Genomic DNA, 72,089 nt, shown 5'->3' with positions numbered 1-72,089 from the left:
AAGGTAGTTGCTGCTTCTCTTCCACCCACCAAATCTCCCACACTTCTCTGTGGGCTGCTCTTCCTAGAAACATATAGGAAAGGGAATTCTGGGAACTGTCATTCAGACTAGCCAAGTTGATACCTTATGAAGCCATCACAGATAGATATTAGAACTCTCTGCTTCCGATTTCTGTGTAATTTCTCTTTGCGGAATGCCTCTTCCAGTCTAGAGTGGTTTAAAAGTCCATGGAATGAAGACTTTTTTTCTCACCTCATCATATCATTCAGAAAGTAAAAAATAATTATGGTTACCTTCAAAAGCATTTAGATGTTCAGAAATCTCAGTTGCATTCTCAAGGCCTAAGACAACCTGTTCTAAAGGCTGTAGAAGCTAATTTATTATGTTAAGAAGAGCTCCCTCTGTCTTACACACATGCATGAGCGTACACACACACACACACACATCTATAGCCCATAAACATCATTTCACAAGTTTCATGTACTTTCTGTATTTGGTAAATGCCATATTTTGACAGGAATGTGAAGTGAGTGTGCTTCTCCTCACTGTCCACTCTGAGCACAAGTCTCTGAGATTGAGAGATCACTTTCCTCAATACCAAGTCATCTGGAAAGTGTCACACCTGGGTTACTTAGCTGCTCTTTAAAGTTCATGGGTGTCTTTTAGTTTTGTAAGAACTTCAGTGTATTGGGATGGTAGACATGAACACTACCATTTTAGCCAACTCTTTAAAAATAGAAAAAAAATGTAGGAAGCAGTCACATGGCAATATTAAATTTTTTCATTATATTTTCTAATAACTCTCACACACTGGTAATCATAAAAGCCATCATAATGTGTTTATTGAGGCCAGTAATCAGTGCAGGATGGAATTTTCAATATAACACAGGCAGGTTTTCTATGAAAATGGCACAGGGAACTCTGCCCCTTTGTTGGAATATAAACTTGACTCCTTCTTTAGGGCATTGAGGTAGTAAAACACAAGAGAACTTCCTAATGGAAATGAGACTATTCTCATTAAATTAAATGAGACCATTTAATGTGGGTGAAAGTGATTTAAAATTCACACACCTCCTGCAAATATGTTCTTGATTTACTTTTTAAAGAGTAAAATGGGTTTAGTAAATATTGCCAGGTATAATAAATCATAAAACATTTAACACCGATTTGTCAAATGTAGTTTACATGAACTAGCACTTAGTGTTATTTATGCCAGACTGAATGAAATGGCTGATATGTTAGGAGGGTTTTTAGCCAGTTAGGAAACATGCAGGGCAAAACATTGTGCTGGGTGGTATGTTGGTTACAGAAAATTACACGATACCACATTATTCCCAAAATGCTTACAGTTTGGGTGGGATATTCAATCAAGAATACAAGGCAAGATATGTGAAAGGCCTGTCCAAAGCAGCTCAGTTTCAGCTTAAACCAATCAATCAATCCACCTTTTCTTATCTGATTCCACCCATCACTCCCACCTGGCCACCATCCATTAGGAGTTTCAACCCTCTTAGAACTGTTGACTTGAACCTTGCATTCTGAACTCTACATCCTGTCTTGCACTCTGCTTCTAAAACTTTTAGGTTTCCAGTGCTTGAACTCTTGTCTTGGATGTCTTCACAGTCACTTACAGGACCAACTTTTGTTCCACTCTTCAAATATGATTGTTACCTACTGCTTAGATGTGTATAATGTAAGCCACTCTGTGTAACATCCTGATGCAATTCAATTTCATACCCTGGGACTCTATCCTAATATAGGTTGATTTGGCTAATGTTATTACCTGCTCTGCCCTATTCTGATGATTGTATAGATCTATGAAAGTGCTTATAAGGGTTTGATCTATTTCATCAGAAATTAAGGTAAGTCAAGAGGGAAGGGGAAACGTTTTATCAGTAGAAGTCTAGTCCTCTAGCATGCTCATAAACAAGTTCTAGAACAGGAGAGGACTTTACCAGGAAAACAGGCCACCATCTCAACATTCAAGTGCTTCTTAAAATCATAAATAATATCTTCCTTCTTAGCACAGACTCCAACTTGTCATCTTGGAAAGAAGAGGATTTTAACTGTCAATACCAAAATGCCCTGATATGTTCCTTCATCTTCCAGTTATTTCATCATGAGAAGAACATGTGCTCTGTCTCTTCTGTCTCTCTTGTCAAGATCTTAAGACTGACTCAAAGATGACTTTATGATAAAGGTTTGACTTTCAGGAAGTAGAGGAGTTGTATTGGAAGAAGAAGTCAACTGTGGCTGTAAAGGTTGATTTGGTATGCCTGGAGTCAGGAAATGCAAAGGAACAAGTATCGCACTGCATGGAAAAAAATGGAGATTAAGACTTTGGGCAGCCGCAGTTTGTTAAATCATTTTTCTTGTTCGTATTCTGTAGCTTTTTAATAGGCATCAAGTCTTTCTAAAAGTATTTGTCAATGATGACAGCAGGTCAGCATCTGGTTGGACAGGATTTGCTAAGTCTGAAGGCTTAATATTATTTTCCACTGGGGCTATACTTAACAGTACTGTTTTGTGGGGCAAAAAGACACTGGAACTCTAGGAGTGGGAGAAAGGGGTGCAGAAAAGGAAATACTTGGAAAAGAGGTTCCAGAATCCAAGCCAAAAGAAGTCTATTCTCCAAGAGGGTCCTAGCCTTTTGTATCAAATGAGGGCTCCACCCACCCCCAAAACTTTGCTCAGCTCCATCTTTTTATTTTTTTTTTTACTTTGGTGGCAAATATGTAAATGATTAAAATTATAGCCATGCCATAGGATCTTTTTATCTCCAAGGTTATGATTTTAAACAGGAAACTACTTTAAGACAAAGCCTTGGTTATGGCCTGGCCAAACATTCTTTCACATTCTAGTTTTGAGTATTGTGTTCTGATTCTATGGGAAAAATCATGCTGTAGGAGACACTTCTGGTTCCATAACTCCTCAGCTCACCTTTGGTTTTAGCTGGAACTCTTAACAGTGAACAGCTTCAGTTCTTCTTGCACTGCCAGCACCCTCCTCAAGAGTGTGCCTAGTTTCCTTACACCTTATAACCCCAGGGCCTTCTCCATTGCCAAGACAGTTTGGTTGGTACAGCCTGGCAGTAAAAAGGAATTAACATTCCCAGAGGAAACCCAACTTTCAGCCATTTTGACAGTTTTGTATGCTTCTTAAGAGATCACAGCAGAATCGAAATCTATTTTCTACGTTGGTTTTCCTCCTGACCCCACATCCCCACTACCTTACCTCAAATCTGTTTCATGGAATTACCTTCCAAATAACTACATGCACCCAAGTACTGGTCTCATATTCTGATTTTTAAAGAGAAGCCAAACTAATAACAATACTAAGCCATAAATGCTCCCCCTTTCCTTCCCAAATATTCTCATGCACACACACACACACAGGAAGCATTTATGTGTTTTGTTTTGTTTTAAAGAATTGACTTGACAGAGAGAGAGAGAGAGAGAGTACAAGCAAGGGGGAGCAGCAGTCAGAGGGAGAGGTAGAAGCAGGCTCCCTGCTGGGCAGGGAGCCCGATGCAGGGCTGGATCCCAGGACCTTGGATCACGACCTAAGCCGAAGGCAGACACAACCAACTGAGCCACCCGGGTGCCCCAGGAAGTATAGATTTGTAATAAGCCATCATAATATATTGAACCAAAACATCCCTGAAGTTATTAGATTATGAAAATTTGTCTTTAAAAGAGAAAGCAGAAGACATTCACTTCTTTCCTTGAAAGATTTATTGCCATGAGGGGCGCCTGGGTGGCTCAGCGGTTTAAGCCTCTGCGTTCGGCTCAGGTCATGATCTCAGGGTCCTGGGATTGAGCCCCGCATCGGGCTCTCTGCTCAGCAGGGAGCCTGCTTCCCTTCCTCTCTCTCTGCCTGCCTCTCTGCCTACTTGTGACCTCTCCCTGTCAAATAAAATATTTTTAAAAAAAGATTTATCACCATGGGATTTGCCATCTAGTAATAAAAAAAAAACTAGACAAAATATATAAAACTACTGTTTTCAGGCAATGGTCAGCAAGCAGCGTAGCAGTGAGTCCTTAAGAAACGAAAGCAAATCAGGTGAGCCCTACAAATTGGAAACAGTTTCAAAAATGCAGGTCAGAGAGTGTTAACCCAGAGCCTATCAGTCTTCCTGAATGGAAGAAACAGAGATTCAGGAAGGCTTAAATGCCTATAATTTTTAGGAAAGAGTATTGTAGAAGAGGGAGATGCATAGAATGAGAAGTCTGAGAATCAGCAGAGGGTCCTCTTGAATCTTGGTTGAGTAGAGATGTGCACATTAACAAGTGGAAATTCCCTAAGGTCGGGAATAGAAACACTGGAAGGCAGTAGGTCAAATGATTCCTGGAGCTCACAAAGCAGTCAGTATGGAGAGACCTTGTAATTCATAAGAAATTCAATACAACCCTCAGAAGTCTTTCTCCTTTGTAAAATTCTCTCTAGAAAAAAAAGGTTACCTTTATACCTGACTTAACAGAAATTAGAAGTATGCCTCAAATGGATCAAACTGATCCTAAGTAACTTAAGTGTATACCAGAAAAAAAAGATGAACTCTTCAAAGGAATACAACAAAATACATCACTCAACAATGTAAAACTTAAAAATGTTCATCATCCAAGAAAAAAGTAACATATGCAAAGAAGCAGGAAAAGATAAACCATACTCAGGAGAAAAATCCAATCACTATTAACAGACTTAGATGTAATGGAGATGATTGACTAGCCCATGGTGCTCTTTAAAAATATATTATAAATATTATACATTGGCATTGGGTGAGCCAGGTGGTGGGTATTATGGAGGGCACATATTGCATGGAGCACTGGGTGTAGTGCATAAACAATGAATTTTGGAACACTGAAAAGAAATAAAATAGGAAAAAAGAGAAATTAAAAATATAACTACACTATGACCCTGCAATTGCACTACTGGGTATTTACCCCAAAGATACAAATGTAGTGAAAAGAAAAGTCCTCTAAATCCCAGTGTTCATAGCAGCAATGGTCACAGTCGCCAAACTGTGGAAAGAGCCAAGATCCCCTTCAACAAATGAATGGATAAAGAAGATATAGTCCATGTATAAAATGGAGTATTATCCTTCCATCAGAAAAGATGAATACCCAACTTTTGTTTCAACATGGACAGGACTGGAAGAGATTATGCAGAGTGAAATAAGTCAAGCAGAGAGAGTCAATTACCATATGGTTTCACTTACTTGTGGAGCATAAGGAATAACACGGAGGATATTGGGAGATGGAGAGGAGAAGGGTGTTGGGGGAAATTGGAGCAGGAGACAAACCATGAGAGACGGTGGACTCTGAGAAACAAACTGAGGGCTTTGAAGGGGAGGGGGTTAGGGGGTTGGGTGAGCCTGGTGGTGGTTATTATGGAGGGCACATATTGCATGGAGCACTGGGTGTGATGCATAAACAATGAATCTTGGAACACTGAAAAAATAAAGTTTAAAAAAAAAGGAAACAAAAAAAAATAATTAGCTTCAGAAAACCTGAAATGAATAGGGATAGTGGCAAGCATTAACCCTCTAGTTGCTTATAGTTGTTTAATCAATATAAGCTTCAAGGGAAAGAATGTTTAATGTGATGGCTGTATGCTTCAGCAATGTATGTATTGCAGCTATTAAAAATGGGAAGAATTGGGACAGTGTATGCAAGAACATTTTTAAGCTATTTTCAGTAATTATATTGGTGTGCAAATATAATTATTCTGAGACTGTTATGCATATAATGTTGACCAAAGTAAACAAGCAGTTATGCGGATATTCCAATTCTATTATCCCCTGTGTTTTGAGAATGGAAACAAGGAGATAAATAGATGTAATACTGAAAAGTTTTAAGGGAAAAAAATAGAAATACTAAATTGTAGTTGGAATTATCATTTGCATCCATGAGATCTCCATGAGTTCTGCCTCTGTCCACTGAAGAGATACCCTCATTACTAATGAACATTCCTAGTAACACTTGCCCAGTGATCTTAAAATATAATTTCTCACTAAAGTAAACAGGGATTTTGCAGGAATAGCCGATTCTAGGTCTGGAAATGTACAAAATGAGCCTGGAATACATCATCCAGAAAGCAAAGAAGCTATAAAAGTCTACCAGGGTTCTGTCAAAAGGATCCAGGAGTAAACATGAAGAGACATTCATCAGCCAAAAATAGAACAACTTGAACTTCACAAAAGATAATAATTGCAGTTGATTGCAACCTACCAAGTATCTTTAAATCCATGAATTATGATGACATTTTAAAAAGCTAATTGGTCACTCTCAGAGGTTAGTAGTAAGCTACTTGGGGAGGGGAGGCGAACCATAAGAGACTATGGACTCTGAAAAACAACCTGAGGGTTTTGAAGGGTCAGGGGTGGGAGGATGGGGGAACAGGTGGTGGGTGATGGGGAGGGCACGTTTTGCATGGAGCACTGGGTGTTGTGCAAAAAGAATGAATACTGTTACGCTGAAAAAATAAATAAAAAGGGAAAAAAAAAACAAAAAAAAACTGGTAATTAAAGGGAAAGATCTGAGGACTTTTTCTGTATTTCCTACATGACTGGCAGCCAATCAAAAACATCTCTTTATAAAAGAAGTATAAGTAATAAGTGATGAAGATGAAGTGATGAAGTAATAAATGATGAAGTTAGATGATTACCATTCTGAAGCCCCCAGTAAATTAATGGATCTAAGCAGTGAACATCAATGGCTGCCCACACACAAATAGAGAGATAATCAGGCTATGTGCTCCCTGATGAAAGAACACACCATTTCTTATAGTCTTGCCAAAGGGACAGAACACAGGCTGATCTGGCTGCCAATTGGAGAAAATATAAAGGTCAGAGGATTACACTGAACTAGACTACAAATCGCAATTGGCAAAACCTAGACAGTAAGGACCTCTATAAGTCATGTGCTCCAGGTCTTTCAACAGATAAACTGTAAGAAGAAAAGGATAAAAGGCCCATCTATAGATTTAAAAAAATGTGAAAGACTCATTTTTTTTTAGTGAGCAAGACTAAGTTAGTCTCTAGAATGCATGTGGATGATAAAGTGTAAAAATATTCAAGGAGATGGGGTGCCTGGCTATCTTAGTCAGTAGAGTATGCAACTCATGATCTTGGGGTTGTGAGTTCAAGCCCCATGTTGGGTGTAGAGTTTACTTAAAAATAAAATCTTAAAAAGTATTCAAGGCACATGATATTATGAGCACTAGGTGATATGCTCAACTAATGAATCATTGAACATTATATCAAAAAAAATTCAAGGAGGTGAAAAGATCCAAATAAATTATGAAGACTATTTAAAATAATAATAATAAAGAAAATATGTATGAGAACATCTAAAATAGTACTCACAGGAAAATGTATAGTCCTTACATTAAATATATCGTCCTTACCTTCTTACAGTACTTACATTAACAAGAAAGAGTTTTAAAGATAAGGTATCCAATTCAAGAACTTACTTAATAAAAGCAGGAAAATATTAAAGTTAAAGCATAAATTAGTTTGAAAACGAGTACATACATTCAAAGGCTGAATCTTTTTTTTTAAGATTTTATTCGTTTACTTGACAGACAGAGATCACAAGTAGTGAGAGAGGCAGGCAGAGAGAGAGAGGGGGAAGCAGTCTCCCTACTGATCACAGAGTCCGATGTGGGGCTTGATCCCAGGACCCTAAGATCATGACCTGAGCAGAAGGCAGAGGCCCTAACCCACTGAGCAACCCAGGCATCCCTCAAAGGCTGAATCTTTGAGAAAGCCAATAAAATCAATGAAGTTTTAAGTAACCTAATCAAGAAAAGTGAAAGGAAAGATCATAAATGCACAAACAAGATAAAATAAAGGAGAGTAACCTATCTTGATGAGCACTGAAAAACGTATAGAATTGTTGAATCACTATATTGTACATCTGAAGCTAATGTAACTTGATGTGTTAATTATACTTGAATTAAATCAGAAGACAAAACAAAAAACTCTTAAAACAGAAATCTGTGCTGGAGATAATAAAAATAAAATAATCTAAAAAATGATACAATAAGGGAGAAATAACAAATCAGAAGAAATACAAATACAGAAGAAACCAAAAAGCATGGTATACAATGATCTTCCCAACTTTACAAATATGTCAGGAAATCTTGATGAAATGGACATTTCCTCAGGGATAAACAATCTAAATTAATCAATTGCCATAGAAGAAATAATGGAAGCTATTAAAGAGCTATTTTTCCCTCAAAATCACCAGGCCTAGATCATTGTGTGAGATTCTACCTTCCTAATAATAATAATAATAATAATAATAATCCTACAGCTAGTTAAATTGTTCCAAAACGCAGAAGAAAGCTCTCACCTTTTTTATGCATCAAGCATAATATTGATAACAAAACTCAACACTAATTGCACAATATAAATCAATCTTACTTATGATTATTGAAGCAAACACCAAAGAAATATTAACAGACTTTAACAGCTCATTTAAAGAATCATGCCATTATCTAACAATTTATTTCAGTAATGTAAAGATGTTTCAATAATGAAAAACATTATTGTAATTCATCATATTAATAGATCTAAGGAAGAACAATCTATAATTTCCCCTATAGACTTTCAAAAGGTATTTGATAAACTTCAATGTTTGTCCTTGATCTTAATAAATAATTGAAGAAAACTGTTAATTAAATAAGAAAGATGAAAGTATTTTCAACCTGATATCTCTCAACACGTAAGCTAGTGTAATGTTTAATAATAAGGCACTAGAAACATTGCCCTTAAAATCTGAAAAAAAAATACCATAATTTCCACTATTATCACTAATATCTAATTGACTGTTGCTTCTTGGTATTAGCCAAAGAAACTTCGATGAAAGAAAGATAAAAAATTGGGAGCAAAAAAGTAAAATTATCACATTTTGCTGTTGGCTGAGTGAAATTAATATATAATCAATAGATTATACATGCACAAACAGAAATAGGGAAGATACAATTCAACTTACAATAGTAAAAGCAAAAAATGCTAGAAAAAACATGAAATGTATACATTTTATTTTTGAGAGAGAGTCAGAGAGCATTGAGTGGAGGGGCAGAGGGAGAGGGAGAGAGAGAATCTTAAGCAGGCTTCACATCCATCATGGACCAGAGCCCTACATGGGGCTTGATCTCAAGACCCTGAGATCACAACCTGAGTGGAAATCAAGAGTCAGACATTTAACCAACTGAGCCACCCAGGTACCCTGAAATATATAAATTTCTTATTTGAGTAAATATTTTAAATACTCCTAAAAGACAGAAAGAATACTCGATCAAAAGGCAAGTCATACCATGTTCTAGGGTAAAAAGATTTAACATTATAAAAATTCCAGTTACTGCTAAATTAATTTATAAATACCACATAATCTCAATAAAAATAGCAGCACTTTTTTTTTCTGGGACTAAGCCAGTTGATGTTAAAGTTCATAGGGTGAAATAAATGAGCAAGAATAGAAAAACTTTGAAAAAGAGAAGTATAAAGATGTACTAGAGAGGCAAAAACATCATTATAATAAATTTTATAGCATATTATTATAAGCTCAATAATTAAAACAGTATGGTACTGGCACTTGAATAGAGAGACAGATTATTGTACCATAATAAAAAGCAAAGAAATAAACACAAATATATTGAAAGAGTATCTTAAATTTATAGGGAAAATAATTATTAAATGGTAAGGGAACAAAGAAGTATCCATCTGGAAACAAAAACTAGATAGTAGGTTCATACAACATATATTATTTAAAATAGACTCCAGAGAGATCAAATATTTAAATATAATAGTTGAAATTATAAAAGCTCTACAAGAGAGAAAATTCTCTTACAATCTTTGATTGGGGAAGGTTTTTCTAGCTATGACACGATCCAGAAGCTATAAAGAAAAAGTTGATAGAGTTGGCTCCCTAAAATTTTTTTAATTACAAAGCAAAAACTTTCACAAGCAAAGTTTTTTTAAAAAAAATACCAATTGGAAAAAAATCCTGGCAATTTATGTTGTATATTAAGGACTAATGTCTCTAATATATAAAGAACCTCCATGAATCAGTAAGAAGAAAAAGATTAACATCTCAATAGAAAAATGGGCATAGAGACAGTTCACAGAAAATACATTTATTTTCAAACATGAAAAGTAACTCCACTCATAATATAAAAATAGACTAAACAATCATGCTTTATGTAGCAAATTGTCAAATATCAAAAAGTTATAACACAGGCTATTAGTAGATATGAGAAGAAACATATTTCTGGTGGATGTGTAAATTGGTTCTACCTCTGTGGAGGGCCATTTGTCAACATATTACAAAGCTGGATATCTACATATCCTTCACCCTTGTAAATTCACTTTAAATATTTATACTAAAACATACTAATTTATACTAAAGCCCAAACTCACACATTCGAAGTGGCTTATATATAACTGCACAGTGTGAGTAGTTTGTCATAGTGAAGTTTGGAAACAATCTAAATGTCCATCAATAAGGGACAGGCTAATATTTATCCAAGCAGCCATAGAAAAAGGCCTTAGTAAACTACATATTTATATGGAAAAATTGCAAAGATAAATTGTTAAGTAAGAAATGTAAAGATATTTGATCCTTCTGGAAAATGCAAAATAGGGTGCATAGCATTTACCACATGAGGAAAATATATGTGTGTGCATGTGTATCACATATATACAAATACATACCTACATATAAATAATATATACACATATATAAAATACATATACATAATATACATGTGTATGAGTGTATGTACATATTTACTTGCATGGATAAAATAGCTCTAAATTAAATATTCTAGAGAACTCTAAGAAACTGGTATTATTTTAACATATGGAGAGAGACATTTTAAGTCTAGAGAATAGCAGTAGGAAAAAGATTTACCCTGTTTATGCTTTTTGAAATTTATTTTTCTCTTCTTTTTTAGTCTTACTGAAGTATAATTGATATACAAAAATTATACACATTTAATGTATGCATCTTGATGAGTTTGGACATAAGCATATACCCAGGGTGCCATCACTTGCAAAAATTTTCTTTCATTCTTTTGTGATGTATGTGTTGTTGTGTTTTTATGTTCGTTTTTGTCTTTGTCTTTTGGTAAGAATACTTAACATAAATAAAACTTTTGACACATTTTAAAGTACACAACAAAGTTTCTCTTATGCAAGATGAGTAAGTTCTAGAAATCTAGAGATCTTCTGTACAACAGAGTACCTGTGGTTAACTTTTTGATTCAAGCTATGTATAGGTACTAACCATAAAAATGTATCCATACACATATATACATATACAAATATACATACACCCAGGCACATATATATAATAAAAATTACAAGTGTACATGTATATAACTATATATATGAAAAATATGGAATATTAAGAGCAAATACTTCTGGTTAGTATTATTATTGGGGATTTTACCTCTTCTATATTTTTCAGGTTTTCTACACTAGCTTTATATTATAACCACGGAAGTATAAATGTCATATTTAAAGGACTAGAGGGATGTTGGTATATTGAAAAAAATCTCAACATGAGAATCAAACATCTGGGTCTAATTTCAATCTAATACTCACTGGGTGCCATTCATCATATCTTCTAATTTGTCTGAGTCTCAGTTTTCTCATCTATAAAATAGGGATAATACTGCTTGCCTCGGTTTTCCTGAATTTGAGAGAAAATCAAATGATAAAATTATGTGAAGCTACTTATAAATCATCATGCTATACAAATGTGAAGTATTGTTAGAGTTGATGATGTAAGAAGAGTTACTGAAGTATTAGATTTCTCTATTTCCTGCTTAAGGTACAAATCAGACAGTGAGTTGAGCAAAACCCAATAGGATCTTTAAAGAGCTACAAGGTAATTGAATTCTGTCCTCCACCATTATTTCCATTTGGAAAGTGGAAAGGAGAAGGAGCAAGTTAAGAGAATTCTATAGGAACATCCCAAGGGACAAATTCTCACCCAAAAATAAGATTTTCTTGTGCTCTCCTGAAGCCAGATATTACCTCACTAACACACATCCAACTCTATCCACTCATTCTATGGAATCAGTTTGTTTCTACTATACAAACTTGTTGCTTTGTAAACACACTTTAGGCACATCTGCTTTGCTGTCCATACTCAGAAAAATCTGAATGGACTCAGTGCCCAGTGCAGCACTTCCCTGAGCGATCCCTCCCACCCCCATACCAAAACACACACATGTGCATGCACTTGTACACACATACTTCTAGATATTTTTTTTAAATTATGCATAGAGTTACCAGAGAAGATGCTTGAAACCATAGAATAATAGTAGTTATGTCAGCAGGAATGTGGGATTGGCGCTCAGCACTGCTTGTAAAACAATATATCGTTTCAACAAAAACAGGCCAAAAGATCAAAACCAGTTCTGAATCAGTGTCCAAAAACTCCATTTTTAAGTAATGGTTTCCAAAGATTTTTCCCTTAACATCTGAGGCAGCAAAGCAGAGACATGGGTAAACAACTAGTTCCCCTCACCTTGGTCAGCTTGCTGGCTCTCTCTTGCTCTTTCTTTTTTCAGGCATCAGGATGTTTCGAAATGTTTCAAGTGGAAAACCTAGCTATTGTAAGTGCTTGAGAAATTCATTCACTTAAAGTCCCAGACCAATTCACTGCTATCTTCTTCACTACTCAGTGGGCTGTCTCCAAATATCTTGAGGGATATTGCAAAATACTAAAAATAAATGAAAAAACCCCACAGTTAATTGGTTCAAGTTATTTTTCCTTTAATTTATTTACGCCATACACAGTCCTTTAGGGGAAATCAGGATGAGCTTTAAAAATAACCACCCCAAATATAAAAAGATTGGCGATCATTACTTCAAACTTCTAGGAGATAATTTAATGGTATTATGTGTAATGGTGAGAGTGTGATCCAAGACTTACCATCTGGGTTCAAATCCCAACTTTAACACTAGCCATGTGACTTTAAACACTTGTTATTAACTCTTCTGTGCCTCTTTTTCCTCTCACAGGGTTATTGTGAGGACTGAGTATTATTATCCCTGAAAATTTTTAAAACAATGTATTGAAAAAAGTACTGAATACAATAAGCATTCAATGAATATTACCTGTTCTTTTAATTATTGCTAGAGATACTATGACAAAAAATTTACTAACTAGTTCCTGAACACCTTGCAAGAGTCAGTGTTCTCCCTTAAGCATGTACCCTTAAAAAAAGCATGTACCCTAAGCATTTACTACCATAGAACCACTCAGGTACTATGGAGAACCTAACTGTCCAGATAGCAAACACCATGTATCTTCTTGTTTAAAGATTCTGTCTCTCCACATGGACTGTTAACATGTGCTTCAAAACAAACAAACAAACAAACAAAAATGCAGGCAATCAGGCCAAAGCTATGTCTTCCATCTTGCCATGAAGGATGCTGATGGGTTGGTATGCTGCATTCAATTTTTATGAGACTGGCTCTTTTCTTACTGCATTCCAGCTCATCTTTGAGTTTCAACAAACGGGTGGGCAATACAGGAGTAGCACGGAACACACTGCTTTGTTCCGATGTCTTAACACTTCAGATGAAAAGAATCGTCTTTAAGCTGGGCTCTCTTTATAGACTGTGTCTTCAGCGGAACATCAGTTTTTCCATGAATACAACCAAATGACCTGTTGATAAATGTTTTAGGGAACAGATCATAGCAAGAAAACCAAAGGCATATTTGAGTTCCATCACTGAGAGATGTTCTTCTTTATCTCCATGTATGTTATTCATCAAGGCATCTTGACACTATTTACTGGAAAGAAATGGCACTGTTTACCAGAAAACGAACTTAATCTGCTACTCATTGTTTTCATCAGTTAAATAAAACTGACCTTTCCTCATTAGCATTGTGCTTCCAACAAAATCCTGCCAAAATCACTAATGATCTGTGTTCCTCAGACAGCAGCACTCCCCATGAGCTAAGCGATGGATCCTCCTTAGGATCATCCTTAGGGATGGATGATCCTCTGGATCATCACTGCATCCAGAGATAGAAGGGCTTTACAGACCACAATAACAGGATATCACTCAAGCAAAGCCATTAGGATCCAGTGGAAAGAATAAGTGAAGGTAAGAAGCTTGGGAATGAGAATTCCCAAACCTGGCCTAGAACCCCTAAATCAAAAGAATTTAGTAGCTAAGACTGAACTGACAGAGTCAAGGGTAGAGTTAACACAGTCAATAATATCAAGTTATGTAGAGTTCACACTACAAAATTAGTATAGATATTCCACAGTGGAGCCTTACCTACCCTAATCAGTATTCTCCAATCATCAATATGAGCTAAAGACTTGCCAATCCTCCCTTTCATATAGAATGATATCAATATGATACCTAATTTCATTTTACTTCTCTCATTGATAAAGGTGCTTATGTGGACTTAAGCTCAGTCTCAATTTATCTCTGAAAGACCAAAGTTTACATATTCACAGATTATAGGCTGGTTATTTTCAGCCTAGTGCTAACACCCAAGCATACCGTTCACCATTCTCACACAGTTCAACCAAATTACAGAAGCAAACATTTTACTTAAATAGGTAAGATCATGGGGTACCTGGGTAACTCAGTTGGTTAAGTGTCTGCCTTCTGCTCAGGTCATGATCCCAGGGTCTGGATTGAGCCCTGTGTTGGGCTCCCTGCTCAGCGTGGAGTCTGCTTCTCCCTCTCCCTATTCCCCTTCCCCCAGCTCATACTTACTCTCTTGCTCTGCTCTCTCTCTTTCAAATAAATAAATGGAATATTTTAAAAAATAAAATAAAATAAATATGTAAGATTTCAAATCTTGGGGGTATGCTTTTGATCACCCACAATCCACCCATCCATCCCTCCATCCACCCATCCATCCATCTATCTTTCCTTCCTTCCTACAGTAACAGTATCTTGATTCTCTTTTAAGAAACCATTTTATCCCACTCCCATCTGTATATTTTAACTTGTACTCCAAGATGAATGTACAAGAATGTTCACTGCAGTAAAAATTTAGGAAAAATCTAAATTTTGGATATGGACGGGGGATGAAGAACTTATAAAGCATCTACAGTAAAATATCACACAGAATTTAAAAGAATGCAGAATATCTACCTGGAACAATGTTGATGATTATTAAATGAAGAAATAACCTGCAGAATAATGTGTAAATGTGTTATAGGCACATAAATATACATATAAGTGCACAGAATTTATTTCAATAGATACACATTGGACTGATAATGATGGTTAGTTTGAGGTAAGGTGGATGACTAGAGAAAGGAGAAGTGAATGAGGAACATTAACTTTAATTAAATTATTCTGTATTATTTGAAATTTTATAATATGCATACAGATATAATATAAATATGTAAGACTTAAGATAAAGTTCATGGGAAAAGGTCTAAGATAAAAAATGAAGTCTTTTTAAGGAAGTTATGTCTTCAGACATTGGAAAGCACTTTGTGTTGTTTATCAAAAGTGACATTTTTTTGATGCCTTCGTGGCTCAGTGGGTTAAGCCTCTGCCTTCGGCTCAGGTCATGATCCCAGGGTCCTGGGATCAAGCCCCGCATTGGGCTCTCTGCTCAGCAGTGGGCCTGCTTCCCTCTCTCTCTCTGCCTGCCTCTATGCCTACTTATGATCAAATAAATAAATAAAATGTCAAATAAATAAATAAAATCTTTTAAAAGTGACATTTATTAATGAATATGTGAACCCAGCAGTTATAGTCTCTTCAAAAAGCAAGTTTTGAGCATATAATTTACCCTCTGATGCAGCAGTGTAATCTTTCTTTCAAACAACTCAAATAAAGCTTGTGTCTTCCTTGTCCCAATCCTAGTTCCCATACCAAAGTAACTATTGATATAGATGTAAGATATATCCTACAGATTTACAAACACATATATGAATATTAGAAATATGTATAGTTTCGCTGTGTCTTTGGAATCCTCAGACAGGTGTTAAACACCTGCCCTCTTGGGCCCTCAACCTCTGGAAACCTGTGTCAGTCTTTCTGTGGGCCTGTGTAGTCTATTTCACACTAAAGAAACAATGTCTTTTGTTTTCAGCTCCAAAATTTTAGTACTTTTATACCTTTGAGTTGGATAGATTCAGGGATTAGTCCTTAATGGGTGGGACAGTACCAACTTTGAAATGTGGAAGTAATTGCCCCCTATTGCCTTGGAACCCAGACAAAAACTAAAAATGAATTGCATGTATTTTGATATTGAGTTAGTCAAGTTTCTTAAACTAATTAATTTCAATATTTGGTTCCCATGTTTTAGTCACTGCTGAACTCTTTTATTAGTTTTATCAGCTATTCTTCTTTGGGTTTTAGTATAAAAATATATTTTTGCTATAAATGATGATGACTCCTTTCCAATGCTTATAATTCCTATTTTTTCTTGTCTCATGTTTGGCTAAAATTACCAGCACAGGGGCACCTGGCTTGCTGTCAGTTAAATGTCAGCCTTCGGTTCTGATTGTGATCTCAGGGTTCTGGGATTGTGCCCTGCACCCGACAGGGAGTCTTCTTCTCCCTCTCCACCACCATCCACTTCCCTCAGCTCTTTCTCTCTCAAATAAATAAATAAAATCTTTTTTAAAAGATAGTCAACAGCACAAAATTCAGAATCTCAGTGTTAATAGGCAGCCTTATCTTTTTTCTAACTTAACTAGAAGTACTTCTGTTTCTTTGCAATTGCACTACTGGGTATTTACCCCCAAAATACAGATATAGTGAAAAGAAGAGCCATCTGCACCCCAATGTTCATAGCAGCAATGGCCATGGTCACCAAACTGTGGAAAGAACCAAGATGCCCTTCAATGGACGAATGGATAAGGAAGATGTGGTCCATATACACTATGGAGTATTATGTCTCCATCAGAAAGAATGAATACCCAACTTTTGTATCGATATGGATGGGACTGGAAGAGATGATGCTGAGTGAAATAAGTCAAACAGAGAGAGTCAATTACCATATGGTTTCGCTTATTTGTGGAGCATCAGGAATAACACGGAGGACATGGGGAGATGGAGAGGAGAAGGGAATTGGGGGAAATTGGAGGGGGAGATGAACCATGAGAGACTATGGACTCTGAAAAAAACAATCTGAGGGTTTTGGAGGGGCGGGGGGGTGGGAGGTTGGGTGAGCCTGGTCGTGGGTATTATGGAGGGTATGTATTTCATGGAGCACTGGGTGTGGTGCATAAACAATGAATTCTGGAACACTGAAAAGAAATTTTAAAAATAAATAAAATTTTTTTAAAAAGAAGTACTTCTGTTTCACCATTAGGTGTGATGTTTGTTCTAGATTTCTGTTAGATGCTCTTCAAAAAAAATTTTTTTAACTTATCCTATTTCTAGCTGATTGAAAGTTGTATATGATTTATGGGTCACTGAATTTTATCCAATAGTTTTTCTGCATCTATCTGAGATGATTGAAAAGATTTTCTCCTTTAATCTGTTTTATAATGTACTAAATTACATGGGTAAAATGTTCACATGCTGAATCATCTTTGCATTTCTGGGACAACCCTACTTGGCCATGTGCTTTATTCTTTTAATACAGAGTTGTGTTCTATTTGCTGGCATTTCATTTAAAAATTTTGCCCCATATTTTTTTTTCCCATTTTATTTATTTTTTCAGCATAACAGTATTCAGTATTCATTGTTTTTGCACAACACCCAGTGCTCCATGCAAAACGTGCCCTCCCCATTAACCACCACCTGTTCCCCCAACCTCCCACCCCTGACCCTTCAAAACCCTCAGGTTGTTTTCCAGAGTTCATAGTCTCTTATGGTTCGCCTCCCCTTCCAAATTTTTTTTTTAATAAACATATAATGTATTTTTATCCCCAGGGGTACAGGTCTGTGAATCGCCAGGTTTACACACTTCACAGCACTCACGATAGCACATACCCTCCCCAATGTCCATAGCCCCCTCCCCCTCTCCCAATCCACGTCCCCCCAGCAACCCCCAGTTTGTTTTGTGAGATTAAGAGTCATTTATGGTTTGTCTCCCTCCCAATCCCATCTTGTTTCATTTATTCTTCTCCTATCCCCCTAACCCCCCATTGAAATCTTGCCATTTGCGACGACGTGGATGGAACTAGAGCGTATCATGCTTAGTGAAATAAGTCAGTCGGAGAAAGACAACTATCATATGATCTTCCTGATATGAGGACATGGAGATGCCCCATATTTTAAGTAAAAATGTTCTATGCTTTCCTTTTCTAATCTATTTTTTCTCTTGCCAAGTTTTTGAAATTTAGTTAAATGAGTTACATAGCTTTATAATTTTTTGATGTGCTGGAATAACTTACAGGTCATGGAGAATATGTGTTTCCTGAAGTTTTGGTAGAAATCATCCATATATCCATTTGGTACTTTCTCCATTTTTAATGTTAGTTCTTTGATTCCCATTTCAATTATACTGTATTATAGGCTTATTTAGTTTTCTACTTTATTTTGGGATCTTTTTTTATATAAATCACATTTTCCTAGAAAATGTTCCATTTCATATAACTTACAAATATATATTATAAAGCTTTACATGTATTCTGACATTTACTCTTTTCTATTTGTATTTATGGGCTAAATGGCATTTCGGTTGTCTTTTTATCCTTAATAAGATTTTCCAAAGTTTGTTGTAATGTTATCAATGTTTTTAAATAAACATTTTAATGGATTGATTCATTAATTACTATTTCTATCTTTTAAAATGCCTTTCTCCAGGGCGCCTGGGTGGCTCAGTGGGTTAAAGCCTCTGCCTTTGTCTCAGGTCATGATCTCAGGGTCTTGGGATGAAGCCCCGAATCGGGCTCTCTGCTTGGCGGGGAGCCTGTTTCCCCCTCTCCCTCTGCCTGCCTCTCTGCCTGCTTGTGATCTCTGTCTGTCAAATAAATAAATAAAATCTTTTTAAAAAATAAATAAATAAATAATGCCTTTCTTCTACTTTTTAAAACCCATTTTGTTATTATTTTCTAAGTTTTTTAGGTTGGAAGATCACTTAGTTTATTTTCAGTCATTATGACTTTATAATATTTGGCTTATGGTTTATAATATAACTTATAATATTTGGTTTATACATTTTTCTCTGACCACAACTTCATTTTAATTTCACAGGCTTTACTGTATTATGCTTTCATTTATCCCTTTTAAGAAGTTTATCATTTATAGTTTCTTTGTAACTCAAAGTCTATCTGAAATTGGTTTTAAGTTTTAAAGTTTTCTTTTCTATCTATTTGGCATAGATTTTAATTTCATTGTAATGAATGTGCCTGGAATAATTTCTACTTTCGTAATCAATAGATTACTTTCATGGCTTAATGCGTCATGTATGCTTTTGTGTGTGAATTTTCCATATGTATTTGGAGAAAAAAAACTTTATTGTTTTTACTGGATGCAATGATATATAAATAAAAATATAGATGTAGAATCAGAATTATTCATTAGATCTTTCAAATTCTGTATGTAATTAATTTTGTCAAAAAACTTTTGAGAAGTGTCTTAATATATCCCAATAAGATCATGGATTTATCAGCTTCTAGTCATATGCTTTTCACAGATTCAGTTTCATATTTTTCAAAGAAATGTATTTAGATGCAGGATAGCTTATGGCTTTTATATCTCTGGTGCATTGCTGTCATTGATATTTTAAATTCAGATTCTTTTTTAAGCTTGTTCTTCTAACATTCAGTTCTTTTTTTGTTCACTCATTATTTCTTTTGTGTCCTTTGCCTTCCTTGGGGATTTATTTTTTCATTTTGTTGGAATGCATCTTCCTTTAATATTCTTAGAAGAAATTTATAATCAAAGAGCTCTCCAGTAATTAAATGTTTCAAATATCTTTATTTTCCCTCATGTTTAAGTAATAGTACAGCTAGATAAAGAATTCTAGGTTCAAATTTTTCCTTAGATATCTGAAGATATTGTTGTATTATTTCATTAGAACAAGTATGGCTGGTGAGAAATACAGTATCAGTCTATACTTTTTCTAATATAGGGATTTATTTTATTCTTTTGGCACCTTTTAGGATTTTTTTCTTTATATTTGCATCCCCCAAATTCAATTATATTCTATCTAGGTGTGAGTCTGTTTTTATTTGATAGGCAATTTTAGCATACTGTACCATTCTTATTTCAAAGTCTGCTGGTCTTTCATTTCATTCAAATGAAATCTCTTTCCCAAGGATGTATTCTTTTGTCATTTCTTTAACTTTTATCTTATTTCATTTAAGTATAGAAGTAATGCATGAATATATTCTTGTTAAAAAATGGATAATTCACAAGGAAATTTAAGCAAAAACTTGAGTAACACTCATCCTTTTCCCAATTCCATCTAATTCTCCCTAGGAAGGATCACTATTAGTAAATTAAATATATAACCTTCCAGACATTTTTTATTATTAATTTAACTTCTATCAAATTAACACATTTATGGTTTACAAAATCAAAAGCAATAAGGTTTGTAACAACAACAATGAAACCACAACCCCTTCTTCTACCTCCCAAACTCTGATTCCTGCTCCTGGGCAGGAGCTCTCCCTTTATCTGAGCACTAATTTCATCAATGAGTTCATGCATCCCCTAACTGACAACCCAAGGCATCTTGAATTTGTAAGGATTACTCACATGGAATCACCCCTATGCAAGACTATGGTCTCCAGACCACTTTCTCTACTCTCTTTATAACATAGATAAGGATAACTTTACTAGAAGTAGTCATGACTTCTTGGAAACCAGTGCGGTGAGCAAATCTGAGGGCTCTTTTTCACATAACCAAAGCACTCTTTGTGATTTTAGCTAAGCTTTTCAGCAGAAGGAGGTATACTTAAAAATAAATTAATCAACCACTGTGTATAAATTTCTAACTAAATTTACTTAACAGTTAAATTAAACATGACAACCAATTTCAAACATACAATGCAAGTGTGAGTTTAACTTTAATCAACAATGCCTCCTCCTCAGAGAGTTGGCAAATGTTCTCAAGAAGCAGTCAGCTCAGGGGAACCTGCGTGGTTCAGTCCATTTGTTGAGCATTGACTCTTGGATTCAACTCGGCTCATGATGTCAGAGTTGTGAGATCGAGCCTCATGTTGGACTCTAGGCTCAGCTGGGAGTCTGCTTGAGTTTATCTCCCTCTCTTTCTGTTCCTCCCCACCCCCACTTCTGATCCCCCTACTCCTACCCTCTAAAATAAATAATTAAAGTTTTTTTTAAAAAAAAAGAAAGAGTCAGCTGGGTCACTATCTCCATCATGATGTACCTTCAGTCCTTCTGTCAGGTGTTTCAGGAGACATACATCTGTTCTCATAGATGTAGCATCTGTGTATCATAACACTACAGCTTTGCTTCCAGGACAGCAAACACTTATAAACTCCTTTTTTTAAAATTTCTAGTAAGCCCTAGTTTACTTGATTAAAGAAATTATATCATAAGGGCATTTAATTAAGTGAATTCAAGTGATTAAGTTCACCATTTGTTTTTCTTGGGTTGCACATTGCAATCATCAGGAAGCTTAAAAAGTATTCCCTGAGGCTTTTTTTTTTTTACCTTATTTTATTTTTATTAACATATAATGTATTATTTGTTTCAAGGGTACAGGTCTGTGAATCATCAGTCTTACACAATTCACAGCACTCACCATAGTACATACCCTCCCCAGTGTTCATAACCCAGCCAATCTATCCCTCCCCTCCCACTCCCCAGCAGCCCTCAGTTTCTTTCCTGGGATTAAGAGTCTCTTACGGTTTGTCCCCCTCCCCAGTCCCATCTTGTTTCATTTTTTCCCTCCCTACCCCCCATGATTCCCCACACTGCCTCTCAAATTCCTCATATCAAAAGGATCAAATGATAATTGTCTTTCTCTTATTGACTTATTTCACTTAGTATAATACCCTCTAGTTCCATCTGCATCATTGCAAATAGCAAGATTTCCTTTTTAATGACTGCATAGTATTCCATTGTACATATATACCACATCTTCTTTATCCATTCATCTGTTGATGGACATCTAGGTTCTTTCCGTAGTTTGGCTATTGTGGACATTGCTGCTGTAAACATTCGGGTGCACGTGCCCCTTTGGATCACCACATTTGTATCTTTGGGGTAAATACCCAGTAGTGACTGGACCATTTTCTTACACCACATATAAAAATAGACTCAAAATGGATGAAAAACCTCGATGTGAAACAGGAATCCATCATAAACCTTGAGTATAATACAGGCAGCAACCTCTTCAACCTCAGCCTCAGCAACTTCTTCCTGGAAATATCACCAAAGGCAAGAGAAGCAAGGGCAAAAATGAACTACTGGGACTTCTTCAAGATCAAAAGCTTTTGCACAGCAAGGCAACAGTCAACATTCCCTAGGATTTTAATGGTTTCATGTCTAACATTGGATCTTTCATCCATTTTGTATTTATTTTTGTGTATGGTATAAGAAAGTGGTCCAGTTTCATGCTTTTGCATGGTGCTGTTGTCCAGCTTTCCCAACACCATTTGTTGAAAAGACTGTCTTTTTTCCATTGGATATTATTTCCTGCTTTGTTGAAGAATAATTGACCATATAGTTGTGGGTTCATTTCTGGATTTTCGATTCTGTTTTTTTTTTTTAAGATTGTATTTATTTATTTGACAGACAGAGATCACAAGTAGGCGAAGAGGCAGGCAGAGAGAGAGAGGAGGAAGAAGGCTCCCCACTGAGCAGACAGTCCAATGTGGGGCTCCATCCTGGAACCTCAGGATCATGATCTGAGCTGAAGGCAGAGGCTTTAACCCACTGAACCACCCAGGCGCCCCTGTTCTTTTGATCTATGTGTCTATTTTTGTACCAGTATCATACTGTTTTGACCACTACACCTTTGTAATATAACTTGAAGTCTGGAATTGTGATGCCTCCAGCTCTGTTTTTCTTTTTCAAGGTTGCTTTGGCTATTTGGGTCTTTTGCGGATCCATACAAATTTTAGGATTGCTTTTTCTAGCTCTGCGAAAAATGGTATTTTTATAGAAATTATATTAAATGTATAGATTGCTTTGGGTAATATAGACATTGTTTTTAAGATTTACTTATTTGAGAGACAGAGAGAGAGAGCATGAGGAGAGGGGCAAAGGGAAAGGGAGAGACATAATCTCAAGCAAACTCCCCATTGAGTGTGGAGCCCAATGCGGGCCTTGATCTCACAACCCTGAGGTCATGACCTGAGCTGAAATCAAGAGTTGAGCACTTAACCAACTGAGCCACCCAGGAACCCCACTTTGAGGAGTATAGACATTTTAACAATATTTGTTCTTCTGATCCATGTGCACAGAATGAATGTCTTTACACTTCTTTGTGTCCTCTTCAATTTCTTTCATCAGTGGTTTATAGTTTCAGTACAGGTCTTTCATCTCTTTAGTTAGGTTTATTCCTAGGTATTTTGTGGATTTTGGTGCAATTGTAAATGGGATCGATTCCATTTCTTTCTGCTGTTTCATTGTCAGTATATAGAAATGCAACAGATTTCTGTGCATTGGTTTTCTATCCTTCAACTTTCCTGAATTTGTGTATCAGTTCTGCAATTTTTTGGTGGAGTCTTTGAGGCTTTCTATATAGAGTATCATGTTATCGGAGAATAGTGAGTTTTACTTCTTCCTTGCCAATCTGGATGCCTTTTGTTTCTTTTTGTTGTCTGATTGCTGTGGCTAGGACTTCCAATACTATGCTAAATACCTATGGTGAGAGTGGACATCCCTGTCTTGTTCCTGACCACAGAAGAAAAGCTCTCAGTTTCCCCCCGATAAGAAAACTGAAAATGACATATCTGATAAAGGGTTAATATCCAAAATATAAAATAATTTATAAATGTTAACACCAATTAAATGAATAATTGAGTTTAAAAAATGGGCAGAAGACATGAATAGACAGATTTTAAAAAAAAACAACAGATGGCAAACAGACTCATGAAATTATACTCAACATCACTCATCATCAGGGAAATACAAATGAAAACTACAATGAGATATCACCTCACAACTGTCAGAATGGCTAAAATTAGCAACTCAAGAAACAACACATGTTGGTGAGGATGTGGGAAAAGTAGAACCCTCATGCACTGTTGATAGGAATGCAAACTGATGCAGCCACTCTGGAAAACAGTATAAAGTTAAAAATAGAGCTACCCTAAAATCCAGCAATTACACTACTAGGTATTTATCTTAAGAATACAAAAATTCTACTTCAAAGGGATACATACACCCCAATGTTTATGGCAGCATTACCAACAATAGCCAAATATGGAAAGACCCCAAGTGCCCATCGACTGATGAATGGATAAAGATGTGGTATACATACACAACAGAATATTACTCAGCCATCAAAAAGAATGAAATCTTGCCATTTGCCACACATGGTTAGAGGTAGAGAATATTATGTTAAGCAAAATAAGTCAGAGAAAGACAAATACTGTGTGATTTCACTCCTATGTTGAATTTAAGAATCAGAACAAATGATCATGGAGTGAAGAAAAGAGAGGTGAGCCAAGAAACACTTAACTATAGAGAACACACTGATGGTGACCAGAGAGGAAGTGGGGGGTGGGGGTGGACAGAGATGAGTTAATAGGTGACGGGGATTAAGGAGTGTACTATTTGTGAAGAGCACTAGGTGTTGTATGTAAGTGCTGAATCACTAAATTGTACACCTGAAACTAATAACACACTGTATGGTAACTGGAATTTAAATTAAAACATCAAAAAAATTACTACCTGGATTCTACCTTCAGAGGTTCTGATTTGATTGGTCTAGAGTATAGCCTGGTTATGGAAATTTTATTTTGTCTCCCTATTTTAAAGGTTTTATTTGTTTATTTGACACAGAGAGAGCGTACAAGTAGGCAGAGTGGCAGGCAGAGGGAGGGAGAAGTTGGCTCTCTGCTGAGCAGGGAGCCCAACATGGGATTCAGTCCCAGGACCCTGGGATCATGGCCTGAGCCAAATACAGACACCCAAATGACTGAGCCACCTAGGCACCGCAAGATTTTCTTTTTTAAAGCTCTCAGGTGATTTTAGGTGTTCCCAAGACAAAGAATCACTGAAAAGAACTCCCATGGGAAAGGCTTTTGAAAAGTAAATGATCGTCTTCAATTAGCTTTTAAAAATCTGGATTTTAAATCTTTATTAAGCTTTTTATAATAAGTTGAATCCACATTTAATTCTGTTTTAATTTATTCTACACTCAAAAAATTATAGTCAATGTATTTTATTTATTTATTTATTTATTTAAAGATTTTATTTATTTGTCAGAGAGGCAGAGTGCACACACAAGCAGGGGAAGGGGCAGGCAGAGGGAGAAGCAGGCTCCCGGCTGAGCAAGGACCTCCCCCTCCTCCGCCGGCCCCCCTGCTCCTCGCAGTGTGGGACTCCTTCCCAGGAGTCTGGGATCATGACCTGAACCAAAGGCAGACGCTCAACCAAATGAGCCACCGGCTGTCCTGACTCAAGTATTTTAGGCTTAAGGATACCTTAAAGATCATTTAATCCAACAAACACATCTTATAAATGAAGAGACTGTATTATTAAGTTATACACGGATGAAAGGACAGATGTTGAAAAGTAAGTTTCCTGTCATCTTGCCCCACTGCTAGGCTTCTTTCTCAAAGCCAGCTATGTCAACAATCTTGTGCGCACTTTGTTCTAGAGGTACTCTCTAAGTATCTCCAAATGACATCCTCCAATTCAGTTGCTCATATTTTAGGAGAACACAAACGACCTCCTTGTGTGAGTTGGGGTCACTTCTGGGCATCTGGAATATGGCAGGGCATCCACTTACTCCAATAATCACCAGTGAATTGTAGGATAGAGTACAGGAGCAGGACAAGGTACTGGAGTGTTGAGTAGTAATAGGACTTAATTGCTTATGGCAAAAAAATGGTGATTGTAAAAAAGTAGGCTATACTTAGTGCCCTAGTAAGGATGAAAAGGGAAAAGGAGAAATTGAAGATGGTGAATATTCTACTCAGAACAGAAAAAGAAATGAGAAACCATCAAGGATGGCTTCGAGGGAGTTTTGTCTCCTGTGGTCACAGAATAGATACAGCTGAGTTATCAAGTGTAGCGCCTGGTAGTAACAGTGGCTGAGTTGCAGCAAGATATAGATGCTCAACCCTATCAAGTCTCCTGAACTATCGCAGGGGCACTGTAGGAAAGGTGTGGAACTCTGGCATATGGAATAAAGACATTTAGGCACACACGAATAAGCCCTAGAACAATGAATTCGCATAACCTTCCCAGTCTGTGGAGGCAGCCCCTCTTACTCCCAAGCAGTCTCCCCATGCTTAAAGCATTTCAATGCATGCACCTGGGGCAGGAGCCTCACCCTGATACCACACCTCTTAGAAGTCCACGCCCACCACCTCTCATTGCCTCTAAGCCTATAATGAGAGTTAGAGACCAAGAAAGGCCAATGGAGAACACAGGCTTATTCTGTGCTCTATACCAAGAGACGTACAGGACCTTACCAATTTGTATCTACAGGAGTCTGAGGAGAGCATGGGGGCAAATTCTAAAGGTGTTTGAACAAGGATAGGGAAATACAGGGCTTGACTGGGCAGAGTTTATTGGCATGCATGTATCCACCCAATGTTTGGGTAGAATGAGTTGGCTCAGGCACCTGGCAGTGCTATTAAGAGTCTGCTAGGTTGATTGCCAGTGAGAATGAAATGCCAGAACTTCCTGCATATTGTGGAGGAAAGAATATGAAGGCTTAGAGAGGTAAAACTATTGGAAAATCTGCTATGTGTGCCTTTCTAGACCTTTCCTTTACCAGACCTCAACTACCTGCCAGTCCCCTTTGTATGCTATCTCATAGAACCACCAGCCAGTACCCATTTGAGAATATCATTCAGCCTTAAAAAAGAATGAAATTCTGACATATTCTACAACATGAATGAACCCTGAAGACATTATATTAATAAAATAAGTCAGACACATAAGGAGCAATATTGTATGATTCCCCTTATATGAGGTACCTAGAATAAGAAAATAGACACCGAAAGTAGAATAGAATTTACCAAGGGCTGGGAAGAATGAGGAATTTAATGGATACAAGGTTTTTGTTCAAGGTAATGAAAAAGTTCTGGAAATTAATAGTGATGGTTGTTGTACAACACTGTGAATATACTTAGTAGCCTGAATTATATACTTAAAATGGTAAAAATGGTAAAGTTTATGTTATATATGTTCTACTACAATAAAAGACACTTATTTTGCCTGGTCAAAGGGTGAGCCAATGACCTATGACCCAAGCTAGGTCAATTGAACTGGTCAGCCTGAACTACGTATCTTGAGCTGAAGGTCACAAGATGGATGTCTTGGTCTGGGCTGCTATAAAGAAGTATACCATAGACTGGGTGACTTATAAACAATTGATATCCGTTTCTCACAGTTCTGGAGTCTAGGAAGCTGAGATCAATGTACAGGCATGGCTGGGTTCTGGTGAGGGCCCTTTTCCGAGTTGCAGTGCCCAAATTTTCATTGTATTCTCACATAGCACACAGCAGAGAGGGGAAGAAAGCTCTCTCATGACTCTTATAAGGGCACTAATCCCATTCATGAGTGCTCCATTCTCATGAGTTCATCCCAGTTACCTTCCCAAAGACCTCATTTCCTAATACAGTTGCATTGGGGATTCAACATACGAATTTGTGGGAGACATAAACATTCAAACCATAACAATAGGTATGACTTAGAATGGATTCATTCTGCTTCTCCAGCATCTTTCTTAGATTCTTCAAACCATTCCATAGCATTTAAATAATGATTAAAGCATTTCCTTTTTAAGCTCTCAAATTACCCAGTTTTAGTAAGCCATCTGTCTCCTGCCAGGAACCTAACTAATGAGTTGACTAACATTTATTGAGTGCCCCCATATGCCAACACCAAATATATTATCAGGTTATCAACCTGTCTCTCCCACTCCACCAAGGATTGCTTAGGCATCATGGGCTTCTGTAGGAGTTTTGTTTTCTTCTCAAGCTATTCATAAGTTCTGACTATTTTCAAATTCCCCTTAGAACTACTTGGGGTTTCTATCAACTGCTTCCAAGGATTTTGAATGAATGACCCATGCTAATTTGGTCATTCACAATTATGAAGATCTTTGGGGGAGTAATTAGTAGTCTGTAATATTTATAGGTGGACAAAATCTACAGATAAGATCCTCCATAACCTGATGAGTTATAGCAAAGTTGTGTATTGAATTCTACCCCATCTGCAGATGCCTATTCACGAGCAGATATAAAACAATCCTACAATCTGTTCTATAGCTTGACACCTAATGGAGCTACAGGTCTTTGTTAGTTTAGGTGTTCTTATAGTACTTTTCAGAATGGGTTCACTGAATTAAGGAGGACGCGTGTTCTGATGAGCACTGGGTGTTATATGCAACTAATGAATCATTGGGCACTACAACAAAAACTAATGATGTACTATGTGTTGGCTAACAGAATATAATAAAAAACAAGTAAAAAAATAACAAAAATGGTTAATTGAGGCAAACACTGCATTATTCTAGTAGTCCAGAATCTTTCATCAACAGCTGGACATGGAACCACTTTAGAATTACACTAAGATGCAGTTCTGAAGGGTACAGGCCATTGAGATTTTTATATTTTGTCTATGCAGGGGCAGGGATGCTTTTATAGTATTTTTGGCCTATCCATGTATCTTGAACTTCCCAATCACTGATGAAAAGCCACTTACTAATTTATTCTGTTAGCATAAAGCCATCTCTGATGTCTGGGCTTCTGATCAGAAGCTTTAATGTGCTAATTATCACTTCTAGATTGTGTATTCCTGATCAGAATACTGACAACCCCCAAAATAGAAATCAAAATCAACAATCAAAAATAACACATTGCTTAAGTAATTTAAAGTAAATTACAGACAAGATGATAAGAAAGCATAAGACAATAGCAATTTCCTGATTCTGATTCCTGATGAATTTATGTCATTAGAATAAAAGGCCTCCACCTGGCTCCTGAACCACTACCATGTTCTTTTATTCCCATTACAGACAAACTTCTCACAGCAGACTGCTCCCATGGTCTCTGATTCTTCTCCTCACTATCATTCCTCATTCCACCCGGGTCTAGCTCTGTCTCCTAAGCCCCCGGAAACAGCTGTTGCCAAGGTCACAGTGACCTCCACATCCCAAGATCCAGGCCAAATATTTTAGTCTTCCTTCTCCTCATTCCTGAAACATTTTCTTTCTTGGTTTACAAGCCATATTACTTCCCTCATTTTCCACCTAATATTCTAAATAGTTTCTTTTCAGTTTCCTTTGCTGACTCAGCCTCCTTGTCAGAGTTTTAAAATCTACACACTTAGTTTGCTAATCCTGAGTTATTTCATTCACAACCATGACTTCAATCACTGTTTATATACTGATACCCAAATATGTACTTCCAACTCAGACCATTCTGGGCTTTGGACAGTAAAACCCAACTGCCTGCTTCATGTTTCTCTTGGATGCCTCAAAAACACTTCAAATTTTACAGAATTCACATGAAATTTATCTTTTTTTTCAAATAAGGTCCTCTCCTAGTGATTTTTATTTCAGTAAATGGTACTATTGTCTCCCCCTGTATGCCATGGTTAATTATTCTAGTCCAAATTCTGGAAGTCCTCTTTAACACATTCTCTTCCCCAGACCATCACAAAGCCTGGTTGACTCTACTTCTTTACCATCACCTGAATCTGCTCATCTCTCTATATCTGCGTGGCTTCCAGCCTGGTCATCATCACCTCTCACTTGGATTCCAGCAATTAACCAGTCTTGCCAGGCAACTGAGTTTCTTATGGTTTAAAACTCTGTCTGCTCTATGTAATCCAGCAGAGACTTCTAATTGCCTACCATAATTTGTTTTGCCCTTCATCTTTCAGATGCTCATCACCTTCAAAATAATGCTGATTTTATTTGAGACTCTACAAAAGGGCCATAATTCCCAGGCTCCTGAGCTAGGTATGGCTCTATGGGTAAATTCTGGTCAGTGAGTTGCAAGTTAAAGTGATATATGGTACTTTCAGGAAGGCTTTTCCGCCAAAAAGATAATCATCAAAGGGAAATGTCTCAGCTAGAAAGTGTACCTCTTTTACCCATCTCTTCTTCCCTGTTCTTGGTATCTGGAATACAGGAGCATTGGATGATTTTCACTAGCACGCCCAGCTGAGCCCTTCTTGAGTTCCTGACCCACAAAAAACATGATTGATAATGAAATCACAGCTCTTGTTTTAAGCCACTATGTTTTGGGGTGATTTTCACACAGAAAGAGATGGCTGATACCACCCACTGATTAAGGGTAGGGCTCTCTGAATAGGTACATGGTGTCCGGTGTTCCTCTTTTTTTTTTTTTTCCGTGTTCCAAGATTCATTGTTTATGCACCACACCCAGTGCTCCATGCAATACATGCCCTCCTTAATACCCACCACCAGGCTCACCCAGCCCCCAACCCCTTCCCTCCAAAACCCTCAGTTTGTTTCTCAGAGTCCACAGTCTGTCATGGTTCATCTCCTCCTCCAATTTCCCTCAATTCACTTTTCCTTTCCTTCTCCAAATGTCTTCTGTGCTATTCCTTATGCTCCACAAGTAAGTGAAACCATATGATAATTGTCTCTCTCTGCTTGACTTATTTCACTCAGAGTAATCTCCTCCAGTCCCATCCATATTGATACAGAAGTTGGGTATTCATCCTTTCTGATGGAGGCATAATATTCCATTGTATATATGGACTATATTTTCTTTATCCATTCATCTGTTGAAGGGTGTTCTTGGTGTGTTCCTTTTAAGAAGACATCAAGGATGCTGTCAGCTCTAGGATCCCCCCAAATTGTACATGGGGATACTCACTGCCCTTCTTTTCAGAAATCCTTCCATGGAGGAGGGATCAAAGTTCTGAGCACTTTTCAAATACCTACTACTTTTAAGCTCTAATTGTTTCCTCCCCTAACATATTCCATCTTCTAGCTAGTTGAACACAATATTATTTCTTTTTTGTTGAAATCAAATCTTACATTATTGGGTCTGTTCTTTCCAACTATTGTTAATGTGTAAGCTTTGTGCTCTCTTTCTTCATAGTCAAAAGAATTTTACTTTCTCAAATCTGTGGTCCTTTGAGTTCAAACAGTGGCTTTTACGACCCTTGTCTCTGCTACATATTTATAAAAATCGACCTAGTTAAAAATGATTGTGGATGGCAAATTTTGTGTTGTGTACTTTTTACTACAAGTCAAAATATCAAGGTAGGAGCTCAAAGGCCCAGATTCAGTCTTTGTTCTCTATGTATCAAACCTTCTATGAGAACAGTATGTATAGGTGAAATTAAGTATAAATGCAAAAGTAATTGATAAGAGAAACCATATAATTTACCTGATACTCTTTCAAGTGAATTCACATTGCAATTAGAATGAAATTTAAAGTGTTTAACTTGACCCATAAGACCATGTATAATTGGCCTGTAGCCTACACTTCTAACTTCATGCTGAATTGCTCTTCCCCTCCACTCTATTCTCTACCCACACTGGATTCCCAGAGTTTCTGATGTGACATACATTGTCCAGCCCTGGAGCACACAGTTCCCTCTGCCTATGTCACTATTTCTCACATCCTCACTTCCTTAGAGAAGAATTCTTGATTCCCTAGACAAGGGGAGTATTTTTCCTGTTAGATGCTCCTTTAGTGATTTGTATTTCCATGTAATGGTATCACTGTGTAAATAACTATTTAATGTTTATTTCCCTTCCTCATCTATGAGCTTCATGATGAGTCAAATCTATCCACTTTATTACTGTATCTCTAGTGCCTATCATATAATAGCATAATAGCTAATGAATAAATAGTTACTGAATAGTCACATCAGTGACTAAATTAGTAGATGGCTTTATAATTCTTGGGTCATACCACGGGTTGGATTGCACAATATCTAAAATCCATCCTAACTCTAAAGTTGCATATTTCTATGATTCAATTCCCATTCCAGGAAGAGCCATTAATCACCAAACTTAGCCCGTGTGTATAACAGTGCAAATTTAGGCCCACGTAAAGTTTATATTATACAGATGTTCTCAGCAGTACTTGGCTTTCCAGATGCTTCATTGATGCAGGATTACAGAAGTGGGAGATGAGTGCAAGATTGTGATGCTTAGTCAGATTGCCAACTAGAGCACACCTCTAGGGCAAAGTGCATATAGTGGAGATCCAAAGGGTGAAATGACCCCAATCATGTGTTTTGGGAGGTATTGATATTTTTGACTGTCAGGGTTGTGACATTTTTAGGCTCTTGTTGGTCATTGTGAGCATTGAAACTAACACCTGAGATAGAATCGTTGTTCAACAAATGTATGAATGAATGCATGAATGAATGAGAAGCCTGCAGCATGGAATGCACCTGCAGACTGTCTAAATATATTTGTAACTAGTTTGTCAAAACTCACAAACTTAGGCTACCTACCACTCAGGTTGCGTGAACCATGAATCTCTGAAAATTAACTCTTAGGTGTCCCAAGTGAAATTACTTCAGGAAAATGTGCTGAAAAATCTCTCCAGTTAAGGACCTTGGCAAGACTGCCAGTGGTCAAGCTGAAAGGGACCCAAAGTGTTTAGGTGTGATATTTGTGCCTGGTGAACTTCAGAAGTAGGAAGTCTCATGCTGGGCTTTTCAAAATGGGTCATCTGTTGCTACAAAAGAATCAGAATGGAGTGGCAGGGGTGGGAAGGGTACCAGGAGATTAAATGGCCTAGCACATCCTCAAGTTCTACCATTTGAAAAGGGCCTTAATTGAAGTCTCTTTTTAGAATATAATTCCTAAGTGGAGTAGTAATACTCTGAGTAGCCAGTGGTGAGTGGGCTGGCAAAAAGCATTTTTTTCACACAGATCAAATAACTAGAGGAACCACGTGCAAATTCTAACACTCACAATATTACGTGGACTGTAGCCAATTCTTCATGGATTTGATTCTATAAAAATGAGTTTTGGCAGCTCAGAACAGTAAGATATTGCTTCCTTGTTCTTAACAGAGATTATTTCTAAGGGAAACCTTCTTCCTCTCCTCTCCCAGCAGCCTCCTTAAATTTCAAACTCTATGCACTCAGGAGAGAAATGCCTACATAGATTTGTGCTGAATGCTGAACCTAAGGGGTCCCAGTTCTGTTAATTTTATTATTCAAATAAGGTGAAAATGAGTAACCTTGTTCCAGAGTGAAAAGTTCAGGTTTCTGTGATTTGCTGATCCATGATAATAGTTATTTAGCATTTCAGAGCCGGTTCTGGAAATTAGGTAAATTCCAGAAAGCTGCCTGGAGGCTTCATAATTCAGGTTTTAGCCTTTGTGGGTAATGCTCGCCTCTAAGAATGAAAGCAAACCAAGGAAGGCCAGCTGATCTCACTGGAGAAGGAGAGATGCCTCTTCAGGAAAAAGGTGAGGTCTTAGAACATAGTGTAGATGAATATGAAACATAAAAAATGAGATCTCAAAGGCCAGAACAGATGCAAAAAGGGAAAGTAATCCTCACATCAAACTGCTCTGAAATAGAGCACTAGTAGGAGAAATGGCTTCATTTTAGCTGCTTAAGGGAAAGTTACTGGAACCCAAAAAAGCCTCACAGAAGAAGAGATGCAATATGTCAGAGGCAGAATCTAAAATGATTTGCCCAGATGAATGTAAAATGATTGGGTAGAATCCAGGTAACTTTTGAGAGTCCAAGCTCTAAGTAACGAGTTCATAGAGAAAGCAAGCAAGGCCCTAGGAAAGCCAGGAGAGCTGTAGTAAATGGCTTCAGAAAACCTGAGCAGATTTGAGAATGGAAGGGTAGGGACATCAGAAAAGAATCCTCCAAGCATGATCTTTGAGTTTCAAGATATAATACCACTGTAGGTAGAGATAAAGATATTGCCTAGACTCTAAAGAAACATGTCCTAGAAACTCAGGGCATGGGACCTTAAGGAAAGGTACTTATCTAAGAGATAAGCCATAGTAAAGGGGTAGCAGGCAGAAGGGCGATAGACAAAACAAGGCCTGCATTCACTGTTTTTCTAATGGTTGGGAGAGTATCTCTTGTCACTCCTCTGCTCAGAGCCCTCCTAAAGCTTTCAGTTCACTTAGAAGAAAATGCCAAGTCCTCAGATCAGCCTACACCTCCACCTTAAATTGTCCCATTGCCTTACCTCTCTGCCTCGTCTCTTAACTTCTCCCCTTGCACACCTACCCCTATCACACAGCCTCCTCATATTCCAGCACACTCTTGTTGCTGGACTTTCTCTCTTGCTGTGCCCTCTGTCTGGAACACTCTTCCCCAGATACATGCATAGCTCATCCTTTACCTCTCCTTAACACCCTTGCTCAGGTGACCCCTTCTCAGCCAAGCCTCCCTGACCTCCCCCCGCCATTTTAAACTATAGCATCCCCATCCCAACCCAGGCACTTCCTATGTATCTCTCTGCTTTAATTTTTCTTCATGGCCCCTTTTATCACCTGAGATACATACATTTTACCAATGTGTGTTTCTTCTTTATCTCCCTCCAATACAATATATGCTCTTTGAGGGCAGGGATATTTGCTGCTTTGCTCCACTAATGACTCAGGGCAAAGAAAATGACTGGTACTTGGTAGATGCTTAAAAAATACTTGTTGACTGTAATGGAAGATTTTTTGAATAGTGGATGCTTTCCCAAGGCCTGCAATTGATTCACACCATAGCTTTTACTATGGGGAATCGATTTAACAAAATCTAAAGGAATATACCAGGAAAACAAAACTGTGGGATTAAAAGTAAAGAAAAAGTAAAGGGGAAGAAAAGAGTTTTCTCCCAGTCAAGAGCTCTAGGCCTATGTGTATTAAAGAAGAAAATGTTCAATTGTTAGCAGCTCACATGACCTTTACCAAGGGAAGAGGTGGGGAGAGCAGAAAAAGGGGAGACGATAAGATGTATCCTAGTGTGGCAGAGAAAGATGCAACAGCTAGGAAGTCTCCTTAAGATATGAAATATTCAAAAGTCGAAGAAAACAAAATCATGCATGAGCTAATTATTGCTAAAACTATGTAATGGGTACATGAAGGATTCATTATACTGATCTGTCTACTTTTGTATATGTTTGAAATTTTCCATTTAAAAATGAGGTTGGGGGCAGAAGAAGGGCCATGTCCTGAGAGGTCTATGGCAGAGGTACTAGAAGACACCAAGTTCCCAGGGACACACTCTTCAGAAGCAACAACCACAGTTCCAATTCCTGAATCTGCTAGAGGCAATTCTCCAGCTGAACAAATGTAGGCATGGGGGCACTTTCCATAGAGTCAGGTGCTTCAGAACTAAAGAATCTCCTAGTAGCAGGCAGTGGAGCAGCCAGTGTGGCTTACAAGAGCCAGTGGAGGCCATGTCACCATGTAGAGGCCACCTCAGTGCTGGTCCAGACCACAAGAAACGTGGTCTCACTGAAAGCTGAATAACAAGAATTTTGGAATGTTGGTTAAAAACACACCTCAAATATGATTTGGTGGCTGTGACTGGCTCCACTGAAAATGTCTAAACTACTCTCTGAGAGAAGAGACAGTCCTCATAGATGAATGAAATCACGCCCCATATGTGGTCATTACAGAGTGATTTCTTAGGGGAGATTTCCCACAAATTGCAGGTCATGGATTCTGGGTGACTGACAGAGTCCAATCACCTCTGAAGAAACTGAAACCATATCTTCTCTCAGATTTGCCATTAATACTTGGCACTACTGGGGAATTGGTTTGTTTCCTGAATATGGTGGGTATGAGGCCTCTGTTGTCATAAACTTTCCTGCCCTTGAATTCCTTTGGAGGGAAAACAATTTAGAGATATGACCTTGAACTTGTTTAGCTTCAGAGGTCCTGAAGGAACTCTTCTACAGAGAGAGATTCAGCCCAGCACAGGCAACCTCTGCTGGAAGAATTTCTAGCTGCTCCCCTACGAATAAGGACCCTCCAGTTGAGAGCAGGAGAAGAAATTGGGCAAAGAGTGAATTTTTAGACTTCAATTACTTTGAATCTACTAAGGTAAAATAGTTGATTATGTTCTTAATTTCTTTGAATTTGAATGTTTTGAATCTTTAACTTTTGGGGCTTTAGTTACTCCAAGGACAGCTGACACTAAGAAAGCTTTCCATATTCAAATTTGGGACCCTTCTATTGTATTGACATTTTAATATTAACATGTATTTATATATTTTAGTATCGGACCATCTTAAACTTTCATTTTGATTCTGAGGCAGAATCTCTAATTGCCTGTATTTTACACGCAGATGCAAATAATTTGGAATGGGAATGGGAGGATGTGCTTGGCCTTGGGTACCACATGGCCCAGACATACATTTAAATAATGCTCTGTTCTGACCCATTTTAGAGCTTTTCCGACAACTGTTGCTCCTCCAATGCAGAAGCATTGCATGTGTCAGTGCCCTATACTTGCCATATCTTACTTACCATTCTTGCTGTTTTTCTAGTTACCTGTGTTTTGTATTGCTGGGGATGGTAAATGTCTGAGGGTCAGAGATCATGTCTTAGTCACCTTTGGATTATCTGTAGCACCTAGCATCTTGCCTTGCATAAAAAGTGTGTTCGATGAATAATCACTTTTAAACAAGATGAACAAAGGGCAATTTGGTATTTACTATTAACTACTACACCTCGATTTTTAGGTTTAAATAACTTCACAAATAAGTCACTAATTCTATTCAAACCAGGTAGTTTCTTCTTAGACAAAATTCGGAAGTGGGAAATGTACAGGTTAACACACCAGTCACCCAATCATTGAAAACAAAACCAAATCCCAGTGGAACTGAGAGAGTTGTTTTCCACAGAAACTCTTAAACCACTTGTCATCAACACAACAGGCAGGCGCACAGCAGTCCTAGGAATAACTCTAAAATCTTCCACGACTACCTAAACACTCTGAATGCAATGCATTTCCCCCTCTGAGATCTTAATGTTTAGTGCTAGAAACCAAGTAGATGCTTAATAAATATTATTAGGAAAAACACTAATACTGATTTGAAATCCCACAGTGAAGCTAAGAAACTGAGCCCAGCCAAAGACCATATCTGAATCCACAGTCTCTCTCAGCAAACCTGGAGAATTTTGCGACTACAATCACTGCCAAGCAGTCAACTGTATTTCCCAGTTGTGGCTCAGATGTGAAAATGGAAGGAATACCATGAACGAAAGAAGGAATTATAAAAAAAAAAAAAAAAAAGTGCTGAGGAAGATATAGTTCGTGGCGTTGAGCTGCCTTCTATGAAAAAGAAACAGAAAATCTTCCAAAAATAATAGTTTATACCATCGAGTACATAGAGGTACATAAAGCCTCTTGGCAGCAGATATCTATGTCTGCATGGTGAGGAGAGTTCTCAGTAGTAGAAAATATGTAATTTATCTCCATTTTGCTTTAACTTACCAGATTAGTGTAGTTGTAACTTTTTTAATAGTACATTTGTGTCTTTACCATTTATGGCTGTGTAATACTGGGCTTCACCTTTTTTGGTAGACTCAGCATAACTGTCTTTAAAATGGGAATAAAAATAACACTAAAAATAGTATTGACTTAGTAAGGTCATTGTGAGGATTAAATAAAATAATTCATATAAAGCGCTCAGCACAATACCTGTTTGTTATGTAAGAAACTCTCAAAAGTGCTATTATTATGACTTATCTTCTGTTTGCCTATATCATAAATCTACATAGCCTAGCTTATTTTAATTTTTGGATCCTGATGATAAAAGTATTATGTATTCTAGAAATTTTAATAAGTACAGAATAATATAATTGGAAAAATGAATCTTAGCAAATAATTCTACCACCCACAAATGAGAAAATACTAACTTTGCAATACATTTCCAATTTCTAAGTGTGGGGGCGTATTTTATTTGTGCAAAGCACTTGGCACATAGAAGCTGCCCATTGAGTGGATGTTGGAAGATCTTACAATCAGAAATGAACATCAAACAATATGGCTGCATTTATATGTAAATAAAAGGAAACCTTCCTTAAGGATGATCTCTGGGCTCCTTCCAAAGTAAAAACATTTGCCCAAAATCAATGAAGAAAATGAAAATGGAGATTCCCTAGGTTATATGTAGAGTTCTCCCTATGCCATACTACCTAATGCTCCTAAATATAATGGTATCTTTGGTTACTCAGAATAAACCATACAAATTTGCTGTCCTCTCTCTGGTGATTCTTTTATGTCCCTATTCTTTTCCTTTTCCTTTTAAATTCTTTTACACAGAATGATTAAAAACTGTAAAAGCAGGCATTTGTACCTTCTCTTCCTTTTGGAGTCTCTGCTATCACTTAGTCCCAGACTTTGCACTCTATGGTCACACCTTCAATTTTAGGGATTGATAAACTGAGTCAGCACCCATTCCAGATCACTGACTTATGCTAACCAAGTAGAGACAATTTATGGAAATTAAAACTTTGTTTTTGGCCCAACTTCACCGTTTAAATCCATCTAAAAAGGCAAGGGGCTCCTTGGTGGCTCAGTCAGTTGAGTGTCTAACCTGGTTTCGGCTCAAGACATGATCTCGAGGTTGTGAGATCAAGCCCTGCAGAGGGTTCTGTGCCCAGTGGAGAGTCTGCTTGAGTCTCCCTCTCCCTCTGTTCCTCCCCCTGCTCATGTGCTCACGCACTCTCTCTTGCTCTAAAATAAATAAACTTTTTTTTTTTAATGTAGGGGAGCTCAGTTGGCCATTAGTTTTTTTCTACCTAGCCTCTCGCATCATATTAAAGATATTCATTAAGAAACTGAACTGAGGGGCGCCTGGGTGGCTCAGCGGGTTAAGGCCTCTGCCTTCAGCTCAGGTCATGATCCCAGAGTCCTGGGATCGAGCCCCACGTCCGGCTCTCTGCTTGGCCAGGAGTCTGCTTCCTCCTCTCTCTCTGTCTGCCTCTCTTCCTACTTGTGATCTCTGTCAAATGAATAAATAAAATCTAAAAAAATTTAAAAAAAAAAAAGAAACTGAACTGAAAGCAAGTGCCTTAGGTTGGGTCCACAAAACCCCATTCGCTGGCCCTAAATATCTAGGAACACTTTTCATGATCAAAGTTGCATTAAGAAAGAAGGTGGTCGGGACACCTGGGTGGCTCAGTGGGTTAAAGCCTCTGCTTTCAGCTCAGGTCATGATCTCAGGGTCCTGGGATCGAGCCCCGCATCGGGCTCTCTGCTCAGCGGGGAGCCTGCTTCCTTTCCTCTCTCTCTGCCTGCTTCTCTGCCTACTTGTGATCTCTATCTGTCAAATAAATAAATAAAATTTAAAAAAAAAAGAAAGAAGGTGGTCTTCTGAGCCTCATTACTGGGTTCAAATCCAGGATCCCCTTTCCTACTCCCCAATTTACCAATGTGCTGAACCCCTCCAAGCCTATTTCCTCATGTACCTGGCACATGGTGAGCATTAAATAAATGTCAGTTATGGTAATTAGTAGTAGTAGTAGTAGTAGTAGTAGTAGTAGTAGTAGTAGTAGTAGAAGTAGTAATCAAATCAACCCTAGTGATTGGTGGCCTAACAGTATCCCAGTCAAATATCAATACTGCCATAGTCAAAGGTTACATGGGTATAACTTGAATCTCCACAAGTTACAGGTTTAATCATTCATTCATTTGGTCACTGACAAATGTTTTTAAGTACTGATGCTACTCAGATCACAATGTTAAGAACTGTAGAGAACTAAGAAATGAATAAAGCACACATCTTGCCTTAATAGTTTCATAATGCAGTAGTAGGAGGCTCAGAGGCTCAAAATCCCAGATGGCATTAGGAGATATCTTTTTGAAATGGATAGTGCAGTTAGTTCCGTATGACAAGATGTATAAAGCCAATCTAAACCTAAACTAATCGAGAAAATGAGCTTCCTTCCACTCATGCAGAGAGCAGTCATTTCCCGACTTATGGTGTCATAAAGTTGTTCTCACAAAACTGAATGCCCAGAGTATACATGTGCTCTAAGAGAAAACATTACCAGCATTTTTATTAACCCATCAAGAGCATACAGTTTCAGCACTGCTGCATCAAAGACAGGTTTTTACATTTTAACCCCCTCAAGGGAAAAGGGAAAGTAGGAGCATGTAGCCGTGATAGATAGATAGATAGATAGATAGATAGATAGATAGATTAGATAGATAGACAGACAGATAGATACATAGATAATGATAGATAGATAGATAGATAGATAGATAGATAGATAGATGGATTTGTATCACATATATTTATTTGTAATAGGAAATGAAGAAACAGAGTCAAAGACACATAAACACATGTTGAGGGCCTTATAAAAACACAAGACTCTGATCAGTCAGTAGGCTTCAGAGTCAAATTGACATGGTTTCAAATTCTAATCTTATCACAAGCTACTTGAACTAATATAAATTCTTAAAGTTCTCTGATCTTCACCTTCTTTGTATAAAGGAAGAGACGTTGTGAAGATTGCATGAGACTAACTATATGTATGGAAAGTGCTTAAAGTAGTACATAGCATGCCATAAGCATTCAATTAAAAGTAGCTATTACATCGTTAATGATCATTTTCAAGCACTGACTCCAGAATTACTGCCTACTCTATTTAGGCACCCTTAGATCAGAGCAGACATGCTTGATGTTTTCATCTTGGCCAAAGAGCAGCAACGTTGCCAGAGTACCTGTGCTTGAGTCCCTGTTGTTGCTTCTGATGACTGCCTGGTCTCCTCAGGGTTTGATGTGGTTTCATTTCTGGACTTCAGATGTGTCTTTCTCCCTTGTGTGAAAACTCCTACCTGCTTGCAAATCAACTTTTCATAGATTGCTAACTAACCTAGAGGTAATCCCTGGTAATGACCCAATTCCCATCTGGACTCTCTCTCTGTTCCACCCTCTCCCCAGTGTCTCAAGAGAAACGACTGTAGGAGGCCCTCGTGGAACCCATGTTTATGTCAAGGTGTAAAGCCCTACAGCCTGACAACATGGGTTCCTGTGTTGTTGTTGAATATCTTGACTTCAAGTTTCTATCTGAATCTGAATCTGCTACAGCCATTGTATACCTATTTGAAAATCCTTTCGCTTCATCTCCCTGCATTTAGGGCCCACAACACAAAGCGGAAGGAAGCAGTGGAGGGAGGAACAAGGCCTAATTGGCAATTCCTGCTTCGACGAATGGACTCACCCTGTTTGCTTTGGAAGGGAAATGGCCTGAATGCTTCCCCCACCGTTTGCATGAACCTACAAAGCAACTGATCCATCCAATTACATCCCATAGTACAGGCTAATGGATATTAAAATTACATGGGTCAGGGCTCAAATACAAGTACAGTTCTCTCGGCTTGAGTTAAATCAAGTATTTACTTTGAGACCAAAAGTACAAATTGTGGGCTGTTGAATCAGCTGGAGTTCTCAAAATAGAATTTGACCTGAATAGAGATAATTCCATGAAAACACTACTGGAAACCAAAATGCTTATCTAATCTATAAGTCTGGCAACATGTACAGCATTGCTGATCGCTGGTACTGGTGAAAGAGTCTTAATTTTTATGTCTAGAGGAAATTAAGCCAAGAAAAAGAGTACCATTTAGTTCAGAGGAAAGATGTTCATACATTTTTTATTTAAGTGATTCCATTTGAGCACTTGGAAAATTAGAGGGCCTTTAGCCAAAAACAGCTCTGTGTCACTCGGCTATGTGGAGCTTAACTAAAGCTTGGCCTTATCTAACTTCTCAGAAATACACTAACCAGAGACTCTGTATAAGAGTTCCAGAACTAGCATATGCCTACATGGGATTAAAGAGAAACCAAAGTGAAGAAAAGCAATTTAATCATAATGGAGAGTATAATAGTAATAGACACCAAGTCTGAGAATGGCCATTCCAGATTGTCAGAAAGAGCTTCAGGCTTACCATCACTAAAAGACCATTCCTAGTATGGGCAGGAAAGAGCTCTGGTAATTCCTAATAATAGTGAGAAATGGGATTCCTCCTGGAGCCTTTAAAAGCTCCCTTTTTTTTTTTTAACCATTAAAGGCACATAGTTCCACTGAGGAGGAGAAGAGCCACTTCTTTTCAGAGAATTATGTATCTTCTTAGACTTATTAACAGAATACTCAAATATTATTAGATGGGCTTTTTAAATAGATTTAGAAAGCTCAGAAGTATGACTTCAAGAGTACCTACAATGCTTTTTCATGATCCTCATCCTAAAGATATTTACAAGTAGGTGAAGAATGTGTGTGTGCATATCTATACATAGATATTCTCATCCAGTGGCTCAGTGCCTAAAATTATATCCGACTCAAACTTGGTTTCCTTTGTCCAAGTCAAGTAGGAAATTTGTCCCTAAAAGGGAGCCCTCATGAACTTTTATCAGTCATTTACACCTGTCATTAGCTGCTTTTGAAAGAAATAGTGTAAGTCGTTAGAAGGGGAAGCAGGAGTTTAGTCACCTAAGTTCAAATATTTAAGGTATGGGTTGGGGAAAGAGAAGAGCATGAAAAAAGGGAGTCTGGGGGAATGGAAAACCAACCTGGTCTTCTGTATAATAGTGATAAAGGCCAGCCCTAAGCGTAGCAGTTAGAGTTTAGAAGCCAAAAATAATCCCAGAATTCAGAAAAAGCTGCAAATCCCTAAACTACAAAGAAAATGAGCAACTTGCAACTCTTCTTGACAGAGATTGTTTTTCCCATTGAGATGACATTTACAGTCTTATTATATAATATATATCATTACATTAATTTGGGCTCCAGCCTCTTCTGTGGTCATCATGTCATATTAAAAATAAATACATATGAGTGTTGTATATGTGTGTGTGTCTGTATATGTGTGTATGTGTGTATGCATATACATGTAGAGAAAGAGACGCATATAAACATATACACCAATCCTCATTGTTCACAGAATCTGTATTTCCTAATTCGCCTACTCACTAAAATTTATTCATAAGCCCAGATTCAATACTTGTGGCTCTTTCATAGTCATTTGTGGACATGAGCAGACTGGCAAAAATTTGAGTCGCTCAACACACATTTTCCCAATTGAGATTAGACAAGGCAATATTCTGCCTTCTTGTTTCCATTTTCATATTGTCATACTGTAAACAAATGTCCTTTTTGTGGCCTATTTAGCACCACATATTTTGAATTTTTATGCTTTTTGTTGGTAATTTCACTGTTTCAAATGGCCATTTCACTGTTTAAAGTGGCCAAAGCACGGTGTTGGAGTTCTGTCTAATGTTCCTGAATGTCAGCAGGTTGTGATGAGCCTTACAGAGAAAATATGTGTGTTAGAAAAGCTTCATTCAAGAATGAATTATAGTCCTGTTGGCTCGAAGTTCATTATTAGTGAATCAACAATAGATATTGAGTAAGATGTCCTTAAACAGAAACACACACAAGCTTATGTATTGATTGGTTGTTGAAAATGTTTTGACCAGAGGCTTGCAGGAACAAAATCTTATATTTCCCTTTGGAGCCATGGTTCTGTATTCACTAAGTTAGTGTTCATGGAAAATTTAAAGAACATAACTACTGCAAATAATGAGAATTGACCATTGATATTTTATTTGAAATAGTTTAAGACTCACAAGAAGTTGCAAAAATAGTAGAGTTTCTATGTATGCTTTATTTGGCTACCTCAACTATCTCAAATATCTTATTTTCCAAATAAAATGTCAAAAAAAAGCCAGGAAATTAATGTTGATACAATACTGGTAACTCAAATAGAGATCTTATTCTGCTATCACCAATACACACACACACACACACACACACACACACACTCTATGGAATTCTATCATGTGTGTCAATTCATATAGCCATCACCACAGTCAGCATGCAGAACTATTTTATCACTATAAGGAAACTCCCTCCATCAGGAGGATGGCTCATCAGCTGAGTGGCTCAGTCAGTTAAGCATCTGCCTTTGGCTCAAGTCGTGATCCCCGGGGTCCTGCAATCAGGCTCCACATCGGGCTCCTTCCTGCTTGGGGAGCCTGCTTCTCCCTCTCCCTCTGCCTGCTGTTCCCCCTGCTTGTGCTCTCTTACTTTGTTTCTCTGTCAAATAAATAAATAAAGTATTGGGGGAAAAAATACTCCTGTTACCACTTAATAGTCACACCCTCCCCCCAACCCTAGCTCCTAGCCCCTGGCATCCACTGATCTGTTCTCCTTAACTATAATTTTATTACTTGAAAGGTTATATAAATAGAAATATACAGCATATAACCCTTTGACAGCAACTTTTCTCAATCAGCCTAATGCCCATGAAGTTCATCCAAGCTGTTAAATCTACCAAAGTTTTGTTTCTTCTATCAATGTATGGGTGTACCACAGTCTGGTTTCCCATTTGCCCATTGAATCCATTTGGATTGTTTCCAGTTTGGAGCTACTAAATATCAAGCTTTTCACCATATCTTTTAAGATTTAGTTAAAATTGACTCAAGCACTATACTCAGTAGAGTGGGGAAAACCTGTATTTCTCCCTAGGACAATTGAAGTATGGTGTATGACTGAGCACTCATATTTTCTACCCGTTGCCTCTATCTCCAAGAATCTACTTATTTGTTGAATTTTTAAATGCCCTTCTAGCTTTTTGCCTTTCTTGTAAACTATTTTTTTTAAGTTTCGTGTTACTCTACTCAGCACTGCTATTGTCTTTTTATTCTCCAAAGTATTGCATTCCCTCCAAAGTCTATGTGTGAGGGGCCTTGGCTGAAGGTTCCAGGCAAGGGAAAGGGATTATGTCACTATGGATTATAGCAGCCTTGTACAAATACCTAGTCTGAACCATTCTTGGATCTTTCTTGCATGGAGGATTTTGAGCAGTCTGTCAAGCAAACTCTTTCTTCTCTGTCTTCAGGTATACTTTTTGTTCTTGTTTCTTTGACCTTGTCACCTTTTCAGTCTAGCTCATCACCCAACAACCCATATACTCTTTGTCCATTTCTTATGCAAAAGTAGGATAATTATCTCTACCTCACTTTTGGCTCATTCTGGACTAACCATGTGAGCAACAATTCCAGCATCAAATTGTCCACCCTTCAAAGAATTTTATAAAACAACAAATTTTCTTCACAAGAGTTCATCCATCAACTCTTAAAGTACCTTGCTGTCCCTCTTCCATTCCATTTATAATGGAAGTCATCAGAAGTGTAGAAATTGTTCAACAAAAAAACTGCTTCATAGGCAATTGTGTATCATTAGAACCCATACATGCCTCCAGATATTATAGTTACTTAAAGGAAGTTGGAGACTGACCCTAATGAAAAGCTGCCTTTATAGCTTCCACTAAGCGGTGCCCATGAGCCCACTCATAGGCCCATCCAATAGTCATTCTAACCATTACACCTCCAGTGTTTATATCTTCTGCTTACTAGCTGCTTCGCAGAAAGATTTAGTGCACAGAGGGGTCAGGTCCCTCTGCCATGCTTGACAGAACCCAGGGAGCACAGGAAATGATTCCTGAAGAGTTCTGCTGCATTCTGGGAAGGGAAAGAGACCCCTCCCTTCACTTTCTACCTCTGTCCTCTTCCCTGTCCCCATTGCTCAATAAGTTCTGTTCCCCAATCACTGAACGCTCACTGCCTGCTCTGCTGGTGCCAAGGATACAAATGGGGGAAGTTCATGGCTCTGCCTCAAAGTGCTCCAATCAACTGACAGAGGAAAATAAATAGAAAACGAATCACTTGGGGGGACACTTGCGTGGTATAGATAGTTGAATGTCTGCTCTTGGTTGTGATCTCAGGGTTTTGGGATTAAGCCCGATGTTGGGCTCCACACTCAGCATGGAGTCTGCTTGGGATTCTCTCTCCCTCTCTCCCTACTCCTCCCCACTACATTCTCATTCTCTCTCTCTCTCTCTTTTTCAAATAAATAAATATTTAAAACGAAGACTAATCATTTGAAAATGGGACTTTTCCAGAGAGAGAGAGAGCACAGCTATGTGGGTTAAATGCAGTTATTCAGCCTAAAGAAATGCAAGCCAAAAAGTAATATGAGTCAAACTGGCAGCAGTGTTGAAGGGAATGGGCCTGAATGAGGAGGGGTTGGAGCCAGTGGCTAGAAAGCAGATGCAATAATCTGGATTAAAGATGGCCACATTCTTAACCAAGGCAGAGTTCAAGGAGATAGAGATGAGAGGCCAAACACACATGAGTGCAGACTTAGCAAAGTTTCGTGACAGACTACAATGTGGGAGTCAAGAGAGAAGAAACAGAACAATGTGAGAAGTTCCCAGCTGGGGAGGCAGGGAGCCTCCCCTGTGTGTTGGAGAAGGAACAGCTTGAGTGGTATGGCTGGGGTGAGCAGGGAAATAATATGTATTTATTGTTTCCCCTCTCTGAAGTGAACAATGTCTTTGGACATACAGGCATTCAAAGGGCAGTCTTATATCTGATGGGCACATAGGAAGCACTCAATAACTGTTAGTTGAATGAAATACCATTTTGGAACTCAGAAGAGGACTGAAGCTATAACAGGAATTTAGGGTTGCAAATGTGACCAGTCATCATCCAAGAAGCCTCTTGACCCCAAATTACATCACAATCTTTCCCTTCTTCCTCTTCACAACCCCTCTTCAAAATCCATCTCCCTCTTGTCCTCTCAGGAAAATACTTAAAAACAGTACTTGAAGTACTTAGAAGTCACTCAAGCGTCTGTATTTTAATTGCTTATATTATTTTTATATAACTCTACATCTCCATACTATGACATTTAAAAAAATATACTGAAAAAATGCTTTTGAACTTTTATTCCAATCTTTTCTCTTAATGAAGTGATCTCTCTATGTTAAAAATTCTCTAACACAAAATAGGATTTTCTCCAACCCTGTGTCCTGTCAGGAGACTTAGTCACTTGCCACCTTTGTTTTATTTATTTATTTATTTATTTATTTATTTACTTACTTATTTATAATCAGTTAGCCACTGTATAGTACTTTAGCTTTTGATGTAGTGTTCAGTGATTCATTACTTGTGTATAATACCCAGCGCTCATCACAACACATACCCTCCTCAATACCCCATCACGCGGTTACCCCATCCTCCCTCTCTCCTCCCCTCTGAAATCCTCAATTTGTTTCCCAGAGTCCATAGTCTCTCATGGTTCGTTTCCCTTTCTAATTTCTTCCCCTTCAGTTTTCCCTCCCTACCTCTATGGTCCTCCATGCTATTCCTTATGTTCCACATATGAGTGAAACCATACGCCAATTGTCTTTCTCTGCTTGACTTATTTCATTTAGCATAATCCTCTCTAGTTCCATCCATGTTGATGCCACTTTTGTTTTAAAAAGTTCTGGAATTAGCTATTTACAATTCTCACTTTTCCTCACTTTTCCTTAGAGAGATCAGATAGAACTAAATAGGGATATGGAATAAAGTTTACATTTCCAAGCACTTTTAATAGCTTCAGTAGTCCATAGCTGGAGTCGACAATAAAAGGGATTTTACATGAAGTTAGGTATTAATCAGAAGCTTCCAGTTTCTTCCTACTGTTTAATTAAACCCCTACTATTGATATTCCTACATTTTCCATGCATGTCTGGTTGTTGTGCTGATGAATAACTAATGTGCACCTGTTAATTCTTTCAGAGGCATTACCTGAACGAAGCTTTCCTTCATAGCATTTCAGGGAGCTGGGAGGGAAATCTCTTCAGCAAACAGCAATTCCTTCCCTCTTGCCCTTCAGCCTCTTATATAGAAAGAAGTGCTTGTGAACGCACACCATCCAGCTGAACAGAGTAGATGGCTCTTGGCAGAAAAGGAGAGCCATGTCTCTGCTCCCGAAGTTCTGAGGTGACTCAGCATCCAGGTGCCCCCAGCAAGGAAGAATGTACCGCCCCCTGGCCCAGGGCCTCTTTGACCATCTCACCCTCAGTGATTGCAAATCAACAGCAGTTTGGATCCATAGGGGCTCCTTGGCCTGAAAATAAAGAAAAAAAGAACATCAGTTGATTCCTCCCTTCTTTGGGGAAGCCAGGAACCACAAATTTTTCTTTCTCCTCCCACCACCATACAAGCCCATCACTTACCCAAGTTAACTCTGGAAATGCTTGGTTTGACTCTAGAAAATGATATATATATATGCAGTGTTCACAGAGTCCTTACTACATTTACCATGAATTTTATTTGATTATGATTCAATTTTTTCTTTACTTATACTGAGTCTCCACTCTTTGCTGTTTATATAGGATATATGTCTATTTATGACCTTTAAAAAAGAGACACTGAGCCAATAAAAAGTAATCCAAAAGGTTTATTGAAAGTACATATAAAGTAAGATTATTCTTTTATAATTTAAGTTAAAATAATTGAAAAAATGCATATACAGTATGAAGAGAACCAATTTTAAAATAACGCAAAGACAGTAAAATGTGCATGGAAAAAAGAAGTCAATAAAACCTACCAAACTCTTTGGTAATTGTCTTTAGGGAGAGGCAGGTAGACTTTGGGTCATTTTTTTTTCCCCTTCCTGCTATGTTTCTCCATTTTTCACTTTTTCTTTAATGAGCATGTGTTTCCAAAATTTCTGCCTCCCATTTGCTCGGTAAGTAATAACATTCATGTGCCCTTTTGACTCTCTTGCAATTTTTTGGAATCGCCCCCAGGTTCCTCCAAAGCCTGGTTTCTCACTGTTACTCGGATAATGTGGGAAGGCCATAATTTGGATGGGCGTCCGGTCCTATGCTTCTGTAGTTAAAAATGAGGATGAGTGAGAGTGTGAGTAACAGAGTCACTGGAAAATAAGAAAAATGATTCATAAATGTACCCTGATAACTTCTCTTGCTCACTTCTCTAAATGGCCCTCCACATTTTAACTTCAGTTAACTTTGTCATGTTTTTCCCTGGGGGGATAACCCTGCTGAGGTCAGCCCTGTGCATTCCAAGTCCTTGAAACAGGCCACATCATATCTCTAGTCCAAGAGTGTATACAGTTCTTTAACAGAATCCAGAGGCCTTTGGGGTCCAAATACATTTGCTTTATTGCCCATTTTCTGACACTCCCATTGCACTGGTTCTCTTACTAAAGAAAATATTTCTTCTGTATATTTCTAAGAAAAAATTCAGAAAGATATAGACAAGGGTCTAAGGTCAGTTTCAGTGATTTACTGGTGAATTCATTGTGTTATTTTTTTATATTGTTATAGATTTTATGTATTTCTACATATTATATTTATGTTTTCTGCCCAGATGTGAACTGGATATAAAAATACAAGAGACAGCTCATGCTGTCAAGGGGTTTCAATGAGATTAAGGTCTAACAAGGCGACTTGATAGGAAGAACAATTACCACATCCTCTGGATAGTGACCTGTGGGTAGACATAGAGACTTTAAAAATACTTCGTGGGGGGGGGGGGGTGGAAATACATGGGGGGGCCTAATTCAGCTGAGTCAGGGCACGGCCAGAGAAGACTTCACAGAAGATAGAGATATGGGAAGGAAAAATAGGAGTTCAGGAGAAGAAGGAGAGCAGGCATTCCTGCAGAGGGAATGGCATGTTCAAAGAACAGAATCAGGAGTGACTGTGATTACCTCAGGATGGCCTGAACACTGAATGTAAGAAAAGGAGAGGGAAAGCCACAGCCGGAGAGGCAGAGGAGGACCCATCATGTGACGCTCATTGAGGGCAGTGGGAAAAGTGTTGTAGGACTTTAAATCAGGTGAAACATATGATCAAATATTGTGCCATTTTAAAGCTGGAGAGGACCTTAAACTCTGGTGTGCCATTTTGCAGTTGAGATCCAGAGAAATTGAGTTACACAATCTCATGAAGCTTGTTAAACAGGTAGAGTTGAGTTTATTGGGCGCCTGTGTGGCTCAGTTGGTTAAGGTCCGACCCTTGATTTTGGCTCAGGTCAGGTCATGGTCCCAGGGTGGTAAGATCTAGTTCTGCGTTGGTCTCTGGGCTCAGTGTAGGAATCTATTTGAGATTCTCCCCTTCTCTCTCTGTCCCTCCCCATGCTCATGTGCTCTCTCTTTCTCTCTCTCTCTATCATCCTCGCTTAAACAAACAAACAAACAAATAACATCTTTAGAAAGGGTAAAGTTGAGTTCACAACAGTTCAGAATTCTTTCCACTCCATCACATTATCTCCCCCAAAAGAAAAATGGCTGATGACAGTCCTATGAATCAGGAGTTTTGCACAAGACTTTACACTCAAGAATAAAGATTACCTGATGATGACGCGGTTGCAAGGTTGGCCTCCCCCAATGTGGAGAAAGCAGTCTTCACTGCCAAGGATAGTTTCCCAAGCTGGTTCCAAAACCAGAGGAGAATTGAAGATAGAAAAGCATTGAATCTGGGAAAAGAACAGAAAAGTGCATTCTGCGAGACAGAGGTCCTTTTCTTATAGTATCTTCTGCTGTCTGTCCTAATGACTTCACCCTTCCCATTCCTCTCACCTTTCCATGTGCTCTGTTCTCTGCTGGTCTCTCTTTCATCCTTTCCTTTCCACTACCTTCACTGTCTCCTTTCCTGTACCCTAAATGGGGGACAGACGTAGAATTAATGGCTAAGAAGGTGGTTAGGATTATGGAGAGAAAACTAAAAATATCATGGGTCTCTTTCCTTTATCAATATGAGCTTTTAAGCTCAAAATTAACCTTCTTCTAAGCTATTTTCCAACCCACCACTACGCCGTGGGAACACCAGCAATGCTGGGTAAAACCCATGACCAAAATGGTTGAATCCTCAAGGCTGAGCAGTTGATCTGTGGGATTCCTGAATCCTCCCACCAGAGATGAAAAGCCATCTAACCACTAAGCAGACCAGAACTCCAGCTTCCTCTGAGCCCTCTAGGTGGGATGAGTGGAGGGAAATGAGGTGCTTGGAAGTCAGCCATTCCTAGCTCATCAGGGTCTGCCAAGCAATGCCAGAGAGAGGCAGAACCTCTGCCCCCCTAGAGCCAGCCTGGGCCTCAGGGCCAAATACAGGCTGGATGAGTAGAGGAAGAGAGGCATTGTCTGCCTTATCCGTCTGCCCTTTTGAACTTGTTTGGTCACCAGCAGGAGGGCCGCCAGGGGAGCGGGGCACTTTGAGAAGGGAGAAGATGAAGCTCCTTGGGAGGGAGTCACTCTGTCTGCACATGATATATCGGCCCGTGGAAGCCAATCTCACTTGCAGATAAAGCGCATTTATTTTGTCCAGCTTGGAGCTGACATGGGGAGTTTTGCTGGCGGGATGGTTTCCGGCCTATTCATCCTTCTTCTGGTAAAACCACCTCTTAGGGGAAGGCGTCTAGGTTGTTTCCTTTCCTCTGGGGCTGCTAAAGCACCTGCTGGTTTGGGGACCTTCTGCTCACTCCAAACAGCCTCTGCCCCACTGGGACTTCTCACCGCAGCCACCTGAGCCACACAAGTCTTCTAGCAGCAGACATGCTGACAGGGAGCAAATGACTGATGAAACAAGACAATCTCATCCTTTTCCAGGAAAAAGATTAAAGCAGAATGGGGCTCGGATCTAGCAGTAGCAATTTCTGCTCTGGCTGGCAGGACTGGTGGCTATTACAGAGGATGGGAAAGGAATGTGCCCAGGTAGGCTCACAGAGTGGGAGAGGCACCATTCTTGGCCTTACCACCAATACCACAATTTTGAAAGTCTTAGAATCTATGGGAAAATCAGCTCTAACCTTTTTATATTCTGGCTTAATGTTTAAAGCATTAACTATTAGGTGCTTCCTGCATTTGCATTTAACAAAATGGCCCTATTGTAACCATGCCGCTCTTGTGTACACCACTTTGTTCCAGTTCTGCTTTATATGGGTTCATGCTTGAAGATCATTTATTCCATCTTTCAGTGATTTTGTCGGTAATTGTTGAGTGCCTACCATTTGCAGTCTCTGGGGACCCAAAGATGAATGAACCTAGGTCTCATCCTTGACAAGCTTGTAGCCCAGAAGGAAAAAACAACATGTAAATGAATACATTGAACTACAGTGGGAGCAGCTGTTGAGTCAAATTCTTTGGAACTCAGAGACTGTTCAGAGAAGATAATATTTGACATGGGGGAAGGGATAAGTAGGCAGAAAACAGACTTCAGCTGCAGTTGGGTAATGATGAGGTATGTTCAAGAGCTGTGAGACATTTGTTTGGACTGAAGCAAAGATTTCTTATGGAGTAACTTCAGAAGATGGCTCTAAGAAGACAACCAGGACTCTCCCTTCCAAAGGGTATTTATCTGATGTAGTTTGGGCATTCATGTTTCATCCTGGCAAGATCCTCTCAATGTTTTTGAGTAAGGATCCCTTTTTTGACATCACAAAGTTACCAAGCTGGGAGAAAATTGAGGGACCATGGACATTTAAGCAAAAGGAATGGGTGGATGGATGAAGCGAACTTATAGAAGTACCTTGATTAGGACCAGGAACCCAAAGAGAAATTAATAAATGTTTAACAATAATGATGAAACCAGTTCCCTCCCACAAAACTCAAAGTCTAAAGGAAAGGAGGGTGTGTCCATTCCCCATGGCTGTTCTAACAAATGACCACAACCAGGTGGTTTAAAACAAAAGAAAAATGTTCTCTCACAGTTGTGAAGACCAGCAGCCTAAAATGAAGGTGTAGGCAGAGGACTGGCTCCGTCTGGAGGCTTCAAGGGAAAGTATCATCCATGCCTCTCTCCTAGCTTCTGGTGGGTGTCAGACCCTTGGCATTCCTTGACTTGTAGATACATGACTCCACTCCCTGCCTGTGTCTTCATGTGGTTTCTCCTTATTGTCTGCCTCTGCACTTCTATTTCTTATAAGAATGCTTGTCATGAGATTTATGGCCCATCTAAAAATCCAGGACAATATCATCTTGATATCCTTGATTACCTCTGTAAAAACCCACTTTCCAAATAAGGTCACATTCACAGGTGCTAGCAGTTAGGATCTTTGAGGAGATTGCTAGTCAACCCACTTCAGGGGAGTTTTGGAGAGTGTGACCTACCTCGACTGGGCCAGATACTTGTTTTCCAAAGTTCTGTTGCCTGCAACCCAAATAATTCCCCCAGACAAGGACAGACCCTTAGAATAACCAGATTAAAAAACAAATAAACAACAAAACAGAAAAACCTGAAAAACCCTTCTGACGCCATGCACTCCATATAAGATCAGGTGGCTTAAGAACAAATGATTCCAATTTTTACCAACTAGACAGAGTTCCATGAGAGGAGAAATCATGTCTTAGGTTCAGCACTGTGTCCGCATAGTGCCTGATACTTAGCAGGCACTTAGTATTTTTTTGTAATAAATAAATGATTCAGTATAAAAAGAGATCTCACCACTACTCTTGCTAGCCTAAGCATTTCAGGTCATTTTTTAGTCCTCATAAAAGCTAAATCTATCTTTATGAAGCAACCCTAGAGCCTTTAAGTGACTGTGGAGTTAGAATACAATACAGGCAAGTCTTGCAAGTTTGCATGAAGACACATTTTCAGAAATTCTAGTTACTAATAGTTTTCAGGGACATCAGACCACTTGGAAAGTAACAAAGACTTTTATCACACACACTATTGCCCTCAGAGTGAGCCCAATTTACCTATCACCAGTGCCAGTTTAAGGGACCCCATAAATGATGAAACATCTCCTTGCATCTCTGGCTAGAACAAAAGTTGACAGATTTTTCTGGAAATTTCTTGAGGGTTTCTAAGCTGAAAAACAATAGTGATGGCAGAAAGATTCTCCTCCTGCCTCATCCAGTGGCTATTAACTACATGTGGCTATTGAGCACTTGAAATATGACTAGTCTGAATTGGTAGGTAATGTAAATATAAAACACACACTAGATTTTAAAGGCTCAATATGAAAAGAGGAATGTAAAATATCTCACTAATGGGCTAGTGTCCAGAATCTATAAGGAACTTAGCAAACTCAACACCCAAAGAACAAACAATCCAATCAAGAAATGGGCAGAGGACATGAACAGACATTTCTGCAAAGAAGACATCCAGATGGCCAACAGACACATGAAAAAGTGCTCCACATCACTTGGCATCAGGGAAATACAAATCAAAACCACAATGAGATATCACCTCACACCAGTCAGAATGGCTAAAATTAACAAGTCAGGAAATGACAGATGCTGGCGAGGATGCGGAGAAAGGGGAACCCTCCTCCACTGTTGGTGGGAATGCAAGCTGGTGCAACCACTCTGGAAAACAGCATGGAGGTTCCTCAAAATGTTGAAAATAGAACTACCCTATGACCCAGCAATTGCACTCCTGGGTATTTACCCTAAAGATACAAACGTAGTCATCCGAAGGGGCACGTGCACCCAAATGTGTATAGCAGCAATGTCTACAATAGCCAAACTATGGAAAGAACCTAGATGTCCATCAACAGATGAATGGATAAAGAAGAGGTGGTATATATACACAATGGAATACTATGCAGCCATCAAAAGAAATGAAATCTTGCCATTTGTGACAACGTGGATGGAACTAGAGGGTAACATGCTTAGTGAAATAAGTCAATTGGAGAAAGACAACTATCACATGATCTCTCTGATATAAGGAAGTAGAGATGCAACATGGGGGGTTAGAGAGATAGGAGAAGAATAAATGAAACAAGATGGGATTGGGAGGGAGACAAACCATAAGTGACTCTTAATCTCACAAAACAAACTGAGGGTTGCTGGGGGGAGGGGAGATTGGGAGGGGGGGAGGGAGGTTATGGACACTGGGGAGGGTATGTGCTATGGTGAGTGCTGTGAAGTGTGTAAACCTGGCAATTCACAGACCTGTACCCCTGGGGATAAAAATATGTTATATGTTTATAAAAAAAAAATAAGAAATAAATAAAAATCTAAAAAAAAAAATCTCACTAACAAATTTTCTTGTTAACTGCATGTTGAAATGATAATATTTTCAATATGTTGAGTTAAATAAAATATCAAAAATAATGTCACCTACTTCTTATTACTTTTTTAATGTGGATGTTAGAAAATTTTAAATAACATACATGGTTTACATTTGTAGTTTCCTTATATTTCCAGTGGAGAGTTCTGGTCTAGAGCATTGTGGTTTCTGAGGCTGGAACAAGGCTCTGTTGAAAATTTCCATTTCTGACTTAAGCACAGTTCACTTCACCCATTCCAACCGTACCCTAGATAAGGAACTTGTCTCTTCCCTAGGATTAATCAATGCAGACCAATGCAGACCAATGCAGAAACTTCCCAACCACTCCCCTCTTTCTTCTCTATTACTTCCAGTCCTTGCCTATGGAACTGACAGACATCTTTTTAAAGCATAACTCTGCCCACACTTTAAAAATTGTGGTGCTCCATAGCACCAACAGAAGAAAACCAAATTAGTACGCCTTCAATGTTTACCACTAGGCACCACAATGCACACCATACTGAGCTACTCGTTTTTCTCCGAATATGATAATAATAGCCAACACATTGAGAGTTTACTGTGTGCTGGTGATTCATTTAATCATCATAAACAATTTCTAGAGGTAGATGCTATTATTCTCCTCATTTTACAGAAAAAAAAATTGAGGTACTAAGAGAGTAATTAATAATCATGGCGATATAACTAATAAGTGGCAGAACTGACATTTAAACCAACTAATCTATCCCAGAGTCTGTGTTCTTAACTACTACACTGTTGTCTATGGCTTTGCCTACTCTGCTCCCTCTGCTCTTTCTCACTTTACCAGTGCAGCACACATGTATGCATGTTTTAATACCCAGATCAACTATCACATCTCCTATGAAAACTTCATCACTCTCACAGGCAATTATACTTTCTCCTCCCAGCAAACATGTGTCTCATTTCTTTATTATTATACTCAAGTTGGATTCTACTTTCCTTCTGAGATCTAGGTAATAGTGGCTCATAGCCCCAGATTTTTCACAAATGGGAATCCAGAACCCTTCACCAATATTTCTATATTCCCTGAGAAGACTTTCATATTCATAATCAGCTCAAACTCTGGGCTCTAGCTACTGCATATGTTGTCTTTGTTCCTGACAACCTTGACCCAACAGGAACATAGGGGGTGTGTCTCCAGTGTTTACAGAAATGTCCCTCCCTTACAGCATTTGTCCTTTTTTTTTCAGCATTTGACTTTATAGCAACTTACTGAAAATATGGGCATAATAGTGAGGGGTTACCTTGCACTATTCTGAAAAACAAACTTTGTGATATTTATTCCTGTTCTTAAAATTAATTTAACCAAAGGGCTACTTATAGTCCTTTAATGCTATGCAGTACCCAGCCTTTTGCTGTCTTGCTTGTGTCCCTCTCCTCCCCTTTCCATGCTCAGCCCTCTGTTCTCTCATCTCAGTCTCTGCCCTGCTTCCTTTTTAAGGGGTATTCACATTTTCTTGTGCAGAAGAACTTTTGTTTTGCTTTTTTGCTTCAGATATCTTCTATTTAAAAGAACTTAAAGTAATTTGTCAAACGCAGTTCACTCCCTGAGAGAAATTTGGGTAACAGCTGTTAAAATAATAAAAACTTCACTGAACTAGAGAATTATTTCCTTATACATCTGCCTCATATGCCCTGTTTGTATATCTCCAGAACCAAACAAAATAGATACCCAATAAATTCAGTAAATTTGTTTTTGAACACATTAATGATTTATTAATTAGATCTATCCTAGACAACCAAGTGTCCTCTTAATAAACTGAAACCTAACAATTTTATGACCATTGGTTCTACAGAGAGCAGAATTTCCACTCTATGGGAAATTCTTCTTTAGGACCAGATTTAGTCACATATGGTTCCTATGCTCTTTAGGACTTCTTTCCCCCAGGTGAAGATGACAACCACATTGCTCAGGAATTAAGCTGTTCAAGTCATGGTCCTCTTTGTCTCAGATTCAAAGGCTGTAGTTCTTAATGTCAGCAAATGTTAATGAAAACTTTGTATGGATCCATCTTAATGGCCAAAACATTTGCTTCTGTTGAAGACAGTTTAAACAAATTCCATCAAAGATATATTTACCATGAGATGTTTATAAATACAAAAATTACGAAGAATGATACATCAAAAATTCATTTAACCACCATCTGGATTTTTAAATGTTATTATTTTTGCCATATTTGATCCAGATATTTTTTCCAAAGGAGATAAAACATTACAGATATAGTTGAACCTTTATTATAGCTTTTCCTAATTATAACCACAATTATAAAAATTGTTATTTATCCATTTTGCCCATGCTTTCTTTTTCGACAATATTGTTATGTGTGTATATTAGTGGTATAATATTAAATATGTTTTAATTGTGATTTTCACTGAAATTTATGTTTTCAAGCTGTATGTGTATTATACATGAAATCTTAACTCATACTTTTCAATTGCTATATAATAAGTATTTGACTATAAAATAAGTTTTATATATTCATTCTCTTAGCATTTGATATTTAAGCTGAGTATGTAATTTTGATACTACAAACAATATTATATACATTTGTGTATGTCTGTCCACATGTCCAAAGTTTTTGTCCAAATCGTGTACATAATTTCTTTACTATCTGTATATCAGTTTTTTCTTAGTGTATCATAAATGTCTTCTAGTTTGTGGCATTTCTTTTAACTTTATTCTTTTGTTTTACATATTTTTATATATAATTACTATATAATTTTTTAATGTATTAAAAACTTTATTTTATGGTTGCGACTGTAATGTCACATTTACAAAATCCTCCCCTATCTTCAACATCATGAAGATATTCTCCTACATTTTCATTTAAAAGTTATAAACTTTACTTCTCACATTTAGTGAATGTGGAATTTATTTTTGTGTGTGTTGTGTGGTTAAGATGTAATTTTTTCCCATATGGAAACCAAAATGTCTAGCACCATTATGACATAATATTCCTTCATCCCAGTGCTTTTTTAGTGCTATGTCTGTCATATATTGAATACACAGAATGTGGCTATTTCTAGTTCCTTAGTTTGGTTTTTTGTATGGTGGTGAGTCCACCTTCCTGTTTCTTCTTCCTGCCTATTCTTGGACTTTGATTCTTAAAATAGACTTTGTTTTTAGAAAGTTTAGATTTACAGAAAAATTGAGCAGATAGTTCAGAAAGTTCCCATGTTAACCCAATACACCCACATAGTTTCTCCTGTTCTTAACAACTTACATTAATATGGCATATTTGTTATAATTAGTGAACCAATATTGATACATTATTATTAAGTAAAATTCATAGTTTATTCAAACTTTCTTACTTTTTACCTAATGTCTTTTCTCTGTTGCAGAATCTCATCCAGGATACAATATCGCATTTAGTCATCATGTCTCCTTAGGCTCTTCTTGGCTATGACAGTTTTTTAAAATTTCCTTGTTTTTGTTATTGTTTTGCTGTTTTTAAAAAATAATGGTTTGATTTCATTTATTTTTTCCATTATTTTTTGTACTTACCTCAAGGAACAGTGAATGTTTTGTTTTTACATTTTTACTAAAATATAATTAACATACAATGTTATATTAGTTTCAGGTGTACAACATATTAATTACATGGTGACAGACTTTCCATGTTTTTGATATCCTTGACAATTTGAGAAATACTCATCAGGCATATTATAAGATATGTCTTTATTGATATTTTTCTGTTTTTCTCATGAACAGAATGAGCTGGAACTTTACTTTTTTTTTTTAATATTTTATTTATTTGACAGAGAAAAATCACAACTAGCCAGAGAGGCAGGCAGAGAGAGGAGGAAGCAGGCTCCCTGCGGAGCAGAGAGCCTGATGTGAGACTCGATCCCAGGACCCTGGAATCATGACCTGAGCCGAAGGCAGAGGCTTTAACCCACTGAGCCACCCAGGCGCCCCGACCTTTACTTTTTCTAAAAAATATTAGGATCAATTGCTCAATTTCATGAAAAATCTCCTTGACTTTTTAAAGTTGGAAATGCAGTGAACTTACATATTTCTTTGTGAAAAGTGACTCTTCCTGTCCATGTACATAGTAGATTACCCTTTATGTATCTTTTCTTTCATGCTCTTCAATAAATTTTTATAGTTTTCTTTATAAAAATCTTACTTTTTAAAATTTATTTCAAAATACCTTTCAACTCCTATAGCTGTGAATATGATCTTTCTTTCCATTACATTTTCTAATTGGCTGCTGCTAGTGTATACAAACACTGATTTTTGTATGTGGATCCAATGTCCACTGACCTATACTCTTAGATCTAAGTATAAATAATAATATGAGTAAAATAAATAACTGCAATTATTCATTTTATGTGTCAGCTTGACTGAGTAACAGAGTTTTCAGACTTTCAGCCAAACATTATTCTGAATGTGTCTGTGAGAGCGTTTCTGGATGAAATTAACATTTTAATTGGTAGACTGAATGAAGTAGATAGTTCTCCTTGGGGTGGTAGGCCTTATTCAATCAGTTGAAGAGCTGAATAGAACAATTAAAAAAAAAGACTGAATAAGAGGGAACTCCTGCCTAACTAAGCTGGGACAATGGTCGTTTCCTGCCTTTGGACTGAAACATCAGCTTTTCTTGGGTCTCTAGCCTGGTTTTAATTTTATCATTATTATTATTATTATTATTATTATTATTATTATTATTTTAAGTAGGCTCCACACCCAGCATGGAACTCAACACAGAACTTAAACTCACAATCCTGAGATCAAGACCTGAGCTCAGATAAGAGTCAGACACCTAAGGGACTGAGCCACCCAGGTGCCCCTCTACCTTGTTTTTTTTTTTTTTAATTTTTATTTATTTGACAGACAGAGATCACAAGTAGGCAGAGAGGGAGGCAAAGAGAGAGAGAGGAGGAAACAGGCTCCCTGCTGAGCAGAGAGCCTGATGTGGGGCTCGATCCCAGGACCCTGGGACCATGACCTGAGCCAAAGGCAGAGGCTTTAACCCACTGAGCCATCCAGGCGCCCCTAGCTTGGTTTTTAGACTAGAACTTATACCATCACCTTTTCTGTTTCTCAGGCCTTTGGACTTGGACTAAAACTACACATCTGCCTTCCGGGATCTCTAGCTAGCTGACTACAGATCTTGGACAGGACTTGCCAGCCTGCTGAACTATGTGAGTCCATTCCTTATATTTAATAACTGTGCATGCACACAAACACACACACACATGCACACACACACATACACATGCACACATCCTACTGGTTCTGTTTCTCTAGAAAACAGTAATACAATAATAAATATGTATTATACAGTAAATTTAGATAAATAATACTATGGATAAAATTTTGACTATTGATTTAAGTTACTAAATGATTATAAATATATCCAGGATTTTTATGTTTCTGAATTCCATTTTGTAATTTATATATTCCTAGTAGAAATTGTTCTTATATTCAAATTCAATGGCACAAGTTCCTTATGATTTTTGAAATCCCTCTTCTTTTCTAGTTGTAGTTCCTATTTCTTCCTAATAGTGTTTATTTATATATTTCTCTTTTTTAAATCAATCTTGCCAACAGTTTGTCAATTTTCAAACCAGTGTGTAGTTTTCTATTTAATAGATGTCTACCCTTGTAAAATTATTTTTTAAGTTAATTTCTTTGGATATATTCTATTATTCTTTTTCTAAATTTTACTTGAATGGCCAATTAATTTTCATTCCTTTTTTTGACACAAGCACTTGATACTATACGTTTCCCTCTGTAGTGTCATGCATTTTTATGGTAGAATTTTGTTGTCACTTGTTCAGTTCTAAATAATTTTCCTTTATGACTATTTATTTGGCCCATTATTCTGAAGTATAAGTTTTAGTTTCTATTTCTATGGTGTTTTAAACTATTTTCATATTGATTTATAATTTTATTGTACCATAGTCATAAACTGTTGTTTTTATTAGTTATTTAATAGCTGATGAGATTAACTTTGTGATCTAGAAACTTACTGAAGGCAGCCTACTGAATGGAAGATATTTGCAAATGATATATCCAATAATGGGTGAATGTCTAAAATACATAAAGACCTTATGCAGCTCAACACCAAAGAAACAAGTAGAACTAAATAATTTTTTTAAATGTTTTACACACATTTTGAAATAATATGTGTATTCTCGTTTTCCAAAAATGTGCACTGGAACTGACATGGTAATATTTTTCAAATCTTCTACATCCTAACTTTTTATTTGTTATCACTTTTTGAAAAAAGTGTATTAAAATCTTCCTCTATAATTTTGGATTGGTCAGTTTCTCCTTACACACACCACACACACACACACACACTCACACACACACACACACCCTGTTGGTCCTATTTCTTTGGAGAACCCTATAAAATACACTGCGTTTCTCAAAAATAGCACAAAATACAGTTTTGTGTATTGATCTAAAATGATCACCTTTGGGGGCTCCTGGGTGGCTCAGTTGCTTAAGCATCTATCTGCCTTTGGCTTGGGTCTACATCCTGGAGTCTCAGGATTAAGCTCTGCATCAGTTTCCTTACTCAGCTGGGAGTTGGCTTCTCCTCTGACCCTCCCCACTCTCATGCTTTCTCTCTCTCACTCTCTTTCTCAAATAAATGAATAAAATCTTTTAAAATAAAATAAAGTCAAATGATCACCTTTGTCTATTAACATGGGAAGTCTATAAATTTACTTTGTTTAAAAACTATTATGTTTTGTGGGGTTCTCCAATCAGAAGGGGGGCACCAAATGTGGGGCATCTCAGTTGGTTGGGGGCCAGCAACATAGGAGGTGAAAGAATTCACCGAAGGCAGAACAAAAGAGATTAAAGTTTATTGAACACACTCCAAAGGAGCAGTGGGTAAGACAGCAAAGGAGAGACTCCAAGGAGACTATGGTGAGGGGCCATATTTATAGGGCAGAATGAGGAAGTATGGGGACATATGGAATTTTCCTTTTTTTGGTAATCTTGGGAACTGTGTCTAGTTGTAAGTGGTCAGTTAGGGACTGTGGCTATTTCGAGGTGGGTCGCTTAATGAGCCTGTTTGCATTCAGGCAGTGGTCACTGTGCCCTTTTGCCTTGTTCTACTTGTTTAGTCATCTGTGATCTCATATTATGCTCTCTTTTATTTATCCCTGCTCTTTCCTTTCTGTTCTATATTTTATTTTAAGGACTATGTAGTTTTGCTTTATTGACTGTTTTGCTCTTTAATAAATTGGAAAGAAAACGTGCAAATTTTAATTATTCTCAGTTACTTTTATATTTTAAAATATACATGTTTTACCTTATATTTTTCTATGGATCAGTATTTAGTGTTTAAGACTCAAGATTGAAACAGAACCTTACCAAATATCCCAGAAAACCCTTCATGTGTCCCATCCCAATTAGGGTTGCTAGCCTCCCCTCCAAAAAATAACTCTATTCAGACTTCCTTGTATGCCTTTAGGATTTTATCACCGAAGTGAACATTCTTTGGTCTAGTCCATCATTTGTATTTTAAATCTTTTTAAATTTCATTCCCCCCCATTGTTTTATTTTCTTTATAACTTATGTGTTGAAAATCAAAGATTTTAACCCATTCAATTCAACATATTTTGGGTCCTTTGTGTTTTCTGCATATGAACAGTTGGATCCAGAGACAAATTCAACCCCACTATGTAGACAATAGGAGGTGCTTAATGTCTGCTTTCTCTCTCTTATGATGTTAATAGCCATTGGTGGTCAGCACTGTAGGTTGAAAAATGGTAACATTAAATTCTACTTTTTTATTTTCATTTATTAGCTAGAAATAATTTTATCAGGAGACATTTTCCCCTCATCCACAGTTTGGTTACTGTGTGGTAGAGTTCGTACAGAAAAAAACGGAATAGAACTCTTGATTCTTCTTTTATATTCACCCAGTTTTTAAATTAATGGATTGGTTCCTTATGATCCTCAGAAGGTGACCAAAAAAGAATCCGTGTATTTAAAAATATTAGATGGGTTTTAATCTCTTACAATTTCCATCCTTAATAAACCTTAATATAAACCTTTATATATTGTTTGTATCTCAATAAAGTAGTTTTTAAAAAACTCAAGGGGCGCCTGGGTGGCTCAGTGGGATAAAGCCTCTGCCTTCAGCTCAGGTCGTGGTCCTGGGGTCCTGGGATGGAGCCCCACATCGGGCTCTCTGCGAGGCAGGGAGCCTGCTTCCCTCCTCTCTCTGTCTGCTTCTCTGCCTACTTGTGATCTGTCTGTCAAATAAATAGATGAAACCTTTAAAAAAAAAATGTTCTGCCTTTAGCTAGTAGAATTCTCTTCAAATTGGCTATAAGGGTCTTGGGGTTTTTTTTCTTGTTTTTTTCTTATCCTAATAATCTTTGATAGCTTTCTAACTATCTGGTATGATATATAAAATAATTATATAATTAATTATATATGCTACATATATATTAAAATACTTTGTAAGAGCATACTGATATTTCCAGTTCAAATTCAGAACTATAAGATTTTGCTTAACATCTTCTGTATTAGATCTGTATCTCCTTTACTCCACTCTGAGAATCTCAGTTCTCAAAGACACAAGGAATGCTAGAATATCTCATAATTATTGATTTGGTTTATCCACTCTTCACAAACAATAGACTTAGAATAACAACTTAATATTACTACAACCTGTTATAATTACTGAAAACAGTTAAAATTTTTATTTGCATGTGTTTTCCTCCTTCTCTCCCACATTTTTAATGGTTGGATTGTGTCTATATTTTCAGATAACCTAGCCATTGCATATTTTAACCTCTCTTTTAAACCTCTTTTAGTCTTATTACTGCAAGTAACTATATGTTTAATATTTATCACAAGTCTTTAGGTCAATATCTCTCTAGTCATTTTGCTTGTCTGAAACTTATTTTCCAGTAGATTGCTTAGTAAAATCTCAGGAGAACATATTTCCTGAGTTCTTGAGTGTTGATAACCATTTCTGTGTCCTTTATATTTGAAAGCCAATTTTGTTGGACATAAAATTCTTGGCTCATATTTTCTTTCCTTGACTATCTTAAGTATGTTACTCTGTTTTTCTGTGACATAAGCATTAATATCAAAAAGTCCCAATGATAATCTAGTTCTATTTCCCTTGTAAGTTACTTGCTATTTTTGCCCAGATGCTGAAAGGATTTTTCCTGTTTCTGTAATGTCCAATAATTTCACTAGAATACGTCTTGGTTTTTGTTCCTCTTTTTAGGTATACAATGTACTCTTTCAGTATGTTATTTAAAATCTTATTTTATGTCAGCAAAATATCCATGAAAATTAGCTCACGTTATTTTCCTGTTCCTTTGCATCCCTCCATCAGAGACTCCTATTATCAATATTTTGGATCTTCTTAAATATTTGCCATTTTCTCTCAACGCCTCTTTTGTCTCTTTCTTCCTCTTGACTTTAATGTTTCCTCTCTTTCATGTTCTATTTCATTTCAGATATTTGTTATTTATCCACTCTTGTTTTTCTTCTAGTTTAGTCATTTCTAAAATGGTGTTTTTCTTCCATTTTTAATTCTTTACAAAGTCTGTCATCACATTTCTTAGGTTTTCTTATTCTTATTTCTATTATTCTTTCATGTCTAGTATCTTTCCTTAATCCTTTAGTTTGTTTTTAAATAATCCATTACAGTTTTATCTGTTTTGTGAACATGTCTTCCTGGCATGCTTTCCCTGTCTGTGGGGATGTTATTCTACTTTTTAGTCTCTTTTATTTCTATAATAACTTTGTATGAGATTTGGCCTCAGTACTTTTCTGTTGCTTATTTTTATGTGATTTTCTCCTGAACTTTTAGAAGGAGGCTTGGTTCAGAGAGCAATTCTGACCCTACAGAACCACCTTTTCTATTGTTTTTGTATAGTATTTAACAATACGGTGACTTGTTTTCTAAACACTGCTGGGCTCTATTACATCTACACTTCTCTTCCTGGCAGGTTCTCCTTGGTGTGGATCCCTATCCTAAAGGGAGTCCTGGTAGGTCTGTTTTCACAGAGCACAGTGCTTCAGCCACATTACAGTTATAGTGAGCCCCTTAATACTCATCCACTACCCTGGGTGTGATGCCAAAACAATGAACACTGTTACGCTGTAAATAAACAAATAAAAAAAAAAAATACTCATCCACTACCATAGAGGCAAAGCCTTCTTTCTTATATTTATTTTCTCAAATCAACTGACTTTGCTTCCCAGTAAATAACTTGAGCTATGCATTCTCCCACTCACAGGACCCTCTGCTTTCTCTAGCACAGACATGGATAGCACACAATCTTGTGGCTATGGTGGTTTGTCACCACTCACTTGTCAGCTGGTTTTGCTATAAATAATATCTGTGAATCTTACTTCGCAATCTATATGCTCCATCTCTTTTTACATGGGGATTCAGGAAGATCCAAAAGCTATTCCACCACTACTGAAGTCATCATCCATAATACTCCCATTCTTGAGATTTTACTTACTTATGCTCACTTGATTAGCTCAAGCACATCTTCTATTAGTGTTCTGGAGTGTTTGTGTCAGGAAAATACATAAATGATGTATTTTCTGAGCTCTTCTTATCTTGGAATTCTGTTCACATAAAAATTTGCTAAATACAGAATTCTTGAATCTTGACCATTTCCCTTTAAGTCTTGTTATCTAGTTTTTTGTATTGTAAAAGGAAATTAAATACCAGGTTTTCTTCTTTTTTCTCTTATTTTTAAAGCAACTTTTGTGCTGTTGTTATTGTTACTGGGGTTTATTGTTGCTGCTGTTTATTTGGTGGTGAGATGTTTGTATAATTTTTAAATTTTTGTAGAGTACACTTAAATCAGTTTTGACAATACTGAAACCTGCAGCAAGATATCTAAACTGAAGTTTACATACCTCTGGTTGTATAGAAAGACTTCCCAGTGTACATATAAGAGGTAGATATTTTTAAAGAAATCAATTTTCAGATGTTCAGCTTCTACATGTAAATTTTTTAAAAATTGATCTACCTAGGAAAAGACATACGACCAAGACATCATGCACTTCTTCTTTCCTTTCACAATTGTCTTTTTCCTGCATTGGAAGAGAAAGTTATATCTTTACTCATCCAAATCTCAGTTAGGTACTGTGGAAGTTTTAAAAAGTCACTGCAGTGTGGTGCCCAGGTGGCTCAGTCAGTTAAGCGTCTGCCTTTGGCTCAGGTCATGATCACAGGGTCCTGGGATCAAGCCCCATATCAGGCTCCCTGCTCAGCAGGAGGTCTGCTTCTCCATCTCCTTCTGCCCCTTCCCCCTGGCTTATGCTCGCTCATGTTCTCTCTCTCTCTAATAAATAAATAAATAAAATATTTTTTTAAATGGCTGCAAGTTCTTTGACCCTCCTTCCCCAGAGAGGTAGAGTCTATGTCTTCTGTTAGATCTGGGCTGAATTATGGCTGCTTTGACCAGTACGGAATAGCAGAAGGGGCATTATATGACTTCCAAGGCCAGGTTATGAACGACAATTCAGCTTCTGTTTTGTTCATTGGAATACTGATGCTGGAAGCCTTAGTCCTGTAAAAACTCTTTAGGCCATGATGCTGTAGCCCACGCCACATGGAGAGGCTATGGGCTCTCTGGTGGACAGTTCTGGCTAAGCTTAGTCTGAAGTCATCCAGTCCAGGCACTGCACATATAAGTGAAGGAATTTCCAGGGTCCCAACACTTAAGAGACACCCCAGCTGAGGTCCCAGACATGGAGAAGAAGCAATACCTTATTACACCCTGACCAAGTTCCTGACCCACAGAAATCTGTAAACATAACGAATGGTTGCTTTATGGCTCAGAGTTTTGGAGTAGTTTATTACATAGCAATAGTAATGGAAACAGGTGCATCAGCCTAGGGTTTAAAAGCCTCTGGGGTGACAAAGGGACAATTTGAAATACTGGTGTAGATGTTGACAAAGGCAAAAGACTCTAGCAACTGGGTGGTAAATATTGTTATATGTCACATGGTATCTGGTTCTTTGTTTTCAACAAAATTGTAAGAAAACTTTATGGATTTATCAACTGCTAAATAATTTAAATTTTTATATTTGGTAGCTCTCTGATTTTTGGTATACAAGTCAGAAGGAATTCAAAGAATACATAGCATCTCTATAACAAAATTCCTTGTATTATTTAGGTGAATAAGAGTCCTCATCTTATACCTTATCTATACAAATAAAAAAGCACAAAATGGGTGTTGAGTCATATATCATTCTAATGATAAATAATAATCATTTATGATCATATGAACTGATTGACTAGGAGATAACTAATCCTAACCATCTCAACAACCACATTCTAAGGGGCACCTGGGTGGCTCAGTTGGCTAAGTGTTTTGGCTCAGGTCATGATTCCAGGGTCCTGGGCTTTAGCCCGACGTCAGGCTCTCTGCTCAGTGGTGGGTCTGCTTCTCCCTCTGCCTCTGTGCTCCATTTCCCTCTGTGCTGTCTCATGCTTGCTCCTTCTTGCTCTCTCTCAAGTAAATAAAATCTTAAAAAAAAATAAAAAGACCTGCATTCTCAATAAAACCATATACTTCTTATGGTTAATAACTATCACAGTGTGTGATATTTTTATATTATTTTGATCAGTTGATTACCAAAAATTTAATGATAGCTCAAACTAGAAGAAATCTGTGTAACCCTTAGAACCTATAGTCATAGAAGTTTTTTTTAAATTTAAGTTTACTTGTACATATTTCTGGTTCATATTTCCGGTGTTGCAAATGTGATCAATTTTAAAACCCCATACATAGGGACACCTGAGTGGCTCAGTTGTTTAGCATCCGACTCTTGATTTTGGGTCAGATCATGATCTCAAGGTCATGAAATCAAGCCCTGCATCAGCTCCATATGCAGTGAGATTCTCTCTCTCTCTGTCCCTCCCCCTTCTCATGCTCTTTTTTCTCTCTCAAACAAATAAATCTTTAAAAAAAAAAAAAGCCATGCTTAAATTACATTATATTACTATAAATCCTACAGAGAAGGGAAAAGTGAACTGAAACTGTTAGAAATTATTTTAAATTTCCCACAGTTAAAGATAAGCTTGTTCAATACATTATAAAGCAGAAATGATCATTATAAAGGTGATTAAGTCATGTAGATTATGTTGGACATATATTAAATAGTAACAGTACTCTTTGTTTTAAAATACCAGTGTTCATAATATGCTAAAAAAAGTAGATCCTTTGCAACTACTTAAACTTATGATAGCAACTTCAAAATGTATGAAGCATCTAAATTTATTACTACCTATATTTCATTGAGCCTTTTTAATCTCTTCCTACATCCTAGGCAACTACCTCCCTTTTAATCTTATTCTGCTGTCTTATCATCTTCTCTTCCCTCTTTTGTTTCACAGAGGATGCGTTTTGAGAATCTTACTGAGAACACAAAACAGATGCTTTCAAAGATTTTCTTTGCATTCCTTTAGTTAACTGATTTTCTTACACAAATTTTTTTTCTTTTTATCTTTAATGAACCATTTACCATTTCTTATATTATATAATATTTTCACAAGCCATTTGTTGGGTTTTTTCCTTTGTTGATTCACGTGCCTCTGATTGTCTACTTCCTCCTCAGAAGTGTGATTATGTTACCTGTAAATGTAAGCAGTACAAATAGCTGGGATTTCCCAATGTATTTCTTCCTAACCCTGCTATATCTTTCAGGATTCTATATGTGTTAAGTTCATGCAAATTCTTCCTACAGAATGAAAGACCTTTCACCAGTATTCCTACTGGCATTGGAATATTGGTATATTGTATTGCTTTCAGTGATTTAGATGAGTGCTTCTATAATAAAGCAAATTGAAACTATTAACTAGTCATCCCGATAATCTTTAAGTTAGAGATGAGAAGCTCTCAAATATTTATATCAATGTGCCTTTGTTTGTATAGAGTCATAAGGGGAATGGAGTATTTTGAAAATGCCTTGTTGGCCACACTTTTTTAAAAATAGAAACAGCAGAGATCAATGACTCTCACAAGTGGCAGGAAGAGGTGTGTGGCAATGAATCCCAGCTCACAGTTCACTGAAAATCAGCATGCTATAAGATGCTGATCTCTGATTTGAGCATTTCCTTAGCCCAGCTGCTGCCTAAGAGCCTTTAATTAGAAGAAATACAATACTCTTCAAACCATGATGTTGGCTAATATCCATTTGTATTTGGTTCTCACAAAGGCCAATATTTAATGCCATCAGAGCTTACTCTGGCAGAGGAAGGGGGGACCTAACCTCTCAGAGCCACAAATATCCCCCAGGCACAAACAAAAACACAGGTTCCATTCCACACTAATCTGAAGAAACATTATTTTCCTATAATCAGCAAAGTTTTAAGGAAAACAAGCACAAAACACAGTTTATCAAATAGTGTTGAGCTGTGTAGATGACACCTATGGTATTCTGCTTTCATTGATCCACATGGTTAACATGGAAACTTCCATGTAAATACAGTACAACCTCCCCCTCCCCCCACTCCCCACCACTGAGTGGCCTAGAGATGGGCACCAGATTTAAACTAGGCCAATCTAATATCCCATCTCTCCTGCTGTAACTGATTGTTTCAGGGTGAACACCTGTACCAACCTGCGCCAGTAAGTTCTATGTTGAACTTGAGACTGAGGGAGTTAGACCAGTCTCTTCACAGTGGTGAAGAGGGAAACTCGTGCTATCATTTCTGCCATGTAGAGAAAGCCAGGCAGCACCAAGAGAGATGGTTCTGGTTGTAATGGGGAACTATCTGTATCCTGGCCACTTCTAGAGCTAGAGTCCTTAACTCTTCCTTGGGTTCTCTGAGAGAACCAAGGATATTTAAAATGAACCACTATTTGTGGCTCAAATATTTTGAGTTTGGTGTCTAGATTTACAAACAATGGATTCCTGACTTGAAAAGATAAGTTTATCAGACCTGACCACAAGTGAGTTACCAGACTTTATTTTTATGAACTAGAAAAGTGTATCGTTCCTCTCGGTCATCAGATTTTTCCTGGCTCACTTCTTATAGTTTTCTTTTTTGTTCCACTTGGAGTTAGAAAATTCTTCATTCAAAATGGCTTCTTGTGAACAGTGACTGCTCTGAGGGTTTATCTAGATAGGACAGTTTCCATATGCAGTGCTTGATTGATAAATGCAGTAAAATATCCAGCACTGTGGATTTTACTGCCAAAATTCTCTTAGAAATGGAAACCAGAACAGCCTTTTTTTTTTTTAAGATAGGCCATTTGCCAAGATTTTGTTCATTTAAGGAAGAATATAGGAAGTAAAATAAATGAAAGAAAAACAAGTCACGTCCCTAAGAACTGTGCACTGCAACACAGCAGCTGCTGCACAAGGATGGAGAGCACAAGGCCACCACATGGCCTGAATAGGGCTCACCAAGAAGGCTGGGAATCACCATCCCTGCCCCAAATGAAGCCATGAGAATGAGAGAATGAGTGAACCAGTAATGAGCATGGAGACAATGAGAATGAATGTTCATATAATGACTCCCAGGACCCACGAGAATGAGCATCCCTGCAATGAAAAGAGATGGGTGTGTGTGTGTGTGTGTGTGTGTGTGTGTGTGTGTGTGTGTCTGAGGCAACTGAGATTATTAGTAAAAAGTAAAAAGAGAAATCTCCCCTAGAGGGATGCACCTAGTGGGAGGGAGTGTGGTAGTCCCATAGCCAGCCACATTCCAGCTTTGACATATCTGCTCTTAAATATCCTTGTCTTGCCATTTCAGCCTCCATTCTTAATTCTATTTCAGTGTCACCCTCAGGCATACATACTATGGGAAAGGAATACAATCTTGGAGATTCTTCACGTTCAAAGGACTCCTGCTAGAAATGTAGTTATCTTGAAAGACATACACATGAACAGGAGGTTAGTCACTCTTTGTCCCACTCCTTCTAAATTGAGCAGGTGCTGAGATCGCCTTCTTCAGCTTCCATTTGGACACGTGTAATTAAATCTTTCCTCCTCCTGCTCAGTACACACATGCTGGTTAGCTCTTACTCTCTGAGTTGCTCACACAGACCTGTTAATAAACATCAGTCCCTGGATACACAGCCATGAATCCTGTGCACTAAGATGTCAGACTCTTTCTCCATCCTTTTCATTTCTTCTGTTCATCCAGAAGATGTTGCTCTTGCTGCAGACATTGATTGCAACTTCCAGCACATGGAATTAATTAATTGCCAATTTGGTCAAAACAAACAGCCTTGCTGTATTTTTTTTATTCTTCTCCTTTCTAGTTATTTACAGCAGAGGAAATGATGGAATTGGTCATTGAGGAGTCATTCCACAAAAATGGACAGTCAGAGCAATGAATAGGATGCAAGCAGAAGTTTGGCATTGCTAATTACAGAATGAGAACTCAGAAGCTGAACCCCATTGGCCCAGTGAGTATTTGGAATAAATTGGTAGAGCATACCCAGGAATCATGTTAAGAAAATGCCTCCTGAAGTTTGTTGGTCTATGATTCCTCTGTTCAGAAAGTTTCTAACAAAAGAGCCAGAACAAGATATCACAGATGACTCCTAGCAAGGGCAATTCTTAAAGGAGAGCTTCTTTTGCTATATTCTTCATTTCTGGTAGTTAAATGAAAGAGAAGATGAGTAGGAATGCATGAGGTTTAGCCTCTCTCTAGGCTCCAGCAAAGTTGCAGATGTGGTACCTGTCGCCGCATTAACACAGCAGTGTGATATATGATTTGAGACAGTGAGTAAGAAATGAGCTCCGGCCAAACTGAGGCCTCACTTAGGAAAGGCCTCAACCATCCATTTTTAAAAACACCAGCCAATATTGAATGGACAAATTGGCCTGGGCACAATTCCTTCTGACGAGCTAAAATCTTCTGGGAATGGAATTCAGTAGTCCTTTCCAGCCGCACTGCAAAACTACCAATGTGTAAGGATCAAGTGGGCATGGAAGAGTTCAGTACCAAGAACTTTCCTTATGAAGAAAGACAGGCTGGATGTGGCACATATACTAGAGGAATGGCTACCCCAGGCCCTCCTCCAGGGTTACAAGTGAGACGCTAACCCTGGAAACCCCATTCTTCTGTCAGGCACAACATACACAGGGAGGAGTGAGTTACAATGAACAGGAATTACTCAGAGCTGCTTTAGAAAGTGGTGCTGCACAGTGGGGGAACCCTGACCAGGCTTCAGTTCTGTGATCTGGAGCCCATCACTTACTCCTCTGACACC

The sequence above is a fragment of the Meles meles genome, chromosome 1, assembly GCF_922984935.1.
Source record: "Meles meles chromosome 1, mMelMel3.1 paternal haplotype, whole genome shotgun sequence".
Lineage (NCBI taxonomy): Eukaryota > Metazoa > Chordata > Mammalia > Carnivora > Mustelidae > Meles > Meles meles.
Note: the sequence above shows the minus strand (reverse complement) of the source record.